At 41.9% G+C, this 72,089-nt stretch overlaps 1 gene segment (V, D, J or C); it reads right to left on the reverse strand.

The window, feature by feature from the left end:
- Positions 1 to 21,885: 21,885 nt before the first annotated feature.
- On the reverse strand, positions 21,886 to 22,410 carry LOC105471754 (immunoglobulin kappa variable 1-39-like). The segment is given in 2 exon segments: positions 21,886 to 22,208; positions 22,332 to 22,410. Coding segments are annotated over 2 exon segments (378 nt in total).
- Between the last annotated feature and the right edge of the window lie 49,679 nt (positions 22,411 to 72,089).

Genomic DNA, 72,089 nt, shown 5'->3' on the forward strand with positions numbered 1-72,089 from the left:
TTTACTTACTTTAAATCCTTTTATTGTTTGTTTATGACCACTTAATATCAAAGTTGTCATTTATCAAAACCTGCTGGATTACATCCTGCTGGGCCTTCTGCTCAGCATGTCAGTGGTCGTGACAACTCCCAGACCCAAACAGTGGTCTCTGCTAGACCTCCCCTAAGGATAGAATAAGTTTCAGAAGCTCTGCCTGGCTGCTGTGATTTGACTAGAACTGAGTGACGTGACCTCAGGTCTCTTTGCACAGGGACTTCACTAAACCTTTGGTGATTACAGAACTAAATGCTTACTCAGGACATTACTTTCCTGAGACTCCCAGTGGCACAGGCTCCACCCAGGAAGCCAGGCAGCAGTGCCTTCAACTCTGTGGTTCTTCACAAGAAACATATTTGGCCCTTTTTTGGATCCACATCATCAACTGCCATCACCACTTCCAGACACATCCGCACCCACCATAATCAAGGACAGTTTAATTGAGCAATAGCTGACCTCTCTTGTGTTCTCTTCACGCTCCCATTCCCGAAGTCTGCCCAATCTCAAGTTCTGAACTTTGGAAAATAAAACAGTTTACATCACCCTGTATTTCCTCAGTGATCCATGGAAAATACTATATCTTTAGTATACTGCATCTTCCAGTATATGCATTTTATTTTTAAAACCAACTTTCGAAATTTCAGGAGCTCTCTTTTTCTATCGGCAAGAGATAATTGTAATCAAAGAGTTTTAGTATTAGGAACTTGCTTCTGCTATGAAATTACAAAATCTATTTGACACTCACAACCAAGATGTTACTGATTGTCCTCAGCCAGCGCTCCCCGAGAACTAGTGGAGAATCCTGTCTCTACTATCTCACGGAGTGGAGAAGAATGGTAAATAGAAGAAGCAGGAATTTAAAAAGTGGTAAAATCCCAATTTTTACATATAACCAAATATTTTCTTTAAAAGGTACCCAAAACTGTTAAACCCTAAGATGTACTCAACATTTTTTGCCAGAAATAATCAATTGTCTGGCTGTTTTGCTCAAGAAATTTAAACAAATACAGGCAAGGAAGGAGGATTCAGATGAGCTTCCATTCTCCTTGCCTTTTCCTCCCAATTTTTTACTCACAGGGCCCTAGAACCTCCTCATTCCCCTGTTGCTTAAGAGAGTCAAGGCTGTGGCAGGTGACAGGAACATAAACAGGGTGCTGACCTGGAGCAATGGCTCACATTGGACTCCCAGCCTGTAGGGAGGCCAACTCAGGTGGGTGGCTTGAGCCCATGAGTTTGAGAACAGGCTGGGCAACATGGTGAAGTACCTACTCAACAAAAAATAGAAAAATTAGCCATGCTTAGTGGCATGCACCTGTCGTCCCAGGCGGAGTCCTCAGCAGCAAATTCTGCCCTGTATTCTCCAACAGCCTCTTCTTCTGCAGACTCAGACACCCTGCTGAGCTGCTCCCCAGACAAAAAGCATATGTGAGCAGCTGGGACACCCCAGCAGGGAGCTTTCTGTTCCAGGATGCACCACTGTTGAAAGAAACTCTGTATGTTGCATGCAGTAATACACCCCAACCTCCTCAGCCTCCACCAGGCTGATTTTCAGTGTGAAATCACTGCCTGACCCACTGCCACTGAACCTGTCTGGGACTCCAGAGGCCCAGCTTGAAACATCATAGATCAGGAGCTGTGGAGACTGGCCTGGCTTCTGCAGGTACCAATCCAAATAGATGTTTTTGTCATCACTACCCAAGAGGCTCTGACTAGATTTGCAGGAGATGGAGGCCAGCTCTCCAGGGGTGACGGGCAGGGAGAGTGGAGTCTAGGTCATCGCAATATCCCCACTGGATCCTGAAATAATAACAGAGATGTGCAAGGTTATATAAACACATTTTGAGCAACTTTCATGATTTCCCTTAAGATATTGATTTACAGTTACAGAGTTTTTCAAGTTTTGGGTTATGTAATGAAAGGTAGAGTTTCTAAAATGAACCCATTATTTACTAGCCAGGAGGGAACTCTTTATTTTCAAGTTCTTAATCAGAGCACTGCTCCTTGTTCCTGGGAGGTGATTCCTGATTATTCCTGAGAAAAATAAATGAATTCTCGATCATGGAGCATACACCATGTGCCTGGGACACATGGTTGAAATAAATATAGGAAGCTGTGCGGTCCCCAGATCTCATTCTTCCACCCTATTTTCCCACCTTATTTTAATCCTCTCCTTACCAGGGAGCCAGAGCATTAGCAGCCCCAGGAGCTGATCAGGGAGCCTCATTGTGAGAAGGTGACCTGAGGAGTCCTGATCAGTCAAGGCGTGGTTAGAGCTGAGCTTTTATCTCAGACTCACGAGGGAAGGACCTTTCTAGGGGACAATATGCAAATCATCTGGTGGGTGCAGTGGTGTGGAAAAGGTTGATGGGGCAGGGGGAATGTCTCTTCTGTGAACAATGTGACATAAAATGTTCATTGGAGCAAAACAAACGTAGTTCAAGTCAAGTTTGCCTGTGGTCAAGGGAAGAAATCTCTGACTGTGAAAGTTGAGACCTTGGGCAGGGACACATTGTGCAGTGCATGCCACACTGAGAAAGCACAAGGACTCTGACAATGTGGAAATGTGTTTCCAGGATGCATCTCTGGGAGGTGAATGTCATCCTGCATGGCTCCCTCCAGTCAATCTAGAGAAGAAAACAGCCCCATTCCCACAAGCACTGATGGGCAGAGGGCCTGCAAATGAAAAGTGCTCCTGAGCGAATTCAAGTGTTGCCTGGTGTCTGCTGTTTCCAGGATAACTGGTCAACATTGTTCAAAGCAAGTGTTAAGATCTACCCTACCCTGGAAACTGGTGAGTGAGCCCCATAAGAGCACTCTGACCAAACACTTCACAGAGAATGATGTGGGTCTCCACATTTAGAGACAAGAGCTTAGCATAAGTAAGAAGAAAGGGTACAAGAATGTTATGCCTCAGGCAGTGAATATAAAATTCCTGGTGACCATCTGTTCAATCTGGGATATATCCCAACAAAATCATCCCACATATACCAGATTAATCAGTAGGTTCTCATAGGGAAGAATTTCCTCGGTTAATGATACAGACCAATAAGATATCACATTGCTTCATGTTTTTTTCCGAGTGGTGCTTAGGAAAACTCTTCTCACACAGTCTCCCTGGTCATGTGGGATCAGGTCCTATCAGGGCTTCCAGGTTCTTGCCAACTCTGAGTGAGACTTGGGTCTCGCCCAACCTAGATGTGGTGCAGCCACAGCCATGAATCTGCAGTTGAGAAGGTGATTGTCTATGTGAGAAGAGCAAGGACTGCATCTAGAGTTTGATATCTCAGGGTAACCTGTACCTGAAACTGACATTTTCATGGTTTCCTGAAAAGACACTCACAGCTCAGGGATGTGAGTCTGTCATACAGCTGATCATTAGAAAGAGAAACAATTTCACTTTTTTTCACTTGTTAGTGATGAGCTTAATGTTTAATTGGACAGTTCCTGAATAATGGTGCTGATACCGAATACCATCACAAGGACAGTCACATTTCTGGAAAAAAAAAAATACGGGAACAATGGAAAGACTGAATTGTAATTGAAATACTATGTAATCATGGGAAATTTAACAGAAATTCATAATTAATTGCCCAAGAGCACAAACAAATGAAATTCTAGGTAATATTTCAGAGGAAAACTCGGTTTAAATATCTTCTGGGAAATCTAAGAAAATAACATTTTTTACAAGATTGGAAAAGATAATTGAAAAACCAACAATAGTGACCTTTAAATATTGAATTCCATTGCAATAATGTGGGTTAAGGAGATCAAATTGTACTTAAGAGAATGGATTGAAATAAAGGCTCATATTTTATTTACTCTTTTCTCATTAAATTTAGTAACTTTTGTGTATGTGATTTTTCTTTTCTTATGTAATTAACCAATTCTAATCTCCTTCTCAGTCTTCAAAACGTCAGAGCCCTAATTAATCATAATAGTGAAAAAAAGGAACATCAGAGGCTGAAGGAAAGGAAAAAGAAAACACAAACCACAATCAGCCTAACTAAAGTGGAACAAGATGGTCCATCTTATCACAAGTTTTAAATAATTATCCTGAAAGGGTGTTAAATGGAGAATCAGTTGCATCCATTATCCAATCCAGAAATGTGAATTGCAGGAAAGTGAATGACAGTAAAAATGTTGTCATCTTTTCTGTTACTAGAAGTCAATTCTTGAACATATTATTTTTGCAAAGTATTCTTTAAGATGCTTGAATTTAAGACAGGCTTGCTAATTCCTGTGAGACTTCATAATAAATTGTTCAGAAGGCTACCACTGTGATTAAGACGAATCTCATGATCTGTTGCCTTGCGTAATCATAAAATGTGAAATCTTGTAAAGATCTTTTTTATTCAGAAGAGGACTTTGAAATTACCGTGTATTACCTATAGACTTAAAGAATAATATTACTGATTCTGATTACAAACCTCCCTCTCTTATGTGTTGACACTTTATGCCAAGGCTTTGATAGCAACACTGTGGTCACTCCACAGTGGACACAAATCAGAAGGTTTCAGAACCACCTCCATTCGGATCTGGGTGTGCAGCAGGCCTCTGCCTCTGAGCGTCTCTAACATGAACCGTGGTCACCTGAATGAGGGACGACTTACACAGGTGGGGTTTATTATGGCTGTGTCTCCTTTCCCTGATGCGGTTAGTTTGGGGTCCATAGAATTGGGAGCAAATGCTTTATTCATAAGACTTGGGAATAGAGTGTTGGAAGTGGAATTGTTTTTGTTCGTGGCGTCAGTGTTTGGGGTGGACACTTTGATCCAATTTGTAGGGAAGGGCTTGCGGGCTGATCAAGGAATGGAGATGGCCACAGGGGGGCAGTCGCACACATGACTTTATTGGATGAGGCTTTGTCAGGTTTGCAGAGAGAAGCCCCTCAGCAGGAAACTGTGCAGAGAATAAGGTCCCAGGGTTGCTTCTCAAAACGGAAGGGTCACTGGACAAGAGGTTGTGTGTCTGGGGATGCCGCACAGCAGCACAGTGGGGAGTTTCTGGTTTAAGGTTTGCATAACTGGGGTTTATCTTATTTCTAGCAGATGTGGTTGAAATTTTCTGGACATGCAAAGTATTTTCTGAAAGGCTGAAATATTCTTCTCTTTTGAAATAAACAACATAGGGGCCAGGACACACAGGCCATCTTTAGCTCATTTATATGTCACTGTTTCCAATTCTATAGACTTTGTTCTACAGACTGTATTGGCCCATATTGTCCAAACTAACACTACCATTGGTGAGGGTGAGAAACACTGTTCCCCACATGGGGTGCAACGAAGGTTATTTTGAGTAAAGGGAAGAGTTTATCTTTGGATGAGAATTGAGACCAAGCCACCCACGGTGTGTCCCTTTGTGAAGGTGCAGGTCCTATGACTGGATTCCTGGCTGCAAGGCACCTGGGGTTGCAGCTGTCTGCACTATCTCACTAACTGGAAATTGTTACTCACTGGACCATAGATTCACAGGTAAATATTCTGAAACCCAAAGAGTTCAGGGAATGAAGCCTCTGCGAATGTGTGTCTTTTGCGTCTGAGAATCCATCTCTCCAGCACTGGAAGAAAGAGGGTTGCTTGTATGTTGTACCTTCATACCCTGTTTTAGACCTGTCTAAGCTGAACCTGTTTCCAAATGTTTGAATTATTGTTCTTTACTTTTTCTTGTAAAAATGTTTAGAAATCCTACAAAACTATACACACAGCTGTGGGATTAAACGGTGAGCTTTCCCTCTGTGCTTGTTAAACATTCTGCAGAGCCCACCTTAGCCACCAGCAAACTGCACAAAGTGAAGTAATGATTCTGTTTCCTTCCTGAGCATTCTGTGTCTTGAAAGTTCCCTCTCAATTCAAGTCTTGAATCTGGGCATTCGTCTCTACAGCTGCCATCAAATGACACTAAGTGGTGTCCCCATTAACAAGGCCACTGTAATGTGTGCTACATCAACACAGAGAGAATCAGAGTTCGAGATTACAGGAGTATCTATTTTATTCCAGTGTTTTTAATGAATGTCTTCATCTTTAAAAGAAGGAAGCCCCAAGTAGGACATTTTTAGCTTCTGGAGGCTACATATTCTACCTCTTAGAATACAGATTTGGTCCACCAGGTGACATGAAAGTCTGCAGTCGTGAGTGGGACTCAGGATAGAAAAGGGCTCTGCAGCAGGTGTGGGTTGCAGTGCAAACAGCCCTGTCCCTTGGGCCACTGCAGATACAGACGACTTGAACAACGCTATCAACCATCTGGACAAGATTGATGCTTAGAAAACACTCCACCAAACCACAGCAGATTCCATGGTCTTTTCAAAATATTAGCTAATGATACATATATTTATGGCCACAAGATATTTCAATAAAATGAAGCTGATTAAATCATAAAAAACAAATTATTCATAACTGAGATAATTGTATTAGAAATTGGAAACAGAAAGTTGTCAGAAGGCAGTTGGTGGAAGAAGGAGGAGGGATGAAAAATTACCTCTTGGGCACAAAGTACACTATGAGGGTGATGGGTAACTAAAGTCCAGAGTTCACTACTATACAATTCATCACTGTCACCAAAAACCACTCGTACCTCTAAAGCCACTGAAATGCTAAAATTAATTTTTAAAAAATTTATTAAAAGGATTCCAAATATTTTGAAACTAAGTAAAGTACTACTAAATATACACTCAAAAGAAGGGACTTTTATTTTTAGAGATGTGAGGATGTGACAAGCACACATCTAATATTCCACCATTAGAATCACATCCGTCTCCCAATGAAAACACCATGAGCAGCTGCACAAGAAGAAAGTCTTAGAGTGGATGGGCAGAGTGAGTAACTGCTCAGAGAGGATGAGGAGTCAGGGAAAGTCAAAATAGGAATTCTTTGTGATATTATGAACTGCACATACATGAGACTCCTGTGATCTCTGACTTGCCCATAAGCCGAACATCATGCAGTGCAGGCTGCTTTCCATCCTCCTGATGATTGGTGAGAGTGGGGTCACTTGGGAAAGGCATGGAGAAGTGCGATGAAGGTCATCAGTGGCAGCAGCTGATGACAGGACACACTAGGGTTCCCTTACAGTGACATGACTGAGCATCCCTACAGCCATGAGGACAGCAGGGAACTTTAGGGGCTGCTCCAGGGAGGATATGGGAGCCAATCCTGGAGGGTCGGTGGGGCTTGAGTGCCCTAAGTGTGGAGGAAAGAGGAGGCTCTGTAAGGCATCCTGGAGGACCCTGGCCCTGTTTACACAGAAGACAAGCCTGTGCCTGTGACTGAGGCCTCACGGCCTCTTCCTTCCTCAAAGGCTTTCCAGTTATCTCCCTGAGTCCACCTGACTCCAACTGCTGGAGACACATCCCCTGGCACTGCAGCTGCTACTGCCACACTGAGAGGCTGAACTTCCTTTGAGGTTTGTGTTTGGGGCCATCACACTGTGCAGGGTCCCGATCAGAGTCCTGCTCACAGGAGGCTGTGCAACATCTCCAGGCTCCAAAGTGGTGTTTGTGATGGTGAAATCCCTAGACTTTTGGCTAGATGAGTTTTCTTACTTGTGAATGCCTTCTACAGATCTGCCGTTCTTTGTTTTACAAACTCTTTTCTGTAAACTATCTATTCTTTGTTTTTGGACTTTGGAGTTAAGAATGTAGTTTTAATTGTACTATCTTTAATCTCCACAATGCTGATTGTGGGAGTGAAGTCAACAGATTTTTGGTTGGATGTGTGTTCTCACTCAGGAATATGTGAAGAAAAGTACTCAGAAGACTTGTCATTTTTGTATGTGTGACAAATTCTTTCCTATATTCAATGCTTTTAATATATATTATTTTTGATATTTCTGCTGGGGAATATAATTTTAACTTTACTCAGTATGGAATCCATCTTCCTAGAACAGACAAGGATTTCTGATGGGGTTCATTATTTTAACCAGAAAAAAAGATATTTTGTCCTTTTGGTATAAACAATTCTTTACACTGATCATATCACCTCATGAAATGGAACTGATGTGCCCATGATTAGTTCACAAATATTTTTGAGAAATTATTTTAAGTGAAGCCATGCAAAGCATACTTTTTCCATCCCATCAGTATTAGAATATGGGAGTCAGATTTATTTTCAGGTAGTGACCATATAATGTAAAAATTATACGTTTACTTATTTCAAAACTTTTTATTTTTTACGACAATTTAGTACCCAAATTTTCATTTAGACATGACTAGTAAGTTTTGAAAGGAATCTTCCTATTCTGGGGCAATGATGTAGGGGTTCAAAGGCTAAAAGAATCACTGCAAGAACCTGGAGAGAAAACAATAGAAAATTTTGTATTAATAATATCAGAGAACAGTGGAAGACATGAGAACTTAGTGACGTAAAATTCCAAAGTGAATGAGGCCCTTTCTAGCTGAGCTGATGCTCTCCTGACATTTTGTCCTCCTGCCAAATCGGCCAAGTTTACATATGGACACAAGTTCTGTCTTGGCACAGGCAGAGGAGACCTCCTGGGAAAAATGAATCAGGTTGACCCTCAGGGGTTGCACAGGGCAGCCTCTATACATGGCCTGTGTCCTCCGTGGGGTGTTTGCTGAGGTCTGAGTCATCAGACATGCTGGAGGAGATGGGCTAGAAGAACATAAAACTCCCACAGACCCAACGTGTTCTTCCAAATCCCTAAAGCTTCACTGAGCATGCTGAATACATGTCTGAATCATGAACATCGACCTCTATCCCCACCACCCTCCTGCTGATGTAGACCCCACTTGGCCTTCCGCTCAGCATGTCAGTGGTTGTGACATCTCCAGACCCAAACAGTGGTCTCTGCTAGACCTCCTCTAGGGGCAGAATGAGTTTCAGAAGCTCTGCTTGGCTGTTGTGATTTAACTCGGACTGAGTGACGTGACCTCAGGTCTCCTTGCACAGGGACTTCACTAAACCTTTGGTGATTACAGACCTAAAGCCCTACTCACAACATTACTTTACTGTGAGACTCCCAGTGGCACAGGCTCCACCCAGGAAGCCATGAAGCGGTGCCTTCAACTCTGTGGTTTTCACAAGTATCATATTTGGCTTCTTTATGGGCCCACATCAACTGCCAAGCCCACCACCATCCACATCCCCACCTACCATAAGCCAAGACAGTTTAATTGAACAATAACTGACCTCTCCTGTATCCCATCATGACCCCATTCCTGCAGTCTGTCCAATCTTGAATTCTGAACCTTGGGAAATAAAAAAGTTTACATGATCCTTTATTTTCCCAGTGATTCATGGAAAATACTACATCTTTAGTATACTACATCTTTCAGGATTTGTTTTTCACTTTTAAAACCAACTTTTGGAATTTCAAGAACTACCTTTTTCTATCAGTGAAAGGCTATTGTAATTTTAAAAACTCAGTATTAAGATGTTGCGTCTCATATAAAATTACAAAAATGTATTTGACATTCAAGACCAAGATGTTACTGATTATCTTCAACCAGATCCCCCTGAGGATAACTAGTGGGGAATGCTGTCTCTACTGTCTTATGGAGTGACAAAGAGTGGTAAATAGAAGAACAAGGAAGTTGAAACAGTAGGAAAATGCCAATTTTAAATATAACCAAATTTTTCTTAAAAATATGGCCGGGTGTGGTAGCTCACTCCTGGAATCCCAGCACTTTGGGAGACCAAGGTGGGCAGATCACTTGAGGTCTGCAGTTCGAGACCAGCCTGGCCAACATGGTGAAACCCTGTCTCTACTAATAATACAAAAATTTGCTGGGCCTGTTGGCAGGCACCTGTAATCCCAGATACGTGGGAGGTGAGGGAGGAGAATAGCTTGAACCCGAGAGGCAGAGGTTGCAGTGAGCCGAAAGCATTGCTCCACTGCACTCCAGCCTGGGCGACAGAGTGACATTCTGTCTCAAAAAAATAAATAAATAAAATAAAATAAATAAAACTGTGTCTATATGTGTATCTATATCTATACTTATATCTATCTCTCTATCTGGTTATCTATCTACATATCTACATATCTATCTATCTATCTATCTATCTATCTATCTATCTATCCCAAATTATTAAACCCTAAGATGTATTCAACATGTTTTTGCCAGAAAAGATCAATTGTCTGGCTGTATTGCTGAGTAAATTTAAGAATTATAATAGGAATAGGAATAAAGTTCATTGAGCTACAGGAGTATGTTGTAACCCAATTCAAGGAAGCTAAGAATAATGAAAAAAACAGGGCCCTAGAACCTCCTCATTACCCTGTAGCTTATGAGAGTCAAGGCTGTGGCAGGTAATAGGAATGTCAATAGGGGTGCCAATCTGGTGTGATGGCTCTTGCCTGTAATCCCAGCAATTTGAGAGGCTGAGTAAGCTGGAGAATTGAGATCAGGATTACAAGAGCAGCTTGGGCAACATGGTGAAATCCCATGTCTACCAAAAAAAAAAATTAATCAGTCTTGGTGGCATGCCACTGTGATCCCAGCTACTCCGTAGGCTGAGGTGGGAGAATCGCTTGCGCTTGAGAATTCTAAGTTGCAATGAGCCATGATCACACCAATGTACTTCATGCTGGGTAACTGAGTGAGACCCTGTCTTGAAAACATAAAGAAATAAATAAACAGGTGGTGCTAGAATGGCCCAGAATCCTCAACAGCAAACACTGCCTGCTGTTCCTGCAGTTTGGGAGGCTGAGGTGGGTAGTTTGAGCTCAGGTGTTTGAGATTAGCCTGGGAAACATGGTGAAACGCCATTGCTACAAAAAGTGCCAAAAAATCAGCTGGGCATGGTGGTACATGCCTGCGGTCTCAGCTACTCAAGAGAAAAGGGTAAAAGGATCTCTTGAGCTTGGGAGGCAGAGGCTCTAGTGAGTTGAAATCACAGCACTTCACTCCAGCTTGGGCAACAAAGCAAGACCTTGTCTCAAAAAATAATTAATTAATTAAAAAATTTAAAAATGTTTTTAAAAGTATTGTTTTAGTGACGGGTGAGACAGATGACTCAGTGCAATGAGTTAGAGAATCTGAAACCAGTTCTGCATATATGTGGTCAATGAATTTACAATGAAAGTTCAAATGGTCATGGTCATTTCCTCATATCACTCAGCCTCTCCCTCCATAGTCACTTCTCCTCTCCAAATCGGACCCTCCTGCCTCCCTTTTATAAGGACAATTATGATTACATGGAGCCCACAATATACTCCAAGATAGTCTTCCTATCTCAAGACTTCATCACATTTGCCCAAAGTCACATGGTCAGCAAGTGACATCATCACGTTGCCAAGTTTCTTTTGCATATAAGTTAATGTTAAGGTTCCAGAGGGTAGGACGTGAACATCTTTTTATGGGGGAAAGTGCTTTACTCAGACTACAAAACCCCCTAATTATCTGCCAACTGCCCTTTCCTAAAGAAGAATCCAAGGTCGCATGAATGGGAGGAGAGGACAGGGAGAAGCCAGCAGCTTTATAAAGTGAGAGAGCTGGAGGGATCTGAGTCAGGGCCCTCTGTCTGGGGGTTTCCTGGGCTGGAGGATTCTTCACCTGCTGCTGCTCTAATGTGGACCTCACAGTGTGGAGCTATTTGTTAGGGTTTCCTCTGATGTTGTGACCCAAAAGAAAGGAATTGCTACTTAATCAGAATCTGTGAGAGACCGGTAAAATAAAATTAAATGTTTTTCACATTCTCTGAATTTCTCTACCCATTATAAGAGGAGAAGTAGCAACAATTTGATAACAGACACTTCCACTCATGAGGATTTGCCTATAATCTTAGGTTGGGTTTCTAACGACAAGGATTCCCATGTAAGCACCCTAATGACAAGCTACAGGAAACCCTGAGACTGAAGACAGAAAGTGAGACAGGGAAGAGATGATGGACAGGGAAAGGTCTTTCAGCAAGCAGCTACCCATGAAGACCACAAGAGCTGAAGCCCACATGGAAACACAGAAGAATGCCTTTGGGCTATTCCACCTGAGAGGTGAGGGATCTGGGCTATTTATACACTTCACGTGTTCTCACTGGTATAGGCTGCTCTAGGCGATGCTCATTTCAGCTCCTGAGGTCTACCGTATGTGCAGGCAGAGCTGCTTCCCCAGCTTCAGAGACAGCAGTGAGGTGCAGACATGACCACGGGGAGTCAGCAGAAGTACAGTGAAGGAAAAAGATTGTGGGTAAAGACAAAGACTGCAACGTTCATGAAGAAAAGATGGGGTTGTTAAATCTGGAACTTGCGCATGTGATAGATCTCTCTGGAATAATTCGCTGCCTGGTCAATTGCAAGCAAATACTTCAGAAGTCAGACAGGTCTTCCAGGCAGAACATTGGCTTCCCCAAACCTAGGCTTCCCAGAGACCTCTGAGGGCCACATGATTGGCAGTTTTACCTTCTGTTGCAGGTGCACTGTGGATTCTTGGGGAGCTCCAGAGAATCCTTCTATTCTAGTATTTGCATCTTTGACTACCATGCCCCCAAGTCTTTCATAGGCTGTCGTCTAGACTCTCATTCCGTCTATTTAGAAAACAATCCCACTTGAAATTCGAAGAATAGCTTCTTTTTAGATATTAATTGCAACTCACACCATAACTCAGACTCCTCAGGTGTAATCATCTCTCAACAGAATTGCTCTTAACAGATGGGGGCACCAGGAGGAGCAGCTGGGGCAGCCCAGCCTCACACATCTGCTTCCCTGGGTGGTTAATTTTATGACTTGCAACACTATGGGAGGGTAACTGTAATCCTTTGACAGTAATAAGTGGCCAAATCATCAGACTGCAGGCTGCTGATGGTGTGAGTGAAATCTGTCCCAGATCCATTCCAATGAACCCAGATGGGATCCCCTTCTACCATTTGGTGCAGCATAGACCAGGAGCATAGGAGCTTTCCCTGGTTTCTGCTGATACCAGGGTAATTCACTGCTAATGCCCTGATTTGCTTGGCAAGTGATAGTGACACTGTCTCCTACAGATGCAGACATGGAGGATGGAGACTGGGTCATCTGGATATCACATATGGCACCTGACATTGAAAACATAAAAACAAACATCTGCACAATCAGTCTTGTCATTAGAAGCCCTCCCTGAAGAGCCAGGCTGTACTGATCACATTGGCTAAGTAAATTCCTAGTGTTCTCTCCTCACCTGGGAGCCAGAGCAGCAGAAGCACCAGGAGCTGAGTGGGGGCCCTCATGTCCATGCTGTGTCCTCACTGGGACTGGTTCCTGCACAGAGTGTGACCGGCCTATTAAGAAGTCTTCAGGGGAGGGGGCTGTGCTCTCAGAACATGCAAATCAGCAGGGGATGGGGCAGGCTGGGCACTGCTGCAGGGCCAGCTCATCTCAGTAACTCAGCATGGGAACAATGTCCCCAGGGTGCCAGGTCAAAGCAGGGCAGTACAGATATGTCTGTAAATAACATGTTTCTTTCTGGGGACCATTTTGTAACAAAGCATATTTTTTGATACTTCTCAAAATTTGAAATACTACTGAGTATCTGAGGAAATAATGGATTCCATTGGTGTATTGGGATTATTTAGGAGAATATTCTTCTCTGTGGGAAACTCAGTAAAGTTTTAGAGGGCTCCATCATCAGGTATTCGATATACTCTGAAAGGAACGGGGATACTTTGTGGTACACTTGCAGTATTTCTGTGAAATTGTTTTTTTCTTTTTTTAAAGGGACATTTATCAAGATAATGTTAAATATATTTAAAAGTATTTTAGAGTGACTTTAATCCATTATTATTATCACTGTATGTTCAAGCAATTCCCTGCAGATGCACAAAGATGATACACTAAGTCCTCGAAGTGTGTGTTGCTCACAGATCTACCATTATCCAAGTCTATGGGCCTCTCTAATGCCAGGGATTTTATGGAACGCATCTTATTTTTGGTTTGAAGACCTCCATTTTCTATTCCCTGTTCTGTCATTGGTTATTTCTTCCCAGGATTCATCAACATGAAGGACTGACTAGTGATGCTAGATTTGATTACTTCAACAATAAAAAAGTCACTTGTTTCTTCCTCCAATTATAGAAGCATGGATTAGGATAAATTTGAAATTATCCAGGGATCAATTGTCCCCAAAATAAAAAAGACCAAGATCATATCCCCTGATTAATGATCTGAGCTGCACTGCCCACCAGCCTGTTCCTGGGGGCTCAGGAGCAGCTCTGCTGGAGCCTGGAGAGCAGGTGATGGGGAGAGCTTGGGATAGACCAGGACAGTGAGTCCTCTCTCCTAGTGAGGGAAGCTGCTGCTCAGGGCATGTCCCTGCCTTTCACTATCAATGTCATTTTCCTCTTTTACTCTTCAGCAGTGAGGGAAGGTCATCCTAAACCAGATGCCAGCCTCCTATCTCACATCTAGGACAGAGTCCCCATCGCCTATTAAGCAAATAACCGTGTATATGGGGAAATCACTTGGATTTGGATAAAACTGAACACAGACTTGCACCCATTATATCTCACACCTTTAACAGCGGCCAAGGCATCTCAGCCTGGTGCAGTAGCAGAGGAAGTGGATTGAACTGTATCAGCATCAGTGGGCTTCAGCCTGAGTTCTGGGGAGTATTACTGATGCCTGACTAGGAGTGATCAAATCACTGTGGTGGATCCCCTGCACACACCCTTCTTGCCTATTCAGGAGCCTGAATTTTGAGAAACTTACCCATTTAGAGGGGAAAATGGAAACTTCCTATTTGCCCTCTAAAGGTTTGCAGAAAATGAATGGACAAAACACAAATTAATAGAAGAAAGAGGCAAAAATTTTTTTCTTTTTTTTTAATTATACTTTAAGTTCTAGGGTACATGTGCACAATGTGCAGGTTTGTTACATATGCATATATGTGCCATGTTGGTATGCTGCACCCATTAACTCGTCATTTACATTAGGTATATCTCCTAATGCTATCCCTCCCCCCTCCCCCTACCCTATGACAGGCCCCAGTGTGTGATGTTCCCCACCCTGTGTCCAAGTGTCCTCATTGTTCAATTCCCACCTATGAGTGAGAATATGAGGTGTTTGGTTTTCTATCCTTGCAATAGTTTGCTCAGAATGATGGTTTCCAACTTCATCCATGTCCCTACAAAGGACATGAACTCATCCTTTTTTATGGCTGCATAGTATTCCATGGTGTACATGGGCCACATTTTCTTAATACAGTCTATCATTGATGGACATTTGGGTTGGTTCCAAGTCTTTGCTATTGTGAATAGCACCATAATAAACACACGTGTGCATGTGTCTTTATAGCACCATGATTTATAATCCTTTGGGTATATACCCAGTAATGGGATGGCCAGATAAAATGGTATTTCTAGTTCTAGATCCTTGAGGAATCACCACACTGTCTTCCACAATAGTTGAACTAATTTACAGTCCCATCACCAGCGTAAAAGTGTTCCTATTCTTCCACATCTTCTCTGGTACCTGTTGTTTCCTGACTTTTTAATGATCGTCATTCTAACCAGTGTGAGATGGTATCTCACTGTGGTTTAGATTTGCATTTCTCTGATGGCCAGTAATGATGAGTATTTTTTCATGTGTCTGTTCACTGCATAAATGTCTTCTTTTGAGAAGTGTCTATTCATATCCTTCACCCACTTTTTGATGGAGTTGTTTGATTTTTTCTTGTAAATTTGTTGAAGTTCTTTGTAGATTCTGGATATTAGCCCTTTGTCAGATGTGTAGATTGCAAGAATTTTCTCCCATCCTATAGGTTGCCTGTTCACTAAAGAGAATTTTACACAAATGTCCCTGAGGAACATTGATGCAAAAATCCTCAATAAAATACTGGCAAACCGAATCCAATAGCACATCAAAAAGCTTATCCACCATGATCAAGTGGGCTTCATCCCTGGGATGCAAGGCTGGTTCAATATACACAAATCAATAAGTGTAATCCAGCATATAAACAGAACCAAAGACAAAAACCACATGATTATCTCAATAGATGCAGAAAAGGCCTTTCATAAAATTCAACAGCCCTTCATGCTAAAAACTCTCAATAAATTTGGTATTGATGGAACATATTTCAAAATAATAAGAGCTATTTATGACAAACCCACAGCCAATATCATACTGAATGGGCAAAAACTGGAAGCATTCCCTTTGAAAACTGGCACAAGACAGGGATGCCCTCTCTCACCACTCCTATTCAACATAGTGTTGGAAGTTCTGGCTAGGGCAATCAGGCAGGAGAAAGAAATAAAGGGTATTCGATTAGGAAAAGAGGAAGTCACATTGTCCCTGTTTGCAGATGACTTGATTGTATATTTAGAAAACCCCATCGTCTCAGCCCAAAATCTCCTTAAGCTAATAAGCAACTTCAGCAAAGTCTCAGGATACAAAATAAATGTGCAAAAATCACAAGCATTTCTATACATCTATAACAGATAAACAGAGAGCCAAATCATGAGTGAACTGCTATTCACAATTGCTTCAAAGAGAATAAAATGCCCAGGAATCCAACTTACAAGGGATGTGAAGGACCCCTTCAAGGAGAATTACAAACCACTGCTCAATGAAACAAAAGAGGACACAAACAAATGGAAGAACATTCCATGCTCATGGATAGGAAGAATCAATATCATGAAAATGGCCATACTGCTCAAGGTAATTTATATATTCAGTGTCATCCCCATCAAACTACCAATGACTTTCTTCTTCACAAAATTGGAAAAAACTACTTTAAAATTCATATGGAACCAAAAAAGAGCCCACATTGCCAAGACAATCCTAAGCCAAAAGAACAAAGCTGGAGGCATCACGCTACCTGACTTTGAACTATACTACAAGGCTACAGTAACCAAAACAGCATTGTACTGGTACCAAAACAGAGATATAGACCAATGAAACAGGAAAAAAATTCTTTAAAATGTAGAGGAAAAATCACAAGAGACTGGTTACCGAAATACATAGTGAGGTCCACATGCTTATGTGCCCTTCAAGGGAGTGGGAAGAGAGGAGGGTAGGCAACCCAGGAGAAATTAATGACTTAAAAGAAATGGGTCATCAAGAGAGAAGGTATATTAGTCAGCATTCTATAGAGGGACAGAATTAAAGAATATATATGTATGAAGGGGATTGTGATGTTTAATACTGAGTGTCAACTTGATAGAATTAAAGGATACAAAGTATTGATCCTGGTTGCATCTGTGAGGGTGTTGCCAAAAGAGATTAACATTTGAGTCAGTGGGCTGGGAAAGGCAGATCCACCAGTAATCTTGTTGGCACAATCTAATCCACTGCCAACGAATATAAAGCAGGCAGAAAAATGCAAAAAAAAAAAAAAAAACCAGAAACTGGCCTAGTCTCCCAGCCTACATCTTTCTCCCATGCTGGATCCTTCCTGCCCTGGAACATCAGACTCCAAGGTCTTCAGTTTAGAGACTTGGACATGATCTCTTTGCTCCTCAAGTTTGCAGATAAGCTATTGTGGACCTTGAGATCCTGTAAGTTAATATTAATAAACACCTATATGTATGTTTGAGTGTGTGTGCTTATGTATATATAAATACATATCTCACCTGTTAGTTCTGTCCCTCTAGAAATCCCTGGCTAATACAGGAAGTGTATTAAGTATTAACTTAAACAATCACAAGGTCTCACAATAGGCTGTCTGCTGGCCAAGGAGCAAAAAGAGCCAGCCAGAGTTCCAAAACTGAAGAACTTGTTCGAGGGGAGGAAGCATCCAGCACAGGAGAAAGATGAAGTCTGGGAGGCGAGGTCAGTCTCTCTTTTCACATTTTTCTGCCTCCTTATAGTCTACCATACTGCCAGGTGATTGGATTATGCCCACACAGATTAATGGTGTGTGTGCCTTTCCCAGTCCACTGACTCAAATGTTAATCTTCTTTGGCAACACCCTCACAGACATACCCAGGATCAACACTTTACATCCTTCAATCCAATCAAGTTAACACTCAGTATTAACCATCACAAGCCCACCTCTTGTCAACTTGAACCCACACACATCTCCTAAGATCAAACATAATCTCAAAATAAGGACAATAATAAGGTCATGATTACCCCTAACATAATACAACTACCCTTCCTACAACCAGAAATGCATCAATCCCCAACCCAAATACTATTACATAAGGTGAACCATACTTAAATGCTGATATGAAGTCAATAACTCTTATGTCACCTGATAACGAAAAAGGAAATGAAATCAAGATATTTTCTTAGTACAAGTTTACACATGCACAAACATGTTTTTAAGAAAAGAAGAAGGAAATACTCATGACAGTTCCAGTCCTCATTTCTGCAGCCAGTTACATCGTCGTAGCTGGTATTGATGACTACCTTCTTCCACTATTCATTCTGTATTCCCTTTGCCTTCAGCAAGCACCTCAGGAGGTCATGACCCCAGAAGGATCTGGACCACTTGTAGTCCTACCTGGATTGGGCTGTTGTAGTTTCCCACTGACCTTAATTACAGTGCTTGAAAATACAAAGGGACGCCCTAGTGGATCTCCTGTATTCCATGCATAGTCTGCCTCCTTTCCTTGTGGAGTAGTGGACTGACTTTAGGATTCCAAAGTGTCCAGGTGGCAATCTTAACTTTCAGTTTAACGGAATCGTTATTGTGTCTCTTGGTGGCAGCATTCCTCCCTCTGGAACTAAGACGTCTAGGCCAGCCGAACGTAATGTCGTGGGAACAAAAGCAAAATTTTTGCTAGTGGATCACTAGGGGTGATAGAGAGTGGTGCCACTTTCACTTCCAGCCCTTGATTCCTGGACCTGTGAATCCTGGCTATAGGAGAAACAGTACTGTACATTGGGCCACTGGGCGCTCATTCAGAACATACATGGCCTTCTGGAGTACGTTACCCAGCCCTGCAACGTATTGTAACCTAGTTGACATTGTAATTGTGAATTTAAAAGGCCATTACACCATTCTATCAATCCAGTTGCTTCAGAATGATGGGGAACATGGTAAGACCAGTGAATTCCATGAGCATGAGTCCACTGCCTCACTTCTTTAGCTGTAAGTGAGTGTCTTGGTCAGAGGCAATGCTGTATGGAATACTGTGATGGTGGATAAGGCATTCAGTGAGTCCATTAATGGTAGTCTTGGCAAAAGCATTGCTTGCAGGTAGGCAAACCATGTCTGCCATGAGTGTCTATTCCAGTGAGGACAAAACTCTGCCCTTTCCATGATGGAAGAATCCCAATATAATCAACCTGCCACCTGGTAGCTGGACAATCACCTCGGGGATTGGGGCAATACAAAGAGCTCAGTATTGGTGTCTTCCATCGTCAAACTGGGCACTCAGCAGTGGCCATAGCCAGGTTGGCCTTGGTGAGTGGAAATCCACGTTGCTGAATCCATGCATAGCCTCCATTCCTGCCTACATTGCCACTGTGTTCATGGACTCATTGGGCAAGATGACAGGAGTGTCTGGGGAAAGTGGGTGAGTCCGCAGAATGGGTCATCTTATACACTTGATTATCAAAATCCTCCTCTGCTGAGGTCACTTGTTGGTGAACACTCACATGGAATACAAATATCTTGACAGCTTTTGACCACTCAGAGAGGTATATCTCCAAACCTTTTCCTCAAATTTCTTTGTCACCAAATTTCTTCTTTTGTCCCTGATCATCCAGCCAAACCATCATTTCTCTTTCCCCAATGCAGTTACCCTGGTAAAGGCTGGAGGTCTCTTTGGAGAATGATGGGAGAAAGATTAACTGCATAAATTATCGGTAATGTTGTGGGGTCCTTCCTCAAGGGGACCCGGCCTCCCCTTCATTCAAGGGGTTCTGGGTCTATAAACTCGCTCAAGTCTGGAAATTGATTGAGGGGCCATGAATCTCTGTTTTTATAATTCCAATTACTATATTGATCCTTTGATTTAGAAATTTTCTCCTTATATAAATTAAATAGGAATGCAGTAGGCTTCATATCAATTTCACATCTAGGAACACCATGATTAATTAGCAGTGCCAGAGCTTTACATGAGTCAGACTATTCAGATTGCTGCTTTGTCTCTTCTGTCCATTACAGTAGCTATGCCCACCTTGCCTTTGAGGGTTGAGTGCCACCACTTGGCCCCTTACACCTTAGGATCCAGTTATTCTCAATTGTATTTAAATTTTGTAATTGAGTGACTACAGTTCTCACTATTAGATCTGACATACAGAGAAGAGCCATTACAGGGCTCTTCAAAGATGCAGGTGCTGCCCACACAAAGCTATTTTGCAAGGCATTTGTCAAGGGTATTAAGTATAGAGTCACTAAACTCCTTGCTTCTCAGGAGCGATGATTCAGAAGTGTCTAATGCATTTATTTTGCACAACTCTCTAAACTGTTCATGCCAAGGACTATCAGTGTTCTCCATACTATTAGAAGTTGGGTCCTTAGAATTTTGGGTTCTAATCATATTAAGCAGCCAGTTGCAGAAACCCCAAGACCAACGGAAGAACTCCATCCTTAATATTCTGTTCCTGTAGAACCATTCCTGGTACCAAGACCTCTGTTAGCAAGGGCTCTCTAGAGGGACAGAACTAACAGGGTGTGTGTGTGTGTGTGTGTGTGTGTGTGTGTGTGTGTGTGTGTGTGTGTGTATGAATTTATTATGTATTAACTTACAGAATCACAAGGTTCCACAATGTGATGTCTGCAGACTTGAGGAGAAAGGAGAGCCAGCTCAGGTCTCAAAACTGAAGAACTTGGAGTCCAATGTTTGAGGGCAGGAAGCATCCAGCACGGGAAAGAGATGTAAGCTGGGAGGCTGGGCCAGACTCACTTTTTCACCTTTTTTCTGCCTGCTTCATATTCACTGGCAGCTGATTAGATGATGCCCATAGACTAAGTAGGGGGGTCTGCCTTTCCCGGCCTACTGACTCAAGTATTAATCTCCTTTGGCAACACCCTCAAATACACAGCCAGGAACAATACCTAAATCCTTTAATCAAATCAAGCTGACACTCATTATTAACTATCACAGGATTACAGGCCAGAGCCATCACACACAGCCTTATTGTATATTTCATGCAATATCCTGATTTCACATTTTATCTGTGACTTAATAAAGTTTTCTTGCTATGACCCCAAACTGGTAATACTTGAAAGCACATTCAAATATATTCTGGGACAATTCATAACTGGCAAAATTTTTAGCCTTGTGGAAAGAGTCACCTTACTGGCCAGTTAGCTGTCAATTCCCCATCATTACTATCACTTCTGGGAGCACATTTTCCAAAACCCCTTTTCTCTATATGGTTTCTTTAGGGTTGGTCAACGAGAGGCACTCCCATGAAATGTGGAAGTCAGAGTGGTGGTACAATGACACCTGAAGTAAAACACGTAGAGTTAGGTGAGAACTGGAGAATCACCTGAAGACGTGCTGCAGGCAGCTGAGAGCATCAGCACTCCCAGTCCTGGGCGTCCCAGACGGGTCTGAGGATCATCACACGGGTACTCAGCACATGCCACCAGGGGCAGGTGCACTCTGGCTTCTGGAGGAGCACCTGAGAATTCCCTGTCTCTGGTACCTGCTTCATGAATAACATGCCATAGGCTTTGGAAACACTGTGGTTTAGACTCTAATTTATCCAGTTTGAAGAATTTCTCCTTGGAATACTGAGAATAGCTTCTCTTTTGCTGTATGAATTCCAATTATCCCATAACACAGACTCCTCGGGTGGACTTACCTCTCTTCTTTTCAGTCAGGACAGGCATTGTGATGTCTTTTCTGCGGGGATGAGGGTGAAAGAGGCTTAGGGTTCAGAGGAGCCTCCCTGGTCCCCTCTACAGACATCTCCCAATGACTTTCAAAATCTGACTGAGTTTGAGAAATGCCCTCAGCAGATAGAGGCACCAGGAGGAGGATCTGGGGTGGCTCAGCCTCACACATCTGCTTCCTTGGGGGTTTATGTTATGACTTGTAACACTGTGGGAGGGGTACTGTAATAATGTTGACAATAATAAGTTGCAAAATCTTCAGACTGCAGGCTGCTGATGGTGAGAGTGAAATCCGTCCCAGAACCACTGCCGCTGAACCGAGAGGGAATCCCACTTTGCAAACCGGATGCAGCATAGATCAGGAGCTTAGGAGTTTCCCCCGGTTTCTGCTGATACCAGGCTAAATAATTGCTAATGCCCTGACTCGCCCGGCAAGTGATGGTGACTGTGTCTCCTACAGATGCAGACAGGGAGGATGGAGACTGGGTCATCTGGATGTCACATCTGGCACCTGAGATTGGAAATATAAAACAAATGTCCACACAATTAATCATCTTGTAAGAGAACTTCCAGAACTTTCCTGAAGTTCCAGAGAGTGATAGCTGAGTAAATTCTTTTTTTCCTTTTTCCTTACCTGAGAGCAAGAGCAGCAGAAACCCCAGGAGCTGAGCAGGGACCCTCATGTCCATTCTGTGTCCTGACTGGGACTGACTCCTGCACAGGGTGTGACCAGCCTGTAAAAAAAGTCTTCAGGGCAGGGGGCTGTGCTGTGGGAACATGCAAATCAGCAGGGGATGGGGCAGGCTGGGCACAGCTGCAGGGCTGGCTCATCTCAGTAACTCAGCACGGGGCAGTGTCCCCAGGGTCTCAGGTCAGACTAGGGCAGCGCAGATTAACCTTGAGAGAATACATTTCTTTTTGGTGGACATACAGTTACAGAACATATTTCTGAAGTGAATTTTCAAAATTTTCAATGAACCTAAGACTAGATTAAGTCATGTATTATATACTTGTATTAGGAATGCATAGGAAAGCATCACTTTTGACAGAAAATTCATAATAAAGTTATAGAAGTGAGGCTCTCAGAACTTTCAGTTACTCTCAAAAGAATTTGATGAGTGTGAAAGTATTTAGTGCTATACTAACAATGTCTCTTTCTGTGTCAAATTGTGTTTTTTTAAAGAAAATAAAAAGAGTTTATCATAAGTATGTTTAATAAATTCAATAGAATTTACTAATAAACTTAAGCCACTGTTCTTAGCATTATACGGAAAAGAGATCTGCTGAGGATGCACAAAGATGATAGCTGGGACATGCATAGATCTCCATTATCCAGAGCTACGGATCTCTTTAATGCTCAGGGGCTAAATTGGCTGCACCCTATTCTTGGCATGAGGATCCCCATATGCTATCCCCTTTCCTGCCTTTGGGTATGATTTCTTATGGTGCACCAGCATGGAGAGCTGACTGATGATGCCAGGTCTGATTATTTCAACTAAAATCTCTGTTTCACTCGCTAACTATAAGAGCCTGGATTAGGATCATCGTAAACCATTGATCAATCTAGGCTCAAATAATCAATTGTTTCAAAGTAGAGTAAGAAAGCCCACATTCCCTGGGTAAAGCTTTGAGCTGCACTCCCCCATCAGCCTGTTCCCCTGGGGTCTCAGGTGCATCTGCCCTAAAGCCTGGCTTTCTGGAGAGCAGATGAGAGAGAGGCCCTGGGGAAAGGCCAGGTCAGTGAACCCTCCCTCCTTAGCAGGAGTGGCTGCTGTCCAGTGCATGTTCTTGTTGTGCAGCATCAGTAATCCTTTCCTCTTTTACTCTTTAGCAGTGAGTGAGAACATCATCCTGACCCAGATGCCAGCCTTCCTGTTTCATATCCATTTAGAGAGTCTCCATCGCCTGCCAAGCCACTGCCCATGTAGATGAAAAAAATATTTTGAATCTGAATGCATGACTAGGAGTGGCCAGACCAAGCTCTCGCAGCCTGTGCACAAACCACCTGCTGCTTTTCCAGGGGGCTGGATTTCAGGGAAATGGCTACAAAAGAGCCTAGCAGGATCCAGATATCCATATTTAGAGAGGTATACCTCTGGATTCAAGTGCACTTTTTTTCTGTGTAATTTTAGCAGCCATTGTTACTACATCTTGGCTTTTCTATAGATTCTACTTCAGCTGACTTTCTATGGTGCTTTCTGCCCCACTGCGCTCTCACTGAACCTGAGGAAGGCAGCTCTGCCTGCAATTGAGGCAGACCTCATGGCCTGGAATTAGCATCCCCAAGGACAGCTATCAATCAGTTATGACAAGGGAGGTATATACATACCCCAGCTCCCTCATCTCTCAGGTGGAATAATAGAGGCATTTTTGTTGTGTTTTTTTGTGGGCTTGAGTTGTCCTCACCCTCAGAGGTGGCTCGTTGCTGAGGCACCTTTCAATGTCCCTTCTTTCTTCCCTTGCTCACTTGCTTGTTTCCTGCACTTAGTAAATATACTGCCTGCAGGTGAATCTTTGTCGTCCTTGTCACCAGGGGGACTCAACCTAAGGCACTGGAAAAATTCTCATTCTTGGAGGGCATTTTTGGTTTGAACTATTGCCACTTCTCATGTTTTAATGCATAGAGAAAGTCAGAAAATTTAATAAATATTTAAATTCCCTTTCCCAATCTTTCTTAGATATGATTTTAGCAGAGATTCATTTTTTCTTTGTCAGAAAAACAAAGAATTCCTCCATAAATGGCTGTGCATCATGGAGTCCACTTAGAGCAGAGAATCAGAATCCCCCAGAATTTGACATCCACACATCAAAGAGTACTAGACTCTCAGGTTTTTTTCTAGGTTTATTGCCCATAAATCTGGGTCTGTTGGCTCAAATAGACCCAGATAAATAAATCTAGGTCTATTGCCTCAAAAATCTATTGTGATATTTTTATTCTACCTTAGGGCAAGACCATAGTGGGGATAATGAGAGTTGTTTGTGAAATGAATAATACACCCCCTAAACACATCATTGTTCTAATATCTGGAATTTACGATTATTACTTATGAATATGCCGAAAGTCACTTGACAGACATGGTTAAGAATTTTGAGGTCAGGAGAATATCCTGAATTATCTGGGTGAGACCAGCGTAATCACAAGTTTCCTTATAGTAGGGAGGGAGGAGGGTCTCAGTCAGAGAGGAGCTGGGACAATGGAGAGGGATGCTGGAGTGATGGAGGAAGGGACTATGGAGCCAGGAAGCTGGGAGCATCAGAAAAATTCAAAGGTGGATATTGGATTCTCTTTCTTGAAGCCTTCAGAATGAATACTGCCCTATTACTCCTTGATTTTACTTCATTGAGGCTTCTGACCTACAGAAATGTAAGATAATACACTTGTGTTTTGTGGAGCCAGTAAGGTTGTCGTAAATTGTTACAGCAGCAACAGGAAACCAACGCAAGGGGAAGGGGTGTGTTTTACTTCCCTAGTGTATCACTGTCCTTTGTTCTCCCAAACAGTTCTATGTTGTTGTCTTTTGCTGTCACTTTCAACAAGAGACAGAGAACATTTTTCTATGCGGAGAGCTAGCGCCAGAATTCTTCTTAAGTAGAAAGTCTCTTGAGTAAATTTCTGGGTTAGGTCTTGTACAATCTTGGTATCTAAGAGCCTGGAGGTCATCTCTCACAGCACATGGAAGAGAAGGGGGCTATTCATTTGCTATTTTAAGATTCGGAGGGACATTAGCTGTACAAGACACAATCTGAAAAGCGAGGACTGAGTCAGAGAGATGAGAGTGGCAGAGGAGACAAAATGTGGTCAGGGCCATGCAAGATGTGACCCTGCTGCCATGGTGTTTGTAAAGGCTTTGAGCAAGTTGTGCTTTGTAGACAAAACTGTAGAAGGGTCTGGGTTCAAGCTTAGTGTCAGCGTGATGAGGACAAAGGGCCACAGTGAGCCTGCATTAAGAACTTCTTCCTGCACTACTGGCTTTGTCTCTTAGGTTTTTTAGGTTGTGGGTTCCTCTATGGAATGAATGTGGCTATTTGAAAGGAACATAGTTAAGGTCAGACAGACCTAGATTCCAAGTTTAGCTTCAACAACTACTGACCAAGTGATTTTTATGCAAATCAGCCTTGTACTCTAATGAACAGTTTCCTCATGTATGAAATGGGGCACTGAGGATGTGAAGGGGTGTCCTGAGGGTTCCACCAGCGGACGCACCATGAAGTGAACATACATGTAGAGACAGACACACACACATACATGAGAGGTGTATCTAGTGCCCCTTTTGTGGATCCTTGAATAACTCAGAATGTTATGTGAGATATTACCAGTCATATGTCATTTTCAGCTAAAATTATCAATGTTTGCCTTGTAACTAAGAGATGCCTCTCTGTACACTGTAGGTTTCATGTACATTTCTTCAATCACAGAATTTTCCACCAATCTATTTATGACTAGTATCAGAATGTTAAGCAAGGAGATTGCAAACCAACACAGCACCTTTCGTCTGGATTTTCCCAGAGCCCCGTTTGTGTTAGTGTCCTCGGGCTACTGTAACAAGTTTTCAAAAATGTGGTTGCTTTGAACAACAGGAATGGAATCACTCATAGTTCTGGAGACCAGAAGTCCAGAATCAGTTTCACTGGGCTAAGGTCTTGGAGACGTCAGGTCTAGCTCCTTCAGAAGCTCTCGAGAGGAGTCTTATTTAGCTCTTCCATCTTCTGGTGGCTTCCACTCTCCTTGGCTGTGGACATATCACTGCAATCTCTGTCTCTGTGTTTACATTGCCTTCTCCTCTTCAGTCTATGGTAAGTGTCTCTCTACCTCTTTTTTATCTCAGGACTCTTGTGATTACATTTAGGGATCACTTGATTAACTTAAGATCATTTCCCTGTTTCAAGCTCCTTAATTTGCACCTGCAAATTTCCCAAATACCTTTATTTCCCAAAAAAGACACAGGCATAGGCTTCTTGTAATGAAACCTCATTATTTGAGGATGATATTCAGTACTACCACATTACAGAACCAGGTCTCAGTGTTAATCCTGTACATACATCACAATCTCTCTCTCTCTCTCTCTCTCTCTCTCTCTCTCTCTCTCTCTCTCCCCCTCTCTCCCTCTCTCCCTCTCTCCCTCTCTCTCTCTCCACACTTCCTGGCTTTCTCCTTTTCTCGAGGTCATAAATCTCTTCACTTCCCTAAGTGTATCTAATGACACCTCTACACCAATAAGTATCTGAGACAAGTCTCAATCCATTTAGTAATTTATTTGTTCAAAGTTAAAGACATATCAGTGAAACAGCCTCAAGAGGTCTTGAGAACGTGTGCCCAAGGTGGTCGGGCTACAGCTTGGTTTTACACATTTTAGGGATACATCAGATATCAATCCATACGTGTAAGCTGTACATTGCTTTGATATGGAAAGGCAGGACAGCCCAAAGGATGGGGGTTGTTGGGGACTTACAGGTCATAGGTGGAATCAAAGTTTCATAGGTAGTTGAAAGAGTTTATCTAATGACCTGTAATCAACAGAAGGGAGTTTCTGGGTTTAGAAAAGGGTTGTGGAGAAAAATTTTCATCATGCAGATGAAGCCTTCAGGTAGCGGACTTCAGAGAGAATAGATTGCAATTGTTTCTTAACTGACTTAAAAGCTGCCAGACTCTTAGTTAAATCTCTCTAGGTCAGGAAAGAGACTCGAAAAGGAGTAGGATTCGCTACAGAATGTGGATTTTTCCCATAAGAAACAGCTTTGCAGAGACGTTATCCAATACATTAAATAAAAATATCTTTGGGAAAATTAATTTATCCTAGGGCCTGGTATCTGTCATGTTGATATCTTATTGCTACAAAGAGTTTGCTTTGTCAGTCTCAGGGTCTCTATTTTAACATTAAAAGTTTGTCAACTGCACCTGAATTTTAAAGGGAGGATGGTCATTTAAGGCATATCCAATCATCCATTCCCATCACGGTCTGTACTTGGATTTCAGGTTGATTTGGGTGTATTCTTGGCTGAGAAGAGGAGCTTATTCAGTTGTCTAGGGAGCTTCTAGTTTCATTTTTGGTTTACACATCTATGCCCAGGTAAGAGAGACCGATACAGGAGGGCTTGCTCAGAACCTGGCTTGCAGGGCTACTTACAGACCTGCTCTGTCTCCTGTTGTCATGCACAAGGAAGGACACAGCCAAAGACAACCCTCAGCCATCTGGGGAGAAGCTGTGTCTGCAGAGGACCATCATGAGCTGTGAGTCTAGTTAACTGTGATTGTCTTCAGGGGCCTGTGGTCCTCAGCTTTCATGGGAGTTGTGTGGGCACGGGCTTAAATAGCATCCACCAGAATTCTTATCAGAATATCTCTTTCACAGAAGGCAGTGGGTGATATGACAGCACAGAGGGACTCTGTGGGGCCAGCTGCATGGAGCACTCTGGGAGAGTCACTGGCACCCTGGCTAGACACAGCTTCATGCAACTTCCGAAGCACATGGATTTGGATCTCTTAACATCATTGTGAAAGTTCATTTATCATTCTGAAGGCAACCATTGTAATTAACTAAGATAACATATTTGATAGCTAAGAATAAAAAAGTGATTATTTTATTGCTAATAGGATTACAAGAAAACAAACAAACAAAAATAGCATGAAGGAAAAGAGCAATCGTATCCGAGGGCTTTGGGTAAGAGGTTGAGACTAGGTAGTGAATCCCCTGGGTCATCTTCTGTCAACAGAGAGGGACAATCAGGAAAGGGAAATGTGCAGTAGAGGCAAAATCTTGGTTAGTAAAAGAATCCTAAGAGAAAACAAGAGTCTCCTTCCTGAGCATCATGTTGGTGTTGGGAAGATGAGTATAATCCCCACGTTCCCTGTCTTACACTTTTCAGCAATTAGGGCTCAGCATGAATTTAAGACACCATTCACTTCACAGCAGATGTTCCAGATGTTCCCAGCCATTCTTGCCTTAGGGGCTCCAAGTTGTTAATGGGACAGTAGCCCCCTTCCTTTCCCAGGGTTTGTAAGAACATGGCTCTCTTTGGTGTATTGTGGGGTTTGTTTGCCATCTAGAGGAAGTTCTTTGGCATAACAACTTACAGGCTTCCACTTGTGATAGCGAAAATAAATACATAAATAAATTAATCATAAATAATAAACTGACTTAATGCATAGAACCTGTAAAAAAATAATAAGGTCAGTTTAGGAGGTTAAAAGACACCTGATGAGGTAAAAAAGACAAATTACTTTCAGTAGAGGACAGTTAGAGCAGCAGACGATTTTTTTAAATCGATGACATTTTACAAATAATTATCAAATGGTAAATAACAACTTGAAATAAGCAGCTAAAATATAATTATTTACTCAAAAAGTTATTTTCCAAAAATCATGTAAATGCATTTTCAGATTAAAACAAAGAAAAAATGTGGGTTTATCAACAAGTCTGCTCAATGGAAGATTTCTCAAATGTGTACTTGGAGCAAAAATAACATTTATCCCTATGTACAAGTTTAAGATTTTTGATCCTTAGAAGAAAACAGCTTCCCATTCACTATGTTCCACTCATGCTTCTGAGGATGGGCCGTTGGGACAGTGACTGTGAGCAAGGAGGTAAGCTGTGCGATGAGGGTGGTCATGCCTTCTGCCTACCTGAGTGACTTCATGGAGCAGAGACACCAACACCGCCAAGGCCACCCGCCTGTCTCTGCACTGCCATGGCACAGACACAGAAACCTTGACACATTTGGTCAACTGCAACTAGAGGCTTCTTTTTACCAACCAACTCTGATTCTCCTCGTATCTTCTCTCAGGTTTAGGGGATCGTTTACCCTTCACCGTTTTGTTTTGAGATTGCAGTCCTTTGTTACATCAGCATTATATAACTTGTTTGTTTGATTGTTTGTTAATATATCTAACTACCTTGAATGGGTTGGGACTAATCTTGTGTCTCACAGCAAAGCAGAAACTCAAGGCAGCTAGATGCTGTCAATCACATGAGGGCTAAAGATGATGATAGCATTGCTTAGCTCTGGATCATACTACTTACAGTTTGTGTGTGTGTGAGTGTTTTATTTTCTTTAAGACAGAGTCTCTCTCTGTTGCCCTGGCTGGTGTGAAGTGTCATGATCTCAGCTCACTGCAACCTCTGCCTCACGGGTTCAAGCGATTCTCCTGCCTCAGCCTCCCTAGTAGCTGGAATTACAAGCGCATGCCACCATGCCTGCCTAATTTTTGTATTTTTAGTAGAGACAAAGTTTCACCATGTTGGCCAGACTTCTCTTGAACTCCTGCCCTCAGGGGATTCCCCTGCCTGAGACTCTCAAAGTGCTGGGATTACCGCGTGAGCCACTGTGCCCCATCACATTTTGTGTTCTTTAACTGCATTCTATGTAATGCCTTTTAAGCTCAATGATGCAATTATCTATCAGTATTTAAAAACACATTGTGTCACTTTTTTTTCATTTTAGGGCTCCAGTATGATTGACATCTATAAAAACATTGCCATACAATTTTTAGACCTAACAGAAATGGAACTTTGGAATTCTAATTGCACGTACCATGGAATCCATTATCTTGGAATAAGCAATCATCCAAGTGTACTTTATACCCTTAGCCTGAAGCGGATATTCTTCTGTTGATTCTGTCATTATTTTGTGTCTATCACATTGGGTTATGACATGTAGCTCACATGACTCATTATGGGGTTCAATATCATTTAGAACACTATATTTAATAAAATCTATAAAAAGCATAGATGCGGCCGGGCTCAAGCCTGTAATCCCAGCACTTTGGGAGGCCGAGACGGGCGGATCACGAGGTCAGGAGATCGAGACCATCCTGGCTAACACAGTGAAACCCCGTCTCTACTAAAAATACAAAAACTTAGCCGGGCGAGGTGGCAGGCGCCTGTAGTCCCAGCTACTCGGGAGGCTGAGGCAGGAGAATGGCGTGAACCCGGGAGGCGGAGCTTGCAGTGAGCTGAGATCCGGCCACTGCACTCCAGCCTGGGTGACAGAGCGAGACTCCGTCTCAAAAAAAAAAAAAAAAAAAAGCATAGATTCTCCATGCATTGACAATCGAAACACAGAATTCAGATTCATTTTCAGGTAATGATGTAATCATGTGAAAATAATGCATTTCTGTATTCTTTCAAACCTTTTCTTATGAAAACATAGTAATAAATTTCTACTCTAAAATAGAACTTAGCCTAAATACTTTCAAAACTTTTAGAATTTGGAAGAGAAATAAAAATCTCACATAATTCTGAATGTTTCCTTTGTACTTGAAATAAACTTTATATTTTTTATCTTTGAGTTTATGCAGTTATTTTTAAACGCCACTTTTGGAATTGTGAAAACTTGCTTTTCACTTGCTGAATGATAATTAACAGTAATCAATTTTTCACGTTAGGATCTCATACCTACCATGAGTTTACAAAGTCTATTTGAATAATCCAATATCAAACACTTTTACTTCGTGTTCTTAGCCATACTTCCCTCTAGACAGTTAGTGTAGAATGCTTTCTCCTGTAAAACACTAGAGAGGAGTGTTCAGTGTGAGTCAGAGAGCAGAATTAGGAAGATGGGAGACTATGAGTTCCCCAATATGACTAAGTGTCATTGTGTATGAAACAAACCCCAAGTTGGTCATTTCCCATATGTGTCCTACTTGTGTTGTCACTAGACTACTTCCATGATCTGGTTATTCTGACAGCTATATGAACTTGACAAATGTGGGCAAGACAGGTAGGGTGAGGATGTGAGCTTTCATTCACTCTCCTTTCATCATAGCCGGTTGGTCCCAGGGCACGTAGCCCCACATGAATTCTCCTCCTGCTGATGCCTTCTCCAGGCTGACAGCTGGTGGGGTCATAACATGTGGCATTGGAGGTGATGCTGAGGTTCTCATGGACCAGCATCCTCAGCAGGAAACGCCGCCCTGACGTCTCCAACAGCCTTCTCTTCTGCGGACTCAGAGACTCTGCTCATCTGCTCCCCTAGACAAGCAGCACATGTGGGCAGCTGGGCCAACCCAGCAGGGAGGTTTCTGTTCGAGGATGTAGCACTGTGGGAGGAAGCTGTATACCTTGCATGCAGTAATAAACCCCAACATCCTCAGCCTCCACCCGGCTGATTTTCAGTGTGAAATCAGTGCCTGACCCACTGCCACTGAACCTGTCAGGGACTCCAGAGGCCCGGTTGGAAACCTCATGGATCAAGAGCTGTGGAGACTGGCCTGGCTTCTGCAGGTACCAATACAAATAGGTTTTTCCACCACTATGCAGGAGGCTCTGACTAGACCTGCAGGAGATGGAGGCCGGCTCTCCAGGGGTGACGGGCAGGGAGAGTGGAGTCTGGGTCATCACAATATCCCCACTGGTCCCTGAAAAAATAACAAAGTAGTACAAGTTTTTATAAATACATTATGAGCAACTTTCATAATTTCTCTTCTGATATTAATTTACAGTTACATTTTAAAGTTTTGATTTATATCATGAAAAGTAGACTTTCTAAAATAAACCCATTATTTACTAGCCGGCAGGGAAGTCTTTATTTTCAAGTTCTGAATCAGAGCACTGGTCATCTTTCCCTGGAGGTGAATCCTGATTACTCCTCAGACACACATGAATTCCATTCCCTGGAGCATGGACCATGTGACTCTATCACGTTATTGGAATAAACATGTGAAGCTGTGGAGCCCACAGAGCTCACCTCCCACCCAATTCTCCTCCCTGATCTCCTTAATTCCTTACCAGGGAGCCAGAGCACTAGTAGCCCCAGGAGCTGAGCAAGGAGCCTCATTGTGAGAAGGTGACCTGAGGAGTCCTGATCAGTCAAGGCAAGGTTAGAGCTGAGCTTTTATCTTAGACTCACAAGGGAAGGTCCTCCCTAGGGGACAATATGCAAATCCCCTGGTGGGTGCAGTGGCATGGAAAATTTTGATGGGGCAGGAGGAATGTCTTTTCTGCGAACAATGTGATATAAATTGTCCCTTGCAACAAAACAGAGATAGATTCAGTCAAGTCTGCCCACAATCAAGGGAAGAAGGATCTGAAGGGGAAAGTTGGGACCTTTTGTAGGGACGCAGTGTGTAGGGCATGACTGTAAGAAAGCACCAGAACCCTGACCATGTGGAAATGTGTGTCCAGGATACATCTCTGGGAGGTGAATGCCACCTTGCTGGACTCCCTCCCAGTCAATCTAGAGAAGGAATCAGCCCCATCCCCACAAGCACTACTGGACTGTGAGCCAGCAGATAAAAAGCGACCTGGAGCCAGTTCAAGGGCTGTCTGGTATCTGCTGTTTCCAGGATAACTGTTCGAGAACGTTCAACTCAAATATTAGAATCTACCCTGCCCTGCCACCTGGTGAGTGAACCGCATAAGAGCTCTCTGTCCAAGGGCCTCACAGGGAGAATGATGTGAGCCTCTACATTTAGACCCAAGAATCCAGTGTAAGGAAGAGGAAAGAGAGACACAATTTTGTGCCTCAGGCAGTGAACATAAAAGTCCTGGTGACCAGTTGTTCAGTCTGGGATCTATCTCATCACAATCATCTCACATATACAAGGTTAACCAGGGAGTTCCTTTCTTATTATTGTTATATTTATTTAGTAGAGGTAGGGTTTCACCATGTTGTCCAGGTTTATCTTGAACTCCGGGCCTCAGGAGATCTGCCTGCCTTGGCCTCCTAAAGTGCTGGGATTACAGGTGTGAGCCATTGTACCTGGCCCAGAGGACTCTCTTAAGGGAAGAATCTTCTAGATTAATGATACAGAACAAATAAGAAATAACTTTGCATTATGTTTTTTCAAGTGGTGATTAGAAAATCTCTTCTCACACAGTCTCCCTGGTCAGGTGGAATCAGGTCCTGTCAGGGCTTCTAGGTTCTTGTCAACTCTGAGTGAGACCTGAGTCTCCCCCACTCTGGATGTGGTGCAGCCACAGCCATGAATCCACAGATCAGAAGGAAATTCTGTATGTGTAAACAACAAGAACTGCATTCACAGTTTTATGTCCCTGGGTAACCTGTACCTGTAACTGATATTTTCTTGACTTTATGTAAAGATACTCAGAGCTTAGGGATGTGAATCTCCCATTCAGCTGATCATTAAACAGAAAGACAACTGCATTATTCTTTATTTGTCATTGATGTGCTTAATATCCCATTGAACGCTATCTGAATCATGGTACCAACAATAAATACTTTCACAAGGACAGTCACATTTATGAAAAAAACTAATAATCCAGGAACAATGAAGGACTAGCTTGTAGTATGATTGATGTAAGCTTGGGTAATTTAACACAAAGTCATATTTATTTGCCCAAGAACACAAATAAATGCCTTTGTAGGTAAGATTGTGAAGAAAGGTTCTTCTGAATATCTTCTGGGGAATCTACCAAACTATCATTTTTAAATAAGATTGGAAACCATACTTGAGTAAAAATGATATTGACCTTCAAATGTTGAACTCTGTGGCAAAAATATGAGTTGATGATATTAAACAGTAGCTATGAGGTAGGATTGAAATAAAAGTCTCATATTTCACTGTTAAAATTTTATTTACTCTTTTATCACATTTTGCAAATTTTGTGTACTTGACTTTTTTTTATAATGTCAACAAATTCTGATCTGCTTCTTGGTGTTGAAAAGGTCAGACTCTTAATCATGATAGTGAAAAAAGTCAGAAATATCAGAAGGTGAAGGAATAGAATAAGGAGACATAAAATATAAACAGCTTAAGGAAAATAGAAAAAAAAGTTCTATTTTATTGTTAGTTTTAAATAATTATTCTGAAAGGGTGTTAAATGAATAACAAGTTTTATCTGTTATCTAATATGAAAATTTGAATACCAGAAAGTGAATAACAGTAAAAAATGTGTCCCGTTTTCTTTTACTGTAAGTCAATTCTTGAAAATGTTATTTTCGCAAAGTATTTAGAGTGCTTGAATTTAAGAAAGCATTGCTATTTCCTATGAGAATGAATGAACCATTGAAAAGGCCTACCCCTGGGATGTTTAACAAAAATTTCATGATTTGTTGCCTTACATAACCAGAAAATGTAAAAACTTGTACAAATCCTTTTTTAGTCAGAAACAGGCTTTGAAATTACCTGATTTAACCTGTAGACCTAAGGAAGACTATTACTAATTCTAAACAGAAACCTCCCTCTCTTGTCTGTTGACACATCATGCCAGGGCTTTCAGAACAGCAAGCAATATGGGTGATCCATCCCATAGACACTGGGCAGTCCACAGTGGACACAGAGAAGATGGAAGAGCAGCCTACAGTTGAACCAGGGTGGGAGTAGGCCTCTGTGTGTCTCTCATCTGAACAGTGGTCACCTGAATGAAGGAGGACTTCTACAGGCAAGGTTTAGTGTGGCTGTGGCTCCTTTTCCTGATGCAGTTAGTTTGGGATCCACATAATTGAAAGCAACTGTATTACTCATATGACTTGGGAAGAAAGTCTTGGAAGTGGAATTGTTTGTGTTCATTACCGGGAGTCAGTGTCTATGGGATGGACACGGTGATCCTGTTTGTAGGGGGATTGAGGGATTTGTGGGCTGACCAAGGCCAAGGAAAAAGAGATGACCACAGACGGCAGTAGCACACGTGCCCTCTATTGGATGAAGCTTTGACAGGTTTGCAGGGAGAAGTCCCTCACAGCAGGAGATAATCTGGAGACTAAGGTGCCAGGGTTGTTTCTGAAAATGGGTGGGACACTGGAGAAGGGATATGCATCTAGGGGATGCCACACAGCAGCACAGTGGGGAGTTTCTGTGTCAGAGAGCTACAGAGGGCAGTACTAAGTTTAAGGTTTTCATAAACTGGAGCTTGTCTTACCTACTGCTAACAGATGTGGGTGAGGTCATCTGGATATGTAGATTAAGTATTTTCGAAAAGGTTAAAAATATTCTTATTTGGGTAGTTTTTAAAACAATTACATTTTAAAAGTTGAGTTTGGCACAGGCCATTGAGAACTAAGCCTATAGTTTTGAAATAAACAACATAGCATTCTGATTTATAGATCACTGCTACACATCGTGCAGACTTTTTTCTACAGATTGTTTTAGTCCAGATAATGCCAACCCACACTGCTACGGATGAGGCTGAGACACACACAGGCCTGTTCCCTACCTGAGCATCAATGAACCTTCTTTTAATTAAAGGTGAGATTTTGTCCTTAGATGAGAATTCAGACCAAGTCACCCACAAAGGGAACTCCCATCTGTGAAGCTGCAGGTCCTGTGAATGGATTCCTGGCTCCCAGGTACCTGGGATTGAAGCCCTCTGCACTGTCTCACTAACTGAAACTGTATCTCACTGGAGCATAGATCATGGGTAAATATCCTGGACCACAGAGAGAGCACAGGGAGTCTAGACTCCATGAATGTGCATCATCTGCTTCTGAGAATCTCTCTCTCCAAACATTGAAAGAAACAGCATTGTTTCCATGTTGAACTTTTCTGAATCTTCAGACCCTGTTCTAGATCTGTCTCATCTGAACCTGTTTCCAAATGTTTCAATTCTGGTCTTTACTTTTTCTTCGAAAAGGTTTTCAGAAATCCTATGAAACTATCCACACAGCTGTGGGATTAAGTGGTGGGCTTCTCCTCTGTGCTTGTTAATATCTCCGCAGAATCCACCACACCCACCAACTGCACAAAGTGTAGGCATGAGTCCGTTTTCTTCCTGAGCCTTCTGTGTCTCTTAGGTTCCCTTTGAGTTCACACCCTTGAAGAAAGGGGTCTCTGTCCTCAAAAGTAAAACTCCATAAAACCATAGATTGCCTGAGAGGGTAGTAACATTTTTCTACTCTTTGAATGTGAAGTTAGTCTTGAGACCTTACAGTAAAACCTGATTTACTTGAGAGATGGAAAATGAAGATCACAAGAAGTTTCTAGAGACTGAATTGGGGATTCTAGCCATTTAAACTGTAGTAGAAGCTGCAGGTAATATAAGAACTTCAATGTCTATAACAAGAAAATAAAGTGGAATAACTTATTTACTTTTAACTTAGATAAGATAGTTTACCTGTAGAAAAAATGAAAACAGAATTTGCGAGATCTCACTCTCATCGTTTTTTTCATGTTAAACAATTTTAAGAAACAAGCAAATGCTTATATAAAATATAATTAATAATGTTTAAGACACTAGAGAAAAATTAGTGTTCAAATTAATTAAGCTGAGTTCTAAAGTCAGCTGAATTTCTTTTTTAACTGCTTCTTTTCACCTCCTGTTAGCAAAAATTAAAAGTACAGAAAAGGAAACAGACAAGAGCCGAATAAAGTATTTAGTGCTCATTTCTTGTCTTATAATAATAATAATTAATAATAATACTACAGCCTCTGCACCGACACCTGGAAATATTGGCTCTACCCTTCTGGAAGCAGCAGCTTCACATCACGGTAGTGAACTTTATTATTATGTGGTCATTCTTGGGCAGTAGCTAAAGATCACCCAAGTGTAAATGCTTTATGAAGAGCTAATTGCCCTTACTTTGGAATACTTCTAGATATTAACCCTTCTGAAATATCTACTAGCAAAAAAAAAAAAAATGAAGGACCAGTTAAAAAATGAAATAAATTCTAACTTCCCAGGAGCAGTCAAGAATAAAACTATCATGTTTAACAAAGGACTAGAGGCATAATTTCTTGCTCGACACTGATTTAGCTGGATCTCACTCATATTTAATAGTCTTACCCGGGTAAATTAGAAATATCCTTAGCCTAGAAAATGGTTTCTTTTGTATTCTGGAATCCCAGCAGCCCTAGGGGAAAATTGAAACTGAAAATAAGAAGGTATACAAATCAGTTACCCCAGGAAAACTGTTTATACAACAATTATTCATGTAAGCCAAAATAAAAGGGAAAAACCTATTGATTTTCTGGAAGATTGAAGCAAATACTTACTAGTCAATGATAATCCTAAGTAAACCATAAAGCAAGAGCAATATCTTTTGTCTCTGGCTTGTGATGGTATTAATTTCAAAATAATGATTTTGTTTTGGGTTAAAACTAATTTCATAGGTTTTCTCCGAGTAGGTCATCTTACCCAGAAATTGTAGAGGAAAATGAAAGTAAAGAGAAACCTGTTATGAAATTTGCCCCAGGTTAACATTTGCAAAGAGTCTAAGAGAAGTATACCATTTAAATGACCATATTAATGGCATTAAAATATTTAATTTGCTAGGCAAATCTAAAATCAAACTTTTCTCTAGAATTTGTAAGAAGACAATCATATCTTCAGAGAATTTGACTTGACTTGAGTGCCCTTGTGAGTGGCTGACAGAAAGACCAGATGAAAGCTGGTGCAATAGAATCAAGGACATCACAACTTTAAATTTTAAATCCTCCTCATTGGAGACCAAGTCCAGATACTGCACCACGACCAGGTAAATGATCAGAAAGTTACTTGGGAACTCTTTGTGGCTGCCTAGTCATATCGTGGCTGTGGTTGGGAGGCTGATTTCCCCTGGCTGGTATTGCCCTGCACCTTGAATCTGGGCATTCGTCTCTACAGCTTCCATCAAATGGCACTAAATGGTGTCCCCATTAATAAGGCCATTGTAATGCGTGTAACATAAAGGCAGAGTGAATCAGAGTTCAGGATTACAGGAGTATTTATTTTATTCCAGTGTTTTTAGTGTGTGTCTTTGTCTTTCAAAGAAGGAAGCCACAAATAGGACTTTTTTGGTTTCTGGAGGCTACATTTTCTACCCCTTGAAATACAGGTTTGGCCCACCAGGAGACATGAAATTCTGCAGTCGTGAGTGGGACTCAGGATAGAAAAGGGCTCTGCAGCAGGTCCAGTTTGAAGTGCAAGCACCCCAACCCCTTGGGCTAGTGCAGATACAGACGATTTGAACAAGGCTATCAACCATCTGGACAAGACTGGTACTTAGAGAACACTCCACCAAACTACAGCAGATTCATGGTCTTTCAAAACATTGGCTAATGATACATTATATTTTGGGCAACAAGATATTTCAATAAAATCAAGCTGATTATATCATAAAAAAAATTATTCATAACTGAGGGGAATTGTATTAGAAATCAGAAAGAGAAAGTTATCAGAAGGGGGTTGGTGGGAGAAGAAGGAGGGATGAAAAATTACCTATTGGGCACAAGGTACACTATTTGGGTGATGGGTAATTAAAGCCCAGAGTTCACTACTATACAATACATCACTGTAACCAAAACCACTCGTACCCATAAAGCCACTGAAATTCTAAATTTAATTTTTTAAAAATTTGCTGAAAAGAATCTAAATATTTGGAAAATAAGTAAAGTACCATTAAATGTAGTTTGGGGCAAAGAAACAACAAACATGGAAATTACAAAGTACTTTGATCTGAAAGTAAATGTCGCATATCCAAATTTATGAGATTCAAAAAGTGCAGTTAATTTATAGCAATATGAATGCATTTTAGCAAAGAACTTTCCACATCAATCACTGGAAATGTAATCCTGACAAACTACGAAACAAAGAACAAATGTTACTCCAAAGAACAGTCTTTTATTGTTAGAAATGTGAGGATGTGACAAGCACACACCTAGTATTCCACCAATAGAGTCATACCAGTCTCCAAATGAAAACATCATTAGCAGCTGCACAAGAAGAAAGTATTAGGGTGGATGGGCAGAGTGAGTAACTACTCAGAGAGAATGAGGAGTCAGGGAATGTCAAAATAGGATTCCTAGGTGATATTATTATGAGCTGCACAAACATGAGACTACCCGGAGCCCTGACTTACTCATAAGCCAGACATCATGGAGTGTGGGCCGCCGCCCATCCTCCTGATAGTTGGTGAGAGTGTGGTCTCTGGGCAAAGGCATGGAGAAGTGCCGAGAAGGTCATCAGTGGCAGCAGGTAAGGACAGGACACACTAGGGTCCTCCTACAGTGACATGACTGAGCATCCCTACAGCCATGAGAACAGCAGGGAACTTTAGGGGCTGCTCCAGGGATGATGAGGCAGCCAACCCTGGAGGGTCAGTGGGGCTTCAGCGCCCTGTGTGTGGAGGAAAGAGGAGGCTTTGGAAGGTGTCCTGGAGGACCCTGGCCCTGTTCACATAGAAGAGGAGCCTGTGCCTGTGACTAAGGCCTCATGGCGTCTTCCTTCCTCAAAGGCTTTCCAGTCATCTCCCTGAGCCCACCTGACTCCAACTGCTGGAGACACATCCCCTGGCACCACAGCTGCTCCTGCCACACTGAGAGGCTGAACTTCCATTGAGGTTTATTTTTGGGGCCATCACACTGTGCAGGGACCTGGTGGGTGTCCTGCTCACAGGAGGCTGTGCAGCATCTCCAGGCTCCAAAGTGGTGTTTGTGATGGTGAAATCCCGAGAATTTTGGTTAGATGTGTTTTCTCACTTGTGAGTACCTTCTGTAGATCTGTCATTCCGTGCTTTACAAACTCTTTTCTGTAAACTATCTATTCTTTGTTTTTGGACTTTTGGGTTAAGAATGTAATTTTAATTGTACTATCTTTAGATTCACACTCTTGATTGTGGAAGTGAAATCAACGTATTTTTGGTTGGATGTGTGTTATCACTCAAGAATATGTGTAGAAAAGTCCTCTGAAGACTTGTCCATCTTTATATGTGTGACAGATTCTTTCCTATATGCCATGCTTTCATTGTTCATTTATTTTTGATATTTCTCCTGGGGAATTCAGTTTTAACTTAATTTGCAGTGCTGTGGATCATCCTAGAATAGACAATCATTTCTGATGGGGTTGATTATTTTAAACTGAAAAAAAGTTGTTTTTTCCTTTGGATACAAACAATTCCATACGATGATTATATCACTTCATGAAATGGACTGATTTGCCCATGATTTGTTCATAAATATTTTTGAAGAATTATTTTAAGTGACACCATGCAAAACATACTTTTTCCATCCCATCACTGTTAGAATATTGGAGTCAGATATATTTTCAGGTACTGACCATATCGTGTAAATATTATACATTTACTTTCTTCAAAACCTTTTATTTTTCTGATAATTTCATACCCAAACTGTCATTTCTAAGTGACCAGTATGTTTCAAAAGGAATCTTCCTGTTCTGAGGCAACAATGTAGGGGCTGAAAGGCTAAAAGAACCACTGCAAGAACCTAGAGATAGAACAATACAAAGGTTTATACTAATAACATCAGAGAACAGGAGAAGAAATGAGAACTAAGTGACCTAAAATTTCAAAATGAAAAGCACTCCTTTTAGTTTAACTGCCGCTGGCCTGAGTCTTTGCCCTCCTGCCATATCCACCAAGTTTGTATGTGGACACAAGCTCTCTCTTGGCACAAGCAGAGGAACTCTCCAGAGAATGGAGAATCAGGTTGACCCTCAGAGGTTGCACAGGGCAGCCTCTATACATGACCTGTGTCCTCTGTGGGGCATAGGCTGAGGTCTGACTCATCAAGCAGCCTGGAGGAGAAGAGCTAGAAGAACATAAAACTCCTACAGACTCAACATGTTCTTCCAAATCCCCGAAGCTGAACAGAGCATCCTGAATACATGTCTGAATCATGAACATCGACCTCCATCCCCACTGCACCCCCCGCAGGTTTAGACCCTGCCTGGCTTTCTGCTCAGCGTATCAGTGCTTGTGACATCTCCAGACCCAACCAGTGGTCTCTGCTAAACCTCCTCTAGGGGCCGAATGAGTTTCCAAAGCTCTGCTTGGCTGTTGTGATTTGACTCGGACTGACTGACATGACCTCAGGTCTCCTTGCACAGGGACTTCACTAAACCTTTGGTGATTACAGACCTAAAGCCCTACTCACGACATTACTTTCCTGTGAGACTCCCAGTTACACAGGCTCCACCCAGGATGTCAGGCAGCAGTGCCTTCAACTCTGTGGTTCTACACAAGGATCATATTTGGCTCATTTGTGGATCCATATCAACTGCCAAGCCCACCACCATCCACATCCCCACCCACCATAACCCAAAGCAGTTTAACTGAACAATAGCTGACCTCTCCTGTATTCCCCTAACGTTCCCATTCCTGCAGTCTGCCAAATCTTGATTTCTGCAATATGGGGAAAAAAAAGGTTTATATTATCCTTTATTTTCCCAGTGATTCATGGAAAATACTAAATCTTTAGTATACTACATCTTTCAGGATTTGCTTTTTATTTTTAAACCAGCTTTTGGAATTTTGAGAGGTACCATTTCCTATCAGCAAGAGACAATTGAACTAAAAAAAAATTTAGTATTAGGATCTTGCATCTGATATGAAATTACAAAATCTATTTGACATTCACAACCGAGGTGTTACTTATTGTCCTCAGCCAGCTCCCCCTGAGGATAACTAGTGGAGAACGCCGTCTCTACTCTCTTACGGAGTGAGCAATGAGTGTTAAATAGAAAAACAAGGAAGTTGAAAAAGTAGGAAAGCACTTGGATTTGGATAAAACTGAACACAGATTTGCACCCATTATATTTCACACCTTTAACAGGGGCCAAGGCATCTCAGCCTGGTGCAGTCGCAGAGGAAGTGGATTGAACCACATCGGCATCAGTGGGCTTCAGCCTGGGTTCTGGGGAGTATTACTGACGCCTGACTGGGAGTGGTCAAATCACTGTAGAGGAGCCCCTGCACATACCCTCCTGCTGCCTATTGAGAGGCCTGAAATTGAGGAACGTAATCTTTAGAGGGAAAAAGGGAAACTTCCTATTTGCCCTCTAAAGGTTTGCAGAAAATGAACGGGCAAAACACAAATTAATAGAAGAAAGAGGTCAAAAAAATTCTGTAAAACGCAGGGGAAAAATCACAGGGTCTAACTCAGTCACCCAGCATGAAGTGCAGTGGTGTGATCACGGCTCATTGAAACCTTGAATTCTCAAGTGCAAGCGATTCTCCCACCTCAGCCTACGGAGTAGCTGGGATCACAGGGACGTGCCACCATGCCCACATACATGGGCATTTGCTGGAGAGGAGATGGAGACTCTTTGTCCTGGATGTGAGGCAGGAGGCTGGCATCTGGATAAGGATGACGTTCCCTCATTGCTAAAGAGCAAAAGAGAAAAGTATCATTGATAGTGCAAGGCAGGGACATGCCCTGACCTAGTGAGGTCCAGAGGCTTATATGTCCTTCACAGGGAAGTGAGAAGAAGAGAGTGTAGGCAACCCAGGGGAAATAAATGACCTAAAATAAAAGAAATAGGTCATCAAAAGTGTAGCTGTATTAGTCAGGGCTCTCTAGAGTGACAGAATTAAAGATATACACATGTGTGTGTATATATGTATATATATGTGTGTGGGTGTGTATATATATGAAAGGGAGTGTGATGGTTAATACTGAGTGTTAACTTGACAGGATTGAGGGATACAGAATATTGATCCTGGGTGTGTCTGTGAGGGTGTTGCCCAAAGAGGTTAACATTTGAATCAGGGGGCTGGGGAAGGCAATCCACCCTTAATCTGGTGGGTACAACTTAATTAGCTGCAAGTAAATGTAAATCAGGCAGAAAAATGTGAAAATGAGAAACTGGCCTAGCCTCCCAGACAACCTCTTTCTCCCATGCTGGATGCTTCCTGCCCTCGGACGTCAGACTCCACGTTCTTCAGTTTGATACTCGGACTGGCTCTTCTTTCTCGTCAGTTTGCAGACAACTCATTGTGGAACTTATGATCCAGTAACATAATACTTAATAAACTCCCCTTTATATATATATATATATACACACACACACACACACACACACACATACACACACACATATATATGTGTATGTGTGCGTGAGGGTGTGTGTATACATATGTATGTGTGCATATATATATGTATGTGTTTATATATATATATATCCTGTTAGTTCTGTCCCTCTAGGTCACTTGCTAATACAGGAAGTTTATTAAGTATTAACTTATACAATCACCAGGTCTCACAATCAGCCATCTGTTGACTCAGGAGCAAAAAGAGCCAGCCAGAGTTCCAAAACTGAAGAACCTGGAGTCCATGTTCGAAGGCAGGAAGTATCCAGAATGGGAGAAAGATGTAGGCTGGGAGGGTAGTCTCTTTTCACATTTTTCTGCCTGCTTATAGTCTGGCTGTGTTGGCAGCTGATTGGGTTGTGCACACACAGATCAGTGGTGGGTCTGCCTTTCCCAGCCCACTGACTCAAGTGTTAACCTTTTTTGGCAACACCCTCACAGACACACCCAGGATGAATACTTTACATCCTTCAATCCAATCAAGTTGACACTCAGTATTAGCCATCACAAGCCCACCCCTTGCTAAGCTGAACTCACACACATCTCCTGAGATCATACATAATCTTAAAATACAGACAATAGTAAGGTCATAGTTACCCCTAACATAATACAACTATCCTTCCTACAACTGAAAATGCAAATCAGTTCAGCAGTTGTGGAAAGCAGTGTGACATCTTTTCAAAGAACTTAAAACAGAAGTGCCATTCGACCCAGCAATCACATTATTGCATATATACCCAAAGGAATAGAAATCATTCTACTATACACACAGGTGCACCATATGTTCATAGCAGCACTGTTCACAATAGGAGAGATATGAAATCAACCTAAATGACTATTAATGGTAGGCTGGATAAAGAACATGGGGTACTGCCATGAAATGCTATGCAGCAATTAAAAATGAAATAATATCCTTTGCAGCTACATGAATGCAGCTGGAGGCCATTATCCTAAGCAAATTCATACAGGATCACGAAACTTGTTCAGACAGCACTGTCCTGTAGGCACAGCCTCCTGCCTCAACAACTTCCTGTCACAATAGGAGGACTTTCCTTTTTCTCCTTTTTCTTCTTTCTTTCTCTTTCTTTCTTTCTTTCCTTCTTTCTTTCTTTCTTTCCTCCTTCCTTCCTTCCTTCCTTCCTTCCTTTCTTTCTTTCTTTCTTTCTTTCTTTCTTTCTTTCTTTCTTTCTTTCTTTCTTTCTTTCTTTCTTTCTCCTTCTTTCCTTCCTTCCTTCCTTCCTTCCTTCCTTCCTTCCTTCCTTCCTTCCTTCCTTCCTTCCTTCCTTCCTTCCTTCCTTCCTTCTTTCCTTCCTTCCTTTCTTTCTTTTTTTTTCTTTAAGGAGTCTTGCTCTGTCACCCAGGCTAGAGTGCAGTGGTTGGATCTCAGCTCACTGCAACCTCTGGCCCCCAGGTTCAAGCGATTCTCCTGGCTCAGTCTCCTGAGTAGTTGGGATTACAGGCTTGCGCCAGAGCACTTTGCAACATTTTGTATTTTTGGTAGAGACGAGATTTCGCCATATTGACCAGGCTGGTCTCGAAATCCTGACCTCAGGTGATCCACCTGCCTCAGCTTTCCAAAGTGCTGGGATTACAGGCGTGAGCCACTGCACTCGGCTTTGGACTTTTCTTGATCATTGAAACACACAGGTGTCAGGGAGAAGGGAAATGAGTGCTGGGAGCTGTCTGAGCTCACTCCTCTGATTTTTCAATCTGGTTTTAAGTCACCTAATCCATCAAAATAAACACAATTTTGCCTCACCAGGCACAGTGGCTTCTCTCATGGTCAACTGATTCAGTGATAGAACAAGTAAGAAAGAATGAATGGACTATTTCTTGTGCTTCTCAACTCAGGCCGATCAAGAGGATGTCTTTGGTGTTCACATCTCCTAAGCTCACTGTGGGTTTCATCTCCCCTCTGCTGCACTAGCGTCCAAGTGCATGCGATGCTTCAGCAGCATTACTCAAAGCTTCATTCTGAAGTCTGTTGAAGTTAAGAGAAACTTTTACCAGTGGAAATGTCACTGAATAAAAATAGTTCTGAAATTCCTCTAGGTTCCGCATATTCTCTACTTCCTGTCTAAAATATGGAAAAGGAACCCTATTTCCCCTTGATTATCAGATTCTATGACCCCAGCCTACACCATAAGACCCTGTGTTCAAAGTTTGTGCTGTATCATAATGAGAAATAAATGGCCACATGGTTGCCATTTTTTTTCCAATTTAATGCAGTAATTATCATGCCAAATCTTTGAATTAAGAACTATCAACCAGAAACCCCCAGACAAGAGTGAATAAGAACAATGTTTCAATCTTGTCTCTACCCCTAATAAATAGTCATCTTTCAGATTCTCCTGTTCTGTTGATGGGGGTAACAACGTCTTACACATCGGTGTTTCAGGGCTCAGCACATCTGGTAAGACAGCGATTTGACATTACAAGGGTATGTATTTTGGCTTTCCCTGACTAGTAATGGGTTTTCTCCTTTCTGTAAGGACAGCTGCCCCTGGACACATGACAAAATCGTGAACATACGTTGCTTCACTTTTTTTGTTTTTATTTTTATTTTTTTGCTATATTTAAGTTGCTTATTCCAATGCTAAATGGTGTAAGGATTTCTTGACTTTGATGAAAACACTCAGAAATCTTCCAAGAGATGGTTCTGGCAGAAACATGACTGATAAGAAAGGCAAATGCATATACAGGAAAACAACCACTGTTCTTCGGATGTTGGGTTAGTTCCACTGTACTCACTTGACACGCGTTTTTAGTCTGACCACTGATGTGTGGTATAATGTTAGTGGTTCAGGAGGGGTTATGCTACTTGGCAAGTTGAATGCTCAGAAAAGTCATAGGCATACAAGCCTCATCAACTAAAATTTGTATTTTTGTGCTCGTGCATGGATTTCTATGGTTCATGTGACTTCCTAAAAAAGCTGTGAAACATGACTGACTGAAGTCCTAGTATTTGATCCTCTTAATTACTAAAAGCTCGTCCACAGTAATGGAATAGAGATGAATATTCATTTGAGAAGCATTTATTTTTTATCTTGACCTATTTTCCAAGGTGCAATCATAGCTCTTTCAAACAAACTTTGTCTCCAGTCCTTCAGTTTTGTTTCTTCTGAGGCCTGATGATCTCTGCAAACCAATAGCCAATGTCATGGAATTGCTGATCTCTCGTTGCAAAGTTTACAGTGACTTCGCCCTTGGGGTTTGCCCACTATTGTGACTTCCAGTCTCTCAGGGCATCCTTGATGACAGCAGTGGTGTGACATCACTACAGCACCCAGTTATGAGATCTCCATCCAGTATGGCATCGTTGGGGACATACGCATGATTGGACTTCCATAGGATGCAATGATTCATTTTTAACATTAGGCAGTTATCCCCATTCAAACCCTTTACCTCTCCACTGAGTTAGAAAAATATTTCAAGGTGTACATATTCATTAGATGAGTGTTTAAAGTGTTTAAAAGTTATAAAGGAAATTTCTGTAGCCAGAGCAGATACTATACCACGTCTTGGGCACCAGGGTTTTTATGGGGGGAAACTGAAATCACCTTCACAGATTTAATTTTTACATAATTACTTTGTAAATATGCATGTGTTGCCTATAAATGTATATATAAATATACTTAAATAGCCTTATTTAGACATAAATATCTGTACATATAAGTATATGCAGTCAATTTTTCAAAAATATAAATGCACCAATATATATGCTATATACACTCAAATATGTACATTTCCCCAAATGATATCAATTTCATGATTTTTATTGGTATTAAGTTTTGATGTTTTAAATGTTGTCTTAGTATCTCTGTGCATGAATTAATAAATATTCATATTTATGCCATCAATTTTAATAAAATGCATCTATCTAAATAGGTAGATGTATAAATACTGTATTGGTCAGTTTTTGCACAAAAATTATTGACAATCAACCACTTAAACTCATAGTGTCTTATTACACTAAAATATTTATTTTCACATTCCTGAATGTTCATTTTAATAATCAATTGACTGATCAAGGCAGGGCTCAGCTGGTTGGTTCGGCTACAGGGAACTGAGCTTGTCTCCAGCCTATGGATTGCATTTATGAGGCCAAGTCTGAAGGACAGTGACTACTCAGGGCAGAATATTCTCATGCCAGATCACAGGAGTAGACAACATCCCAAACCAAGCTGACTTGGTACAACTAAGTCCAAGAAACTTTAACATCGGCACACACAATTTTAATTGGTTCTTTCACTTGGTAATCACTAAACTTTCAAAAAATGTTTACTCTATTTAAACATCTAGTTATTTGATAATTCCATGGATATATAATTATGATTTTTCAACCTTTGAAATCGTCAAAGTGTTTTCAAATGCAATGTTGCATCAATTTGAAAGTAAAGCTGGGTGTGTTTTCAACATGTAACCTTCCTGTGAAATTTTCTTGAACATCCTTATTGAGAAAAACATAAATCTCTTTAGCTAAAATGTCACCTAAAACATAGCTTGTTAAACTTTATAACAGATAAAGATAACAGATAACCTGTTATCATGTTAAAATGAAGATTGTCTGTCAGGAAATTTGAGGTGGGCCTGCTACATGTCATGCAAAACACCCTCTCAGGGATGCTGAGGTGCTGCTGGGTTCTGGGTAATTTTAAGAAGCAAAGGACTTTCATATTAAGGGGAGAAATACTATATCGATGTTTAGGATTTTCTCTTGTTGTCTTCCTGTTTGTCAAAGAAGGCTTATTTGATTGTCAAATGATTGTTATATCTGTCTATCTTTCCATCTATCTTTCTATCTATCTATCTATCTATCTATCTATCTATCTATCTATCTACCTCTCATCTATCTATGTTTTTCATGCGTGTGGAGACAGAGTCTTCCTGTGTTGCCCAGTCTGCCGAGACCAGCTCAGTCGTGGAGACCCTAACCCAGTGTTGCTAGAGGAATTAATGACATACACACAGAAATATAGAGTGCGGAGTGGGAATCAGGGGGCTGACAGCCTTCAGAACTGAGAGCCACAAACAGAGTTTTACCCTCGTATATATTGACAGCAAGCCAGTGATAAACATTGTTTCTATAGACTATAGATTAACTAAAGGCATTCCTTACAGGAAACAAAGTGATGGATGGGCTCTGGCTAGTTATCTGCAGCAGGAACATGTCCTTAAGCATAGATGGCTCATGGTATTGTTTGTGGTTTAGGAACGCCTTAGGCGTTTTCCACCCTGGGTGGGACAGGTGTTCCTTGTCCTCATTCTGGTAAACCAACAACCTTCAGCATGGACCTCATAGCCATCACAAGCCTGTCACAGTGCTGCAGGGATTTTTTTTATGGCCAGTTTGGGGGCCGGTTTATGGCCAGATTTGGGCGCCTGTTCCCAACATGTCCCCTTTTGCATTTTTGCAAGATGATAAAAGCAAAAGTGGCTTTATCATGGTAAACTATTTTTCTCAGGAGTCGGAATCTGCATCGCCAACTATACAAAGACAAACACCACTGACTAAAAGCACAATCATCATTGAAATCACAGAGACTCCAAGTGTTTTTATCCATTTTAATGGGTTAATAGCTGCTAATCCATATGCAGCTCCTTCAAGCACTCCGGTTCCTGGCATTAAAGTCATGTGTTTGGGATTCTTTAAATATTTGTTGTTTTAATTTTGCAATATCCAAAGACATGTTTCTAAAGTGTCCTTCTAGATGCTTTTTTATTCTTTCCCATTCATGTCTGATTCATTATAAGGATGAGGAGTGATACAAAAGTCAGAAGTATTCCAGTTCCATTTTAGCTGCATTCTGTATTCCAAACTACCTACTTGATCTCCTAGCCACATTACAGTTTGTTGGAGATCATTGATTTGATAAACTATCTTTTGGTCTATTTTAGATTGAGAGTTCCAGAGCAGAGTAGAATTCTTTGGTCTGCCATTTATTTACAAAATCTGCTGTTTACACTGATGAATGTCATGCGACTCCAGCTGCCGCAGCAGTAGCTGTAACAGCAATCTGTCCCATAATAACCAAGATTAAAGTAGCAATGAAATGCTGAGAGCATCTCAAAATTTTATGAAGAATTTCTGTAATAATATGTACAGAGGGAGACACTTCCCAATGACGGGAAAACTTCACCAGTACCCATACTCTTTCTTGAGCTCTCACTACTAGGATAGAATGATTAGTATTAAACAAGGAAGAGTTTACACAAGAGAACAATCTACATTCCTAGCAAGTTCCATGATAATTAGGGATGTCCAACTTTAGATTGCCCATTACCAACAGAAAAGGAGGACAAACACAACTTTGTATCCAAATTGTATTGTTTTCAACAAAAAAATGTAATTAGGATTATATTGTGATGGCATAGTATATTTTCCTTCCTAAATCTTGATCTTATAAAGAGCCATTAATAGTTTCCTCCAATCCTTATTTTTAGCTCCTACAGCAGGCCATGTCATTTGAGGTTGAGGTACCACTATACCGCCATGTTTCCAGATAATAGCAACTCTTGCCATACTTCTTATCATTTCTACCATCTGACTGTTTTGTTCAGACCATCTGAACGTGGTGTGGCCATGGCATGCAGACTGAGAGCTGCAATTCAAGCTAAACATCCCCTTGGGGGAATCAATCAACAATGATTCCATAGGAATTCTTGCACCACACCTCTGCCTGTTCTGCAATGCAACCTTCCTAAAGAAGTACGTTCATTTTTTCTGACCAGGTCCAATACTGTTTACAAACAGGTTTTTCAGGGCAGTATGCCTCAATTATAGGAGCAGATTTCTTATGGTAAATACTGAGACCAGAAAGCATGTATAAGTGTGTCATAGAGTGATTACATCCAGGCATTATCGTCAGCCAAGATTGATATTGAGGGGGTAGGCAACTAGTGGCCTTTCCCAAACAGATACGTGGATGTTCTAATCCTAAAGAAATATTCATAACAGTTCCATCCTCATGTGGGTGAGATGGGCCTCTTTTATCTGCAGAACCAAGCACCCAAGAGCTGTCATTAGTGTATACCTCCAGTGGGGGGTCCAGCCAAATTACAGGCCATAGAAGTGGTGGAATAGGGAAATATGTCCAATAAGTATAGTCGTTCTCTGTGTCAGCCCTTGCTGAAGTAATAATACTCACCGCAATGGTGATTCCTGCTATCACAGCTATTGTTAAATTACTCATTGTGACTGGTTGTCCCACTTTCCTCAGGTTTTCTTCCATCACCTATGGCAGGTTCTTGGTCTGTTCCCAAGTGGGTGGTTGTATTCGACGGGTGTTGCTCGTGACACTGAGACTCCTCAGTGTCAGTCTCAACATAGCTGAAATCGGGGGTCCTTGGGTTCCCCCCAGAATCTCTTCTTTGGCATCTGGCTCATGATAAAGTTTCAGGTGTCTTGATGGTATCCAAGTTGGCTATTGATTCAGTCCTGGAGAAACACAAGTGTAATCTGTACCCCATGTTATTATTTTACCTATTTCCCAACTTTTTGTTATCAGATCTCTCCACCAAACCAGTTGTTCTGCTTCTGTCTTTGCAGCTGGTTTCTGTAGATGCTGTTCAGCTGCTGATAGCATCTGGCCTTTAGGCAGACTCAAAAAATTTAAAGTCAATAATGCTAGATTCAATTGCATATGGGGTGTCCCACAGTCCCTGTTTCCCACCGTTTGCATCTGCAACTGCTGTTTCAGGGAGAGATACATTCTTTCCACTATGGCCTGTACTTGAGAATTATATCGGATACGAGTAATGTGTTTAATATTCCATATAGAGAAAAATGTAGCTAGAGCTTGGCTGGTATACCCTGGGGCATTATCTGTTTTAGTAGAAGACGGAATGGCCATCACTGCAAAGCACAGCAAAAGGTGATGTTTAACACAGGCAGGAGACTCTCCTGATTGGTATGTAGCCCAGACAAAGGAAGAAAATGTGCCCAAACATACATGTACATAAGCTAGTCTCCCAAACAAGGAACACATGTGACGTCCATTTGCCAAAGAGAATTAGGGTATTAGGAAGGGTATTGTCCTCCTCCTGAAGTGATTTTTTTCCCAAGCTCTAATGCACACTCCTCTAAGATGCTCTATGTCATCTTCCTGCATAATCACCTGTGCATCTAAACCAGCCCAGCCACTGATCCCCAAAAGTTGATCTGCAGTCATATTGATTTGCGGTTGGGCCAGGCATTGAGTGGAAGCTTCATCTGCCCACCAAGTTTTAAATTGTAGGAACTGAGCAGGAGACAGACAAGTTCAGGTAAGAGCATCCCAGTCTGGAGGAATCTCCAACTGGAGACGTCAATATTCTGTAACAGTCCCATTACAAAAGGAGAACCTGGTCCACACTGATTAACAGCTTGTTTAAATTCTTCGAGTAATTCGAAAGGAAAAGGCTCAAATGTAGCTATAACATTTCCCTGTTGATCTGAGGGGTGTATTCTAACAGGGAACTGTGAAGTCTCTATGTCACCCTCATGTCTAGCTTGCTGGATTCCTGCCTGAATAGAAATGAGAGTGATCACTCAAGGTGCCGCTTGAACCGTCACTGGAGCAACTACTTTTCACCCAGTGTCCTCCGGAAAAGAAGGATCTGGAGGGTCAGGCTACTCTTTTTCTTCAAACTAATGAGGGGGTGCAGAAAGGGAGGGATAAACCTCTCCCTCTTTTGCCACTTTAGATTTAGCTGGCAAACAAACCTGCTCTGTCAGCTCTTCTGTTACGTTGTTATACTCTCCTGCTTCCTTATCATCAGTGTGAAAAGGTTCCAAGGTGGAACAAACCAGAGCTGACACTTGTCCCATTGTTACCCTGATGCTTCCGAGTTCCCCTTCTTACTCACCACAGGGATTGCTTAAGAGTACTCGGGTGGACTCCAGCATAGTTCCGCTTTCTCCAACCATCACTCTAGCAACACTGCAACCCTGTTTTAAAGACACACACACGGAAATATAGAGTGTGGAGTGGGAATCGAGGGACTGACAGCCTTCAGAGCTGAGAGCCACAAACAGAGTTTTACCTACATATTTATTGACAGCAAGCCAGTGATAGGCATTGTTTCTATAGACTATAGATTAACTAAAGGCATTCCTTATGGGAAACAAAGGGATGGGCTCTGGCTAGCTATCTGCAGCAGGAACATGTCCTCAAGGCACAGACAGCTCATGCTATTGTTTGTGGTTTAGGAATGCCTTAAGCCGTTTTCCACCCTGGGTGGGCCAGGTGTTCCTTGCCCTCATTCTGGTAAACCAACCACCTTCAGTGTGGGCATCATAGCCATCAGGAGCATGTCACAGTGCTGCAGAGACTTTTTTTATGGCCAGTTTTAGGGGCCTTTTCCCAACACCAGTCCAATCTCAAACTCCTAGGATGAAGCAATTCTCCTGCCTTAGCCTCTCAAAGTTCTCGGGATTACAGGCATGAGCTACCACACACAGTGTTATAATATGTTTCACACAATATCCTGATTTTTCTGCTTCATCTATGACTTAATGAACTTTTCTTGCTATGAACTCAGACTTGCTGCTGAAACTCAAAAGCACAGTCTAGTGCATTCTGGGACAATCTGTAACAGGAGAAATGTTAAGCCTTGTGAAAAGGGTAACCTTGCTGGCCTGTCAGCTGTCAATTTCCCATCACTACTATCACTTCTGGAAGCACATTTTCCAAAGCTCCTTTGCTATCTATGGTTTCTTCAGAGTTGGTCAACGAGTTGCCCTCCCATGACACTGGGAAGTCAGAGTGGTGGATTTATGTACACTGACACCTGAAGTAAAACACATGCAGTTAGGTGTGGACTGGAGAGTCACCTGGAGATGTGCTACAGGCAGCTGAGAGCAGCAGCACCTCTGCCCTGGACTTCCCAGACATGTGTGAGGATCATCACACGGTACTCAGCACGTACCACCTGGGGCAGGTGCACGCTGGCTTCTGGAGGAGCACCTGAGAATCTCCTGTCTCTAGTAAATGCTTCATAAATGACATACTGTAGGCTTCAGAAAGACTGTGATTTAGACTTTAATTTAGTCAATTTGAATTTAGTCAATTCTAATTTAGTCAATTGGAATACTAGGAGTAGCTTCTCTTTTTCTATATGAATTCTAATTATCCCATAACATAGACTCCTCAGGTGGACTTATCTCTCTTCTTTATTCTGCCAGGACAGGGGTTGTAACGTCTTTTCTGCTGGGGATGATGACGAAAGAGGCTTAGGGTTCAGAGGAGCCTCCCTGGCCTCCCTACAAAAACCTCCCAATGACTTTCAAAACCTGACTGACTTCGAGAAATGCTCTCAGCTAATGGAGGCACCAGGAGGAGCATCTGGAGCAGCCCAGGCTCACACATCTGCTTCCTTGGGGGTTTATATTATGACCTCTAACACTGTGGGAGGGTAACTGTAATGCTGTTGACAGTAATAAGTGGCAAAATCTTCAGGCTGCAGGCTGCTGATGGTGAGAGTGAAATCTGTCCCAGATCCACTGCCACTGAACCGAGAGGGAATCCCACTTTGCAAACTGGATGCAGCATAGATCAGGAGCTTAGGGGCTTTCCCTGGTTTCTGCTGATACCATGCTGATTCAGCAGCAGGGGAAGTGGAGCCAACTACATCACTATCAATGGACTTAAGCCCAATGACTCCAGAGAGTATTTCTCTTGTGAAGTATTAGTTGTCTGCAGAGGAAGTAAGTGCTTGAAGCATCGAAGAAATGCACAAGTAGGAGTGGCCAGATCAAGGTAGTGCAGCCTATGAACAAACCTCCTGCTGATTTTCCAGGGGACTGGATTTCAGGGAAATGAATGTCCGGACCCAAATATCCAGATTCAGAGAGATACAGCTCTGGATTCAAATGCACTTTTTTTTCTGCATAATTTTGGCAGTCATTGTTACTACACCTTGGCGTTTCCATTCATTCTATTTCAGCTGACTCTTTATGGTCCTTTCTGCCCCTCACTGCTCTCTCCGAACCTGGGGAAGGCAGCTCAGCCTGCAAATGTGGCGGACCTCATGGCCTGGAATTAGCATCCCCTAGGACAGCTATCAATCAGTGATGACAAGGGAGGTGTACACATACCCCAGCTCCCTAAATTCTCAGGTGGAATAACAGAGGCATTTTTTTTTTCTGTTTCTGTGTGGGCGTGACCTCTGGTCATCCTCAGAGGTGACTCCTTGCTGAAACACCTTTCACTCTCCCTCCTCTCTTCCCTTGCTCACTTGCTCTTTTCCTGTACTTTGTAAATATACTGCTTCCCATGGGAATATTTGTCATCCTTCTTACTGGGGTATCCAACCTAAGGCACTGAAAAATTCCTAATCCTCGGAGGGCATCTTTGGTTTCACTTATTCTACTTCTCATGTTTTGATGTCTATGGAAACTCAGAAAATTTAAGAAATACTTAAATTCCCTTTGGCAATCTTTCTTAGATTTGATTTTAGCAGAGTTTCATTTTTTTCTAGGTCACAAAATCAAAGAAGACTTCCTTCCACAAATTGCTACACACCATCCAGTCCACTAAAAGCAGAGAATCAGAATCTGTCAGAACTTAACATTCACACATCAGCGAGTCCTAGAGTCTCAGGATTTCTCTAGGTCTACTGCCTCCTAAATCTGCCTTGTGATATTTTTTATTCTACCTTAGGGCAAGATCATCGTGGGGTAATGAGAGTTGTTGGTGAAATGAATAATATACCCCCTATACACAACATTGTCCTAATATCTGGAATCTATGATTATTACTTATGAATATGCCAAATGTAACTTTACAGACATGGTCAAGAATTTTGAGGTCAGGAGAGTATCCTGAATTATCTGGTTGAGACCAACACAATCACAAGTGTCCTTATAACAGGGAGGGAGAAGGGTCACATCCAGAGAGGAGCTGGGGCAACAGAGAGGGGTGCTGGAGCGATGGAGGAAGGGGCCATGGAACCATGAATGTGGGAACATGAGAAAGATGGGAAGCCAGATATTGAATTCTCTCTCTTAAAACCTCCAGAATACAGCCCTGTTACTGAGTCAACAGAAGGGGTTGTAGAGCCAAGGTTTCATCATGCAGATGAAGCCTCCGGATAGCAGGCTTCAGAAAGAATAGACTGTAATGGTTTCTTAGCAGACTTAAAAGGTGCCAGACTGCTAGTTAAATCTCTCTGGGTCAGGAAAGAGACTCGAAAAGGCACAGGATTCTCTACAGAAGGTAGATTTTCCCCACAAGAAACAACTTAGCAGAGGCATTTTCAAATACATTAAATGCAAATATCTTGGGGAAAATACTTTGATTTCCCTGAGGCCTGGCATCTGTCATGTTGGCATCTTATTGCTATAAAGAGTTTGCTTTGTCAGTCTCAAGGTCTCTGTTTTAACATTAAACACTGGTCAGTTGTACCTGAATTTTAAAGAGAGGATGGTCAGTTAAGGCATATCTGATCATCCATTCCCATCATGGACTGTACTGTATTTCAGGTTGATTTTGGAGTGTTCTTGATTGAGAGAAGGAGTTTACGCAGTTGGCTAGGGAGCTTGGAGTTTCATTTTTGGTTCACACACCTATGTCCAGGTAAGAGGGACCCACACAGGAGGGCTTGCACAGAACCTGGCTTGCAGGGCTGCTTACAGACCTGCTCTGTCTCCTGTTGTCATGCACAACGAAGGACACAGTCAGTGACAGCCCTCAGCCATCCAGGGAGAAGCTGTGTCTGCAGAGGACAGTCATGAGATATGACTCTAGCTAACTATGATTGTCTTCAGGCACCTGTGGTCCTCAGCTTCCATGGGATTTGTGTGGGAACTGGCTCAAAGAGCATCCACCAGGATTCTTATGAGAATATCTCATTCACAGAAGGCAGTGGGTGATATGACAGCACAGAGGGACTCTGTGGGGCTAGCTACATGGAACACTCTGGGAGAGTCACTGGCACCCGGGCTAGACAGAGCTTCTTGCAACTTCTGAAGCACATGAATTTGGATCTCTTAACATCATTTTGAAATATCATTTATTATTCAGAAGGCAACCGTTGTAACTAAGATAGCATCTGTAATAGCTAGGAATAAAAAAGTGATATTTTATCGCTAAGATGATTACAAGAAAACAAAAAAACATAGCATGAAAGAAAAGAGCAACACTAGACTGAGGGCTTTGGGTAAGAGCTTGAGACTCAGTAGTGAATCCCCTGGGCCATCTTCTGTCAATAGAGAGGGACAATCAGGAAAGGGAAATGTGTAGTAGAGACAAAATCTTGGTGAGTAAAAGAATCCTAAGAGAAAACAAGAGTCTCCTTCCTGAGCATCAGGTTGGTGTCGGGAAGATGTACATAATCCCCACATTCCAGGTCTTACACTTTTCAGCAATTAGGGCTCAGGATGAATTCAGAAGACACCATTCACTTCACAGCAGATGGGGACACAGTCAAGGCAGCGGTGAGAGGCAAGGCTGGGCTTTCAGCCTCAGAGCACAGAGCAGGTTCCCCATTACTCCACAGCCTGATGTCTCCTCTTATATGTTCCAGATGTTCCACCTCATTCTTGCCTTAAGGGCTCCAAGTTGTTAATGGGACACTAGCCCTCTTCCTTTCCCAGGGTTTGTTAGAACTTGGCTCTGTTGCGTATTGTGGGGTTTGTTTGCCATCTAGAGGCAGGTTCTCGGCATAGCAACTTACAGGCTTTTCCTACTTGTGATACCGAAAATAATTACATACATAAATTTATCATAAATAATAAATCGACTTAATGTATCAAATCAGTAAAAAAAAAATATGAGTTTAAGAGCTTAAAAGGAGTCTGATGAGGTTAAATAGAGAAATTACTTTAAGTGGAGGACAGAGCAACAGATTATTATTTTTTAAATCGATGACATTTTGGGAGGGATTATCATATGGTAAATAACAACTTGAAATAAGCTCCTAAAATATAATTTTATACTCAAAAAGTATTTCCAAGAATCATATAAATACATGTTCAGATTAAAACACACAAAAAATGTGCGTTTATCATCAGGTGCACTCAATGGAAGATTTCTCAAATGTATACTTGGAGCAAAAATAACATTTATTTCTATTTGCAAGTTCAAGATTTTTGATCTTTAGAAGAAAACAACTTTCCCTTCTCTCTGTTCCACTCATGCTGCTGAGGATGGGCGTGGGGGCAAACACTGTGAGGAAGGAGGAAGCTTTGGGCTGAGGGTGGTCGTGCCTCCTGCCCACCTGAATGACCTCATGGAGAAGAACCAATGACACCACCAAGGCCACGTGCCTGTCTCTGCACTGTCATGGCACAGACAGAGAAACCTGGTCACACTTGGTTAACTGCAACTAGAGGCTTTTTGTACCAGCCAGTTTTGATTCTCTTTGTATCTTCTCTCAGGTTTAGGGGATCGTTCACCTTTCACCATTTGTTTTCACAGTGTAGCCATTTGTTACATCAGCACTACATAAGTTGTTTCTTTGTTTGTTAAATTATCTAACCATGTTAAATGGGTTGGGACTAATCCTGTGTCTCATGGCAAAGCAGAAATTCAAGTTCACTAGAAGCTGTCAATCACATGAGGGCTAAAGATGACGATAACATTGCTTAGCTCCGGGTCATACTACTTACAATTTTTTTTTTTTTTTTTTTGGACAGAATCTCACTTTGTTAACCAGTTTGGAGTGAAGTGGCATGATCTCAGCTCATTGCAACCTCCGCCTTCCGGATTGAAGTGATTCTCCTCCCTCAGCCTCCTGAGTAGCTGGAATTACAGGCGCATGCCACCACGCCTGGCGAATTTTTGTACTTTTAGTAGAGAAAGAGTTTCACCATGTTGGCCAGGCTGGTCCTAAACTCTTGACTTCAGCAGATTCACCTGCGTCAAAGTGCTTGGATTACAGGCGCAAGCCACTGCACCCCATCACACTTTGTGTTCTTTAACTGCATTCTTTATAATGACTTTTAAGCTCAATTATGCATTTATCAGCACTTTTAAAAACATATTGTGTCACTTATTTTTCATTTGAGGGTTCCAGAGTGATTGATATGCATACAATTTTTGCCATAGAATTTTTAAACCTAACAGAAATGGAACTTTGGAATTCTAATTGCACTTACTAAGGAAACCGTTATCTTGGAATAAACAATCATCTCAAGTGTACTTTATACCCTTAGCCTGAAGCGGATCTTCTTCCGTTGATTCAGTCATTGTTTTGTGTCTATCACATGGTGTTATGACATGTAGCTCACATGACTCATTATGAAGTTCAGTATCATTTAGAACACTATGTTTACTAAAATCTATGAAAAGCATACATGTTCCATGCATTGACATCTGAAACATAGAATTTAGATTCATTTCCAGGTAATGACGTAAAATGTGAAAAGAATGCATTTCTGGCTGGGCGTGGTGGCTCATGCCTGTAATCCCAGCACTTTGGGAAGCCGAGGCAGGTGGATCACGAGGTCAGGAGATTGATACCATCTTGGCTAACACAGTGAAATCCCGTCTCTATTAAAAATACAAAAAATTAGCCAGGCGTGGTGGCGGGTGCCTGTAGTCCCAGCTACTAGGGAGGCTGAGGCAGGAGAATGGCTTGAACACGGGAGGTGGAGCTTGCAGTGAGCCGAGACCACTCACTGCACTCCAGCTTGGGCAACAGAGCAAGACTCCATCACAAAAAAAAAAAAAAAAAAAAAAAAAAAAAAAAAAAAAAAAGGTTTCTTTGAAACCTTTTCTTATGAAAACACAGTAATAAATTTCCACTCTAAAATAGCAAAAATAGAACTTAGCCTACATACTTTCAAAACTTTTAGAATTTGGAAGAGAAATAAAAATCTCACATAATTCTGAATGTTTCCTTTGTTCTTGAAATAAACTTTTTATTTTTTATCTTTGAGTTTATGCAGTTATTTTTAAAGGCCACTTTTGGAATTGTGAAAACTCGCTTTCCACTTGACAAATAATAATTAAGAGTAATACGTTTTTGACATCAGGATTTCATACCGACCATGAGTTTATAAAGTCTATTTGAATAATCCAGCATCAAACATTTTTACTGAGTGTCCTTCGCCATACTACCCTGCACACAGCTTGTGTAGAATGCTTTGTCCTGTAAGACACTGGAGAGGAGGGTTTCGTGCAAGTCGGAGAGCAGAATGAGGGAGACGGGAGACGATGAGTTTCCAAATATGACTAAGTGTCATTGTGTATGAAATAAATCCCAAGTTGGTCATTTCCCATATGTGTTCTACTTGTGTTGTCACTCAACTGCATCCATGGTCTGGTTATTCTGACAGCTGCATGAACTTGACAAATGTGGGCAAGACAGGGACGGTGAGGATGGGAGCTTTCATTCACTCTCCCTTCATCACAGCCGGTTGCTCCCAGGGCACGTGATCCCCCATGAATTCTCCTCCTCCTGATGCCTTCCCCAGGCTGTGGTTGCTGGTGGGGCCTTAACATGTGGGATCTGAGATGCTGCTGAGGTTCTCATGGACCAGTATCCTCAGCAGGAAACGCTGCCCTGATGTCTCCAACAGCCTTCTCTTCTGCGGACTCAGAGACTCTGCTCAGCTGCTCTCCAAGACAAGTGGCACATGTGGGCAGCTGGGCCAACCCAACAGGGAGGTTTCTGCTCGAGGATGTAGCACTGTGGGAGGAAGCTGTGTACCTTGCATGCAGTGATAAACCCCAACATCCTCAGCCTCCACCCGACTGATTTTCAGTGTGAAATCAGTGCCTGACCCACTGCCACTGAACCTGTCTGGTACTCCAGAGGCCCGCCTGGAACCCAAATAGATCAAGAGCTGTGGAGACTGGCCTGGCTTCTGCAGGTACCAGTCCAAATAGGTGTATCCATCACTATGCAGGAGGCTCTGACTAGACCTGCAGGAGATAGAAGCCGGCTCTCCAGGGGTGACGGGCAGGGAGAGTGGAGTCTGGGTCATCACAATATCCCCACTGGTCCCTGAAAAAAGAACAGAGCAGTGCAAGTTTATATAGATACATTATGAGCAACTTTCATAATTTCTCTTCTGATATTAATTTACAGTTACATTTTAAAGTTTTGATTTATATCATGAAAAGTAGACTTCCTAAAATAAACCCATTATTTACTAGCCAGCAGGGAACTCTTTATTTTCAAGTTCTGAATCAGAGCACTGGTCATCGTTTCCTGGAGGTGAATCCTGGGAATTCATAAGACAAACATGAATTCCATTCCCTGGAGCATAGACCATGTGACTCTATCACATTATTGCAATAAACATGTGAAGCTGTGGAGCCCGCAGAGCTCACCTCCCACCCAATTCTCCTCCCTCATCTCCTTCTGTCCTTACCAGGGAGCCAGAGCACCAGTAGCCCCAGGAGTTGAGCAGGGAGCCTCATTGTGAGAAGGTGACCTGAGGAGTCCTGATCAGTCAAGGCAAGGTTAGAGCTGAGCTTTTATCTCAGACTCACGAGGGAAGGTCCTCCCTAGGGGACACTATGCAAATCCCCTGGTGGGTGCAGTGGTGTGGAAAAGGTTGATGGGGCAGGGGAATGTCTCTTCTGTGAACAATGTGATATAAATTGTCCCTTGGAACAAAACAGAGAGATTAAGTCAAGTTTGTCCACAATCAAGGGAACAAGGATCTGAAGGGGAAAGTTGGGACCTTTTATCAGGATGCACTGTGTAGGGCGTGACTGCAAGAAAGCACCAGAACCCTGATCATGTGGAAATGTGTGTCCAGGATGCATCTCTGGGAGGTGAATGCCATCTGACTTGATTCCCTCCTAGTCAATCTAGAGAACCAAACAGCCCCATCCCCGCAAGCATTGCTGGACTGAGAGCCTGCAGATAAAAAGCGACCTGGAGCCAGTTCAAGGGCTGTCTGGTATCTGCTGTTTCCAGGATAACTGTTCAAGAGTGTTCAACTCAAATACTAGATTCTACCCTGCCCTGGCACCTGGTGAGTGAACTGCATAAGAGCTCTGTGTCCTAGGGCCTCACCGGGAGAATGATGTGAGCCTCTATATTTAGAGCCAAGAGTCCAGTGTAAGGAAAAGGAAAGAAAGACACAATTTTGTGCCTCAGGCAGTGAATATAAAAGTACTGGTGACCAGTTACTCAGTCTGGGATCTATCTCATCACAATCACCTCACATATACAAGGCTAACCAGAGGGCTCTTTTTGTATTTGTATTTTTATTTTTTTATTTAGTAGAGGTGGGGTTTCACCATGTTGTCCGGTCTTGTCTTGAACTCCTGACCTCAGGAGATCTGCCTGCCTGGACCTCCTAAAGTACTGGGATTAGAGGTGTGAGCAATTGTGTCTGGCCCAGAGAACTCTCTTAAGGGAAGAATCTTCTAGGTTAACGACACAGAACAAATAAGACATAACTGTGCATGATGTTTTTTCAAGTGGTGATTAGAAAAGCTCTTCCCATGCAGTCTCCCTGGTCATGTGGAATCAGGTCCTGTCAGGGCTTCTAGGTTTTGTCAACTCTGAGTGAGACGTGAATCTCCCCCACCCTGGATGTGGTGCAGCCACAGCCATGGATCCACAGATCAAAAGGAAATTCTCTATGTATAAAGAGCAAGAACTGCATTCACAGTTTTACGTCTCTGGGTAACCTGTACCTGTAACTGATTGTTTCTTGACTTTATGTAAAAATGCTCAGAGCTTAGGGGTGTGAATCTCCCATTCAGCTGATCATTAAACAGAAAACCAACCACACTCTTCTTTATTTGTCACTGATGCGTTTAATATTCCATTGAACAACTCCTGAATAATGGTGCCAACAATAAATACTTTCACAAGGACAGTCACATTTATGGGGAAAAAAAAAAAACAAATCCAGGAACAAAGAAGGGCTAGCTTGTAGTGTGATTGATGTAAGCTTGGGTAATTTAACACAAAGTCATATTTAATTGCCCAAGAACACAAATAAACGCCATTGTAGGTAAGATTGCGAGGAAAGCTTAGTCTGAATATCATCTGGGAAATCTACCAAAATCTCATTTTTTAATAAGATTGGAAACCATACTTGAGTAAAAATGATATTGACCTTCAAGTGTTGAACTCTGTGGCAATAATATGGGCTGATATCAAACAGTAGCTACGAGGTAGGATTGAAATAAAAATCTCATATTTCACTGTTAAAATTTTATTTACTCTTTTCTCTTACTACATTTTGCAAATCATGTGTGCTCGACTTTTTTTCTTATGATGTCAACAAATTCCGATCTGCTTCTTGGTGTTGAAAAGGTCAGACTCTTAATCATGATAGTGAAAGAAAAGTCAGAAACATCAGAAGCTGAAGGAATAGCACAAGGAGACATAAAACATCAACAGCTTAAGGAAAATAGGAGAAAAAAAGGTCGATTTTATTGTTAGTTTTAAAAAATTATTCTGCAAGAGTGTTAAATGAATTATCAGTTTTATCTGCTACCTAATTCAAAAATTTGAGTTGCAGGGGAGTGAATAACAGTAAAATATTTGGCCTGTTTTCTTTTACTATAAGCCAATTCTTGAAAATGTTATTTTCACAAAGTATCTAGATTGCTTGAATTTAAGAAAGCATTGCTATTTTCTATGAGAATGAATGAACCATTAAAAAGGTAACTCCTGGGATTTTTAACACCAATCTAATGATTTGTCCCCCTACAGATCCAAAAATGTAAAATCTTGTACAAATCCCTTTTTAGTCAGAAAAAGGCTTTGAAACTACCCGATTTAACCTGTAGACTTAAAGAACACTATTACTAACTCTAACCAGAAACTTCCCTCTCTTGTCTGTTGACACATCATGCCAGGACTTTCAGAACAGCAGACAAAGCTGGTCAGTCCCAGTGGACACAGACAAGATGGAAGAGAAGCCTACACTTGAACCAGGATTGGAGCAGGCCTCTGCGTGTCTCTCATCTGGACTATGGTCACCTAAACGAGGGAGGACTTCTACAGGCAGGGTTGAGTGTCTTTTTTTCCTGATGTAGTTAGTTTGGGATCCATAAAATGAAAGCAACTGTATTACTCACATGACTTGGGAAGAGAGTCTTGGAAGTGGAGTTGTTTGTGTTCATTACCGGGAGTCAGTGTTTACGGGGTGGTCACTGTGATCCTGTTTGTATGGGGATTGAGGGATTTGTGGGCTGACCGAGGCCAAGGAAAAAGAGATGACCACAGACGGCAGTAGCACACGTGCCCTCTATTGGATGAAGCTTTGACAGGTTTGCAGCGAGAAGTCCCTCACAGCAGGAGGTAGTCCAAAGAAAAAGGTGCCAGGGTTGTTTCTCAAAATGGGTGGGACACTGGAGAAGGGATATGCATCTAGGGGATGCCACACAGCAGCACACTGGGGAGTTTCTGTATCAGAGAGCTACAGAGGGCATTACTAAGTTTAAGGTTTTCAAAAACTGGGGCTTGTCTTACCTACTGTTAGCAGATGTGGGTGAGGCTTTCCGCACCTATAGAATAAGTATTTTCTAAAAGGTTAAAAATGCCCTTATTTGAGTTGTTTTTAAAACAATTACGTTTTAAAACTTGAGTTTGGCACAGGCCATTGAGAACTAAGCCTACAGTTTTGAAATAAACAACATAGCATTCTCATTTATAGATCACTGTTGCACATCGTGTACACTTTGTTTTACAGACTGTATTCGTCTAGAGAGTGCAAACCCTCACTGCTGTGGATGAGGCTGAGACACACAAAGGCTTGTTCCCTCCCTGAGCATCAATGAACCTTCTTTTCAATTAAAGGTGAGAGTTTGTTCTTGAACGAGAATTAAGACCAAGAAACCCACAACGGGAGTTTCCATCTGTGAAGCTGCAGGTCCTGTGAATGGATTCCTGGCTTTCAGGCACCTGGGATTGAAGCTGTCTACATTGTCTCACTAACTGAAATTGTCCCTCACTGGAGCATTCATAGATAAATATTCTGGAACACAGGGAGAGAGCACAGGGAATGTAGGCTCTCTGAATGTGTATCTTCAGCTACTGAGAATCTCTCTCTCCAAACGTTGAAAGAAACAGCATTGTTTCCATGTTGAACTTTTCTGAATCTTCAGACCCTGTTCTAGATCTGTCTCATCTGAACCTGTTTCCAAATGTTTCAATTCTGGTCTTTACTTTTCCTTGGAAAAGTTTTCAGAATCCTATGAAACTATCCACACAGCTGTGGGATTAAGTGATGGGCTTCTCCTCTGTGCTTGTTAATATCTCCGCAGAATCCACCACACCCACCAACTGCCCAAAGTGAAGGCATGAGTCCGTTTTCTTCCTGAGCCTCCTGTGGCTCTTAGGTTCCCTTTGAGTTCTTCTTGAAGAAAGGGATCTCTGTCCTCAAAAGTAAAACTCCATAAAACACAGATTGCCTGAGAGGTTAGTAACATTGTTCTACTCTTTGAATGTAAAGTTAGCCTTGAGGCCGTACAGTAAAACCTGGTTTACTTGACAGACGTGAAATGAAGATCCCAAGAAGTTTCTAGAGACTAATTGGGGATTCTAGTCATTTAAACTGTAGTTGAAGCTGCAGTTGATATAAGAACTTCAATGTCTATGACAAGAAAATAATGTGGAATAACTTATTTACTTTTAACGTAGATAAGACAGTTTACCTGTAAAAAAAATTGAAATACAATTTGCGAGTTCTCACACTTAGATTTTTCATGTTAAACAATTTTAAGAATCAAGCAAATATGTATATAAATTATAATTGATAATATTTAAGGGTCTAGAGAAAAAATAGGATTCAAATTAATCAAACTGAGTTCTAAAGACAGCTGAATTTCTTTTTTAACTGCTTCTTTTCACATCCTATTAGCAAAAACTAAAAGTACAGAAAAGGAGAGAGACAAGAGCTGAATAAAATCTTTAGTGCTCATTTCTTATCTCATAATAATAATAATAATAATAATGCAACCTTTGCACTGACACCTGGAAATATTGACTCTACCCTTCTGGAAGCAGCAGCTTCCCATCACGGTGGTGAACTTTATTATTATTGGGTCATTCTTGGGCAGGAGTTAAGGATCACCGAAATGTAAATGCTCTATGAGGAGCCAATTGCCCTTACGCTGGAATACTTCTAGATATTAACTCTTCTAAAATATCAAGTAGAAAAAAAAAATGAACTATCAGTAATAAAAAGAAATACATTCTGACTTCCCAGGAGCTGTCAGGAAAAAAACTACCATGTTTAACAAAGGACTAGAGGCATAATCTCTTGCCCGACACTGATTTAGCTGGATCTCACTCATATTTAATAGTTTTACGCTAGTAAATTAGAAACATCCTCAACCTAGATAATGGTTTCTTTGGTATTCTGGAATCCTAGCAGCCCTAGGTGAAAATTAAAACTGAAAATAAGAAGGTATACAAATCTGTTATCCTAGGAAAACTGTTTATGCAACAATTATTCATATAAGACAAAGTAAAAGGAAGAAACCTGTTGATTTTATGGAAGATTGAAGCAAATACTTATGAGTCAAAAATAATCCTAAGGAAGCCATAAAGCAAGAGCAATATCTTTTGTCTCTGGCTTGTGATGGTATTAAATTTCAAAATAATGATTTTGTTTTGGGTTAAAACTAACTTCGTAGGTTTTCTCAGAGTAGGTAATCTTACTCAGAAATTGTAGAGGAAACAAACAACAAACATGGAAATTACAAAGTACTTTGATCTGAAAGTAGACATCACATATCCCAATTTATGAGATACAAAAAAATACAGTTAATTTATAGCAATATCAATGCATTTTAGCAAAGAAGTTTTCACATCAATCACTGGAAATATAATCCTGACAAACTAGGAAAAAAACAACAAATGTTACTCAAAAGAAGGGTCTTTTATTCTTAGAAATGTGAGAATGTGACAAGCGTACATCTAGTATTCCACCAATAGAGTTCTATCAGTCTCCAAATGAAAACACCATGAGCAGCTGCACAAGAAAAATGTCTTAGAGTGCATGGGCAGAGTGAGTAACTGCTCAGACAGAATGAGGGGTCAGGGAGTGTCAAAATAGGATTCCTATGTGATATTATTATGAACTGCACAAACATAAGACTATCCTGAGCCCTGACTTACTCATAAGCCAAACATTATGGAGTGTGGGCCTCCGTCCATCCTCCTGATAGTTGGTGAGAGTGGAGTCACTTGGGAAAGGCATGGAGAAGGGCTGTGAAGGTCATCAGTGGTAGCAGGTGAGGACAGGACACACTAGGGTCCCCTTACAGTGACATGACTGAGCATCCCTACAGCCATGAGAACAGCAGGGAACTTTAGGGGCTGCTCCAGCGATGATGTGGCAGCCAACCCTGGAGGGTCAGTGGGGCTTCAGCACCCTATGTGTGGAGGAAAGAGGAGGCTTTGGAAGGTGTCCTGGAGGACGGTGGCCGTGTTCACATAGAAGAGGAGCCTGTGCCTGTGACCAAGGCCTCATGGCCTCTTCCTTCCTCATAGGCTTTCCAGTCATCTCCCTGAGCCCACCTGACTCCAACTGCTGGAGACACATCCCCTGGCACCACAGCTGCTACTGCCACACTGAGAGGCTGAACTTCTTTTGAGGTTTGTGTTTGGGGCCATCACACTGTGCAAAGTCCTGGTGAGTGTCCTGCTCACAGGAGGCTGTGTAACATCTCCAGGCTCCAAAGTAGTGTTTGTGATGGTGAAATCCCTCGACTTTTGGCTAGATGTGTTTTCTCACTTGTGAATACCCTCTGTAGACCTGTCACTCTGTGCTTTACAAACTCTGTTCTGTAAACTATCTATTCTTTGTTTTTGGACTTTTGGGTTAAGAATGTAATTTTAATTGTACTATCTTTAGTCTCCACACTGCTGATTGTGGAAGTGAAATCAACGTATTTTTGGTTGCATGTGTGTTCTCAATCATGAATCCTCTGAAGACTTGTCTATCCTTGTATGTGTGACAGTTTCTTTCCTATATGCCAGGCTTTCATTATTAATTTATTTTTGATATTTCTCCTGGGGAATACGGTTTTAACTTCATTTACCATGGTGTGGATCATCCTTGAATGGACAATCATTTCTCATGGGGTTGATTATTTTAATCAGAAAAAAAAACTATTTTGTCCTTTGAGTACAAATAATTCTACATATTGATTATGTCACCTTATGAAATGGAACTGATTTGCCCATGATTCTTTCAAAAATATTTTTATGGAATTATTTTAAGTGACACCACGTAAAACATACTTTTTCCATCCCATTACTGTTAGAATAATGGAGTCAGATACATTTTCAGGTACTGACCATATCGTGTAAAAATTATACATTTACTTGTTCCAAAACCTTTTATTTTTTATGATAATTTCATACCCGAATTGTCTTTTCTAAATGACTACTTTCAAAAGAAATCTTACTATTCTGGGGCAATGATATAGGGGTTGAAAGGCTAAAAGAACCACTGCAAGAACCTGGAGGTAAAACAATACCAAAGTTTATATTAATAACATCAGAGAGCAGTAGAAGAAATGAGAACTAAGTGACCTAAAATTCCAAAAAGAAAAGCACCACTTCTAGTTTAGCTGACGCTGGTCTGACTCTTTGTCCTCCTGCCATATCTGCCAAGTTTACATGTGGACAGAAGCTCTGTCTTGGCACAAACAGAGGGACTCTCCTGAGAACGGAGAATCAGACTGACCCCCAAGGGTTACACAGGGCAGCCTCTACACATGACCTGTGTCCTCCATGGGGCATTTGCTGAGGTCTGACTCACCAGGCAGGCTGGAGGAGATGGGCTAGAACATAAACCTCCCACGGATTCTGCATGGTTTTCTGATCCCCAAAGCTGAACAGAACATCCTGAATATACGTCCGACTCATGAACATCGACATCCATCCCCACTGCTCCCCCTGCACGTGTAGACTCTGCCTGGCATTCTGCTCAGCATGTCAGTGTTTGTGACATCTCCAGACCCAAACAGTGGTCTCTGCTAAATGTCCTCTAGGGGCAGAATGAGTTTCAGAAGCTCTGCTTGGTTGCTGTGATTTGACTTAGGACTGAGTGACATGACCTCAGGTCTCCTTGCACAGGGACTTCACTAAACCTTTGGTGTTTACAGACCTGAAGCTCTACTCACGACATTACTTTACTGTGAGACTCCCAGTGACACAGGCTTCACCCAGGAAACCAGAAGCAGTGCCTTCAACTCTGTGGTTCTACACAAGGATCATATTTGGCTCTTTGTGGGTCCACGTCAATTGCTAAGCCCACCACCATCCACATCTCCACCCACCATAAGCCAAGGCAGTCTAATTGGACAATAGCTGACCTCTCCTGTATTCCCCTCATGCTCCCATTCCTGCAGTCTGTCCAATCTTGAATTCTGCACTGTGGGGAATAGAAAGTTTATATCATCCTTTATTTTCCCAGTGATTCATGGAAAATACTACATCTTTAATATTCTACATCTTTCAGGATTTGCTTTTTATTTTTAAAACCAACTTTTAGAATTTCAAGAACTCCCTTTTTCTATCAGCGAGAGGCTATTGTTCTAAAAAAATTGAGTATTAGGATCTTGCATCTGACATGAAATTACAAAATCTATTTGACATTCACAACCAAGGTGTTACTTATTGTCCTCAGCCAGCTCCCTCTGAGGTTAACTAGTGCAGAATGCCATCTCTAATGTCTTACGGAGTGAGCAATGAGTGCTAAATAGAAAAACAAGGAAGTTGAAAAAGTAGGAAAGCACTTGGATTTGGATATAACTGAACACAGATATGCATCCATTATATTTCACACCTTTAACAGGGGCCAAGGCATCTCAGCCTGGTGCAGTCACAGAGGAAGTGGATTGAACTGCATCAGCATCAGTGGGCTTCAGCCTGGGGTTCAGGGGAGTATTACTGATGCCTGACTGGGAGTGGTCAAATCACTGTGGTGCATCCCCTGCATTCACCCTCCTGTTACCTATTCAGGGACCTGAATTATGAGGAACTTACTCATTTAAAGGGAAAAAGTGAAATTTCCTATTTGCCCTCTAAAGGTTTGCAGAAAATGAATGGACAAAACACAAATTAATAGAAGAAAGAGGCAAAAAATTCTGCAAAAAGCAGGGGAAAAATCACAGGGTCTCACTCACTCAGTTGCCCAGCATGAAGTGCAGTGGTGTGATCGTGGCTCATTGTAACCTTGAGTTCTCAAGTGCAAACAGTTCTCCAACCTCAGCCTACGGAGTAGCTGGGATAACGGATGTGCCACCATGCCCACATACATGGGTATTTGCTGGAGAGGAGATGGAGACTCTCTGTCCTGGATGTGAGACAGGTGGCTGGCATCTGGGTAAGGATGACGTTCCCTCATTGCTAAAGAGTAAAAGAGGAAAGTGTCATTGATAGTGCAAGGCAGGGACATGCCCTGACCCAGTGAGGTCCAGAGGCTTATATGTCTTTCATAGGGGAGTGAGAAGAAGAGAGTGTAGGCAACCCAGGGGAAACAAGTGACCTAAAATAAAGGAAAGAGGTCATCAAAAGTGTAGATGTATTAGTCAGAGTTCTCTAGAGTGACAGAATTAAAGGACTATGCACATAAATATATGAAGGGAGTGTGATGGTTAATAGTGAGTGTCAACTTGATAGGATTGAGGGACACAAAGTATGGATCCTGGGTGTTTCTGTGAGGGTGTTGCCAAAAGAGGTTAACTTTTGAGTCTGTGGGCTGGGGAAGGCAGACCCCACCCATAATCTGGTGGGCACAATCTAATCAGCTGCCAGCAAATATAATGCAGGCAGAAAGTTTGAAAAAGTGAGACTGGCCTAGTCTCCCAGCCTACATCTTTCTCCCATGCTGGATGCTTTTTGCCCTCGAACATTGGACTCCATGTTCTTCAGTTTGTGACTCAGACTGGCTCTCCTTTCTCATAGATTTGCAGACAGCCCATTGTGGAACTTATGATCCTTTAAGTTAGTAAACACACACACACATATATGTATCTATGTATCTATCTATCTATGTGTCTATCTATCTATCTATCTATCTATCTATCTATCTATCTCCTGTTAGTTCTGTCCCTCTAGAGGTCACTCACTAATACAGGAAGTTTATTAAGTATTAACTCACTCAATCACCAGGTCTCACAATATGCCATCTCCTGGCTGAGGAGCAAAAAGAGCTGGCCAGAGTTCCAAAACTGAAGAACTTGGAGTCCATGTTCAAGGGCAGGAAGCATCCAGCACAGGAGAAAGATGTAGGCTGGGAGGCTAGGCCCGTCTCTTCTCACATTTTTCTGCCGGCTTATAGTCTAGCTGTGTTGGCAGCTGATTGCATTGTGCCCATGAAGATTAAGGGTGGGTCTGCCTTCCCCAGCCCACTGACTCAAATGTTAATCTCCTTTGGCAACACCCTCACAGACACACCCAGGATCAACACTTTACATCCTTCAATCCAATCAAATTGAAACTCAGTATTAACCATCACCAGCCCACCCCCTGTCAACTGGAACCCACACACATCTCCTGAGATCAAACATAATGTTAAAATACAGACAATAGTAAGGTCATGGTTACCTCTAACATAATACAACTATGCTTCCTACAACTGAAAATGTACCAATCCCCAACCCAAAAACTATTACACAAAATGAACAATACCTAAATGCTCATATGAGGTCAATAAATCTTATGTCACCTGATAGAGAAACCGGAAATGAAGATAATTTCTTAGTACAAGTGTATACGTGCACAAATATGTTTTTAACAAAAGAAGAAGGAAATACTCATGATAGTTCCAGTCCTCCTTTCTGCAGCTGGTCACGTGGTTGTAGCTGATATTGATCACTACCTTCTTCCACTACTCATTCTGTATTCCCTTTGCCTTCAGCAAGCACCTCAGGAAGTCGTGACCCAGAAAGGATCTCGACCATTTTTAGTCCTACCTGGATTGGGTATAGTTTCCCATTGACCTTAATCAGAGTGCATGATAATACCAAGAGACGCCCTAATGGATCTCCTATATTCCATACATACTCTTCGTCACTTCTATTGTGGAGTAGTGGACTGAGTTCATCTTGATAGTCTGGGTCAATCACCGCAGCCAACACTGTAACACCATTCTTAGCCTGTTGACTTAAAGGTAGGAGGAGCCCAAAGTGTCCAGGTGGCCAACTTAACTTCCGGTTTAATGGAATCATTATTGTGTCTCCTGGTGGCAGCGTTCTTCCCTCTAGAACTAAGATGTCTAGCCCAGCAGAACATAATGTCGCCGGAACAGAAAGCAAACATTTTGCTAGTGGATCACTAGAGGTAATAGTGAATGGTTTCACTTTCACTTCCACCCCTTGAATCCTGGATCTGTGAATCCTGGCTATGGGAGAAACAGTACCATACAGTGGGTGCTGATTCAGAGCATACATGGCCTTCTGGAGTACTTTGCTCCAGCCCTGCAAAGTATTGTAACCTAGTTGATGTAAATGTGACCTCAAAAGGCCGTTCCACCATTCTGTCAAACAAGCTGCTTCAGGATGATGGGGAACACGGTAAGACCAGTGAATTCTATGAGCATAAGCCCATTGCCCCACTTCTTTACCTGTAAAGTGAGTGCTTGGTTAGCGGTAATGCTGTGTGGAATACTGTGATTGTGGATAAGGCATTGCTTGAGTCTATAAATGGTAGTCTTGGCAAAAGTATTGTGTGCAGGTAGGCAAACCCATATTCGGAGTAAGTGCCTATTCCAGTGAGGACAAACCTCTCTGCTTTCCATGATGGAAGAGGTCCAATATAGTCAACCTGCCAC

Source organism: Macaca nemestrina, chromosome 13 (assembly GCF_043159975.1).
Source record: "Macaca nemestrina isolate mMacNem1 chromosome 13, mMacNem.hap1, whole genome shotgun sequence".
NCBI lineage: Eukaryota > Metazoa > Chordata > Mammalia > Primates > Cercopithecidae > Macaca > Macaca nemestrina.